This window comes from Dasypus novemcinctus, chromosome 17 (assembly GCF_030445035.2).
Source record: "Dasypus novemcinctus isolate mDasNov1 chromosome 17, mDasNov1.1.hap2, whole genome shotgun sequence".
Taxonomy (NCBI): Eukaryota; Metazoa; Chordata; class Mammalia; order Cingulata; family Dasypodidae; genus Dasypus; species Dasypus novemcinctus.
In genome coordinates, this window is record NC_080689.1 from 61,539,479 (window position 1) to 61,600,426 (window position 60,948).

Consider the following 60,948-nt stretch of genomic DNA (forward strand, 5'->3'; position numbering starts at 1 on the left):
TGCAACCAGAATCAACATACCCAGGGCACCCAAGCCTATGCCTGCAGCCCTGGCCTCTCTCAACTCCAGACAGCCTGCAGGCGACATCCACTTGGATGTCCCCCAAAGCACCACAGCCAGCATGTCCAAATCTTGCTGCTCCTCTTCCTCCTTTATTCCTCAGTTGGGGACCCCTCCATTCAGTCACCCAAGTCAGAACCTCAGGGTTCTCCTTAAAAACCTTCAGTGGCTCCTCATTTTCCGGAGGATGAAAGCCAAACTCACTCAGAGGCCTTCCAATCTAGGCCATGTCTCTCCAGCCCTGGCCACCCCTCTAGCCCAGGGTTTTTCAAATTGCAATCACCAACCCATTAGTGGGTCATAAATTTGGTTTATCAGTTTTGACAAGCTTTGCTCTTTTTTTAAAGAAAAGAATATAAAATGTCAGAGTGAGTTCATGCAGGAAAGGTTTTGCTTTTTGAAAATGCATAGACAGATTACATAGATGATTAGATAGAAACATAATAGATTTCCTTCCCCCCTTCCAAAAAAGATCCCTTCTCCCCTTTCTTTTTGCCTCCCCCTTCTCAGTTCCCAATACTTGCTTCTAACTTAACACCTCTTTCACCAATCTATATGACTTTGCTTACAGGTCTGTCTCAATCTTGCATCTTGTAACCTTCTCAAGAGCAGGCATCATGTCTTATGCATCTTTAACCCCTGACACGTGGTAGATGTTCATGAAAGTGTCAGACACATGATCGAATGCTGGCTACAAGGTTAAGTGCGTTACCTGTGTAGATTCATTTGATCCTCCCTGTGAAGCAAATCCTACTGCCCCCATTTTGCAGGTGAAGCTCAGAGAAGGTAAGCAACTTGTTCAGGTTCACACCGTTTGTGATAGCTGGAAGTCACAAACAGGTTGTCTGGCCCTACAAGTACACTCTGCCATTACCACATGCCTTCATCACAAAAATCTGGTTTGCAAAAGGAGATATTTTGTGGAGAGATTATAAGCCACCTGAGAGCAGGGACATAGTTTCTCATGTCTTCTGCGCTACCGCCTGGGCACAAAAGAGCCGTGTTTATTCGATTTGTCCTCTCTCTACCACCCTTGCTCTTTCCCAGAGGGGACACATGCTTGAGGCTAAATGGGCAGAAACATCCCAGCAACTCTGCCCTCCCCAGGGTGGACCCTCCCTACCACTTACTTTGGGTCCTTTGTAGCTGCTCCTGTGAAGTACAGGCTGCACGGAGGGTCTCCAGGCTGCTCTGCTGCTCCTGGATTTTCACGCTTAGTGAGTTGCTATTGCTCACATTAACTTGTAGCCTCTGGATCTCAGCCTGTGCCTTCTGAAGTCTGTTTTCACACATGTGGGTCTGGGAATTTAAGGCAGCACCCTTCATTCCTTGTGTTAGGGTCTCTAACTCCCCTGGCATTTTCCAATACTGCTCTTATTCCTGGGAGCTCAACTTTTGTCTGCTCCATCCCGCCCTTTGCCTTTTGGGTCTGGGCAATGGCAGTTTCCAAATCTTTTTTAACAACTGAATCACTTCACCAGCCCTGTCCAACCGACCTCTTAATAACTGGATCTCAAAAGTGCTGTTGTCACTGCCTTTTATAAAGTTCTGGGTCTGGGAATTGAAAGCACTTGCATTTCCCAGACCTCCCCAGAGCCTCTGGATCTCAGCATTGGGCCCTTCCAAACTGCTGCTTAAAACCTGGTGCTGGGTCCTTAAAACACTGACCTTCTCCAGGTTGCCTTTCAAAAGGTGGGTCTGAACACTGGCATTCTGTAAACTCATATTTGCAAAGTGTAAACCTGCCTTTAACACCTGCATTTCAGCCTTGGCATTTTCTAGGCCTTGGCTTCACATGTGGGGTACAACCCTGGTGTTTTCTGAACTGCTTTGTAAGAAATCTTGGGTCTGGGAATTCAATGGGTTTGCATTCTCCAGAGCTCTCTTTAGGCCCTGGATCTCAGCATCAGCCCCCTCCAAGGAATTCCTTAACATCTGGGTCTGGATATGGCAGGTGCCAGCATATTCTAGAACTCCTTTGACCATCCAGATGTCAGCACTGGTGTTTTCCATGTGGCTGCTGAGCGTCTGGATCTGAGAACAGACATTGTCCACCTTGTACTTCAGCATCTGCATCTCCACAGCCCAGGTGCTAGAATGCTCTTTAAACAGCTGGAGAGCTTCTTTATCTCGGCCACTGGGCCAAAATGGTGGGAATCTTCGGGGGAGGAAATGCAGAGGTCGGGCAAAGAGGCCCATTTCATGGGGAAGCATAGAGATCAACCAGCGTGTTCTAAAGATTTCCATGGGGAGATGCCTACACCATGGCCCTGAGAGCACCCCCCGTGGCCTGTCGTCTCCCTGACCCTGGACCAAGCAATAGCCAAAGACCTAATTAGCCATCACACATGAACTAACGGATCCAAAGCATTGAAATTGTTGCTTACTGTAAACTAGTTACCCCCACACACACCAAAATTCATGCTGGTGAGACTTGGATTCTTTTGCTGTTGTAACAGAACTTGAAAATAACTCATTATATAACTTAGAGCTGTTGAAGTTTAATTCCACAGAAATTTCACCATTAGAAGAGTCATAGAGAAAAAGAAGATGTGAATAAGGCCCATGTTTAGTCCTGAGCTATATTTGTACAACTACCATTGAGCCTCTTTACCTATCATTGTTACTCCTGAAAACCATGTAAACCACAAACAAATTTTCTGATTACAAATTCAGGGGGGAAATACAATAGGAACAAAATGGGTGCTCCTGGCAGAAGGCCCCTGTTCAATCCGCAGTGCTATAATGGAGGTGTGCCACACCTTCAGGTCACATGGGGCCTCTGAGCTGAAATCGCCTCTGAAAGGGTTGGGCACCCCTACAGAAAACGAGGACAAGAGTCCCTTCAGAGCAATTTGGGGATATGAGAGCCCTGAGTGAGAGATCTTGGCCAGCAGGGCCGTTCAAGGAAACTGCAGCCCTTTCCTCTGCAGGGTCTTTCCCAGCAAGCCCACCTGCCACTGCCCCTGGTCTTGCCATCACCCGTGGCTCTCCTCATGAGCAAGGACTCAATTTCACACATCCATGGTCACCGCCTGGTTGCATCCACCCTCAGGACCCCTGCCCTATTCCTCAAGCCCTGGCTAGGGGAAGTGGGAGACCACCTGGCCTTTGGAGGTGTGAGAAGAACAGAAAGGAAGTCCAGGTTGATCTTCAACAAAGAAGCAAAGGCAATTCAGTGGAGAAAGCATAATCCTTTCAACAGATGGCCCTGGAACAACTGAATAGTAATATCCAACAAATAAAAATAAACTTCAAGGAAGCGGCCTTGGCCCAACAGATAGGGTGACCACCTACCACACAGGAGGTCCGTGGTTCAAACCCTGGGCCCCCTTGACCCATGTGGAGCTGGCACATGCGCAGTGCTCATGCGCGCAAGGAGTGCCGTGCCATGCAGAGGAGCACCAAGCTCAAGTAGTGTGCCCTGTAAGGAGAGCCACTCAGCATGAAAGAAAGTGCAGCCTGCCCTGGAGTGGCACTGCAACAAGGAGAGCTGACACAAGAAGATGACACAAGAAAAAGAAAGACAGATTCTCGGTACCGCTGATAAGGATAGAAGTGGTCTCAGAAGAACATGCAGTGAACGGACACAGAGAACAGACAACTGGGGGGGAGGAATAAATAAATGGAATAAATAAATCTTTTTTAAAAAAAGTAAACTTCACACCTCACACCTTTACACAAATAATAACTCAAAATGAATCATTGACCTAAACTTTAAAATTTCTGGAAGAAAATGGGAGAATATCTTCATGAATTTGGGCAAGGCAAGCAGACTGAGAGAAGATATTTGCAAATCACACATTTGATAAAGGACTTGTATCTAGAATACATAAAGAATTCTCGAAGACTAATGCCGTCGAATAGAGAGAACTGTATCTCTCGTGAGAAAGGACGGCTCCCAGGGCATTAGATTGGCAGGCGTTGTGGGCCCTAAGGGGAGGGGAAAATGGACGTGCAATGGATGGAACAAAGGTAAATAAGGGGGCAAAAGAGGAGTTATGTGAGAGTACACGAGGATGAATATAAAACAGCTAATATTACACCAAAAACATATAGGGGACGACAGACTAATAATGAAAACCATAAGACAAAACATAGGATAACTAAAAAATTTAGAAAACTGTACAACCTAAAGTATGGACCACATAGTAAGCACAAATGTTACCTTGTTTGAAAACTATAGTTTCGGAATCTGTACATCAGTTTCAGGAAATATGATATGAATAAGTTAAAAGATTATTGCTGTGGAAGGGAAAAGGTTTTATGGTGGATCTGGGGAAATACTGTATATTGTATATATGAATTTTGGTGATCTAAGACTCTTCTGAAGCTGACATTATGTTGGGATTCACTTTACGGGAAGTTTTGGATCACAGAGTGGTTCAACAATGGCAGCGGAGGAATACTGATATGGGATGTTATTGACAGGATATATATGGTTGACAGGGCATATGCCCAGGGTATATGGTAATGTCTATATATACTCATAGTGGAAACAATTAAAAACAACAGCTGGGGTGCGACGGTTTGCTCGGTCGGTAGAGGTGGGGTCTGGCTGCGGACGAGGGGTCGGTCCAGCTCTGGACGAGGGGTCGGTCCCGCTTGCGGCGAGGGGTCGGTCCCACCTGGGACGAGGGGTCGGTCCGGCAGCAGACGAGGGATTGGTCTCACAAGGGGTTGCGCGGTTCGGCTGACGGGGTCGCCCGGCAAAGCCGGCGACGAAGGGGTCGCCCGGAGAAGCAGGCGACGAAGGGGTCGCCCGGAGAAGCAGGCGACAAACTGGGGACAAGGGAGGCCAGGCCCTTGTCGGGGGCTCTCAGGACTGGAGGGCGCACGGCAGAAGAACTACCGCGGAGACAAGGTAAACACGCAAGTCCACTTTACTGAGGGAGATGCAACAGATTTATAGGGGCTGGGGAAGGCTGATTGGTCGAAGCCACACCCTGTTCTGATTAGTTGCCGGCGAAAGGTCAGTGGGCGGTACTGGATGGGGGAGGAGTGGTGGTTAGGGATTGGCTGTCGCTGTTGCTGGGGGAAGGGGCAGGGTTTAGGGATTGGTGGCTGCTGTTGCTGGGGTGGAGGGCAGACTTGAGTTTCCCGCCCACGCCTGGCTGTTGCTGCTGTCGGGGGAAGGGAAAAGGGCGGGCTGGATTTTTCCGCCCACACCTGGCTGTTGCTGCTGTCGGGGGAGGGGAAAAGGGCAGACTGGAATTTTCTGCCCTGCGCCTGTGCAGGGAGAAGGAAGAAGAAGGGTGCCGCCCCACAAGGCATCGGGTGGCGCCATCTGGGAGGAGGGGCGGCCGCGGAAGCATAGCTGCCGAGAAGGGGAGACCCGAGGGCACTCTGCGCCCATGCCGAGCTTCCTTCAGGGGTGGCGGTGGGCCCGACCAACCACCCTATTATGGGGGCAGCGGAATTAGGCCTACCGCAGCCGCTCCCCTGCCAGGCCAGCAAACCACACTTCAGCCCGAGGGGTGACCGCACTGGGGGGGTACTGGGCTCCTGGCCGGGGGGTCACTGTTGTGGGCCCTGGGAGAGCAGCGGCAATCCTCCAGGTGCAACGGCAAGAACCAGTAATGAAGGAGGGCCCAACAGTGGGCTCTTTATACTAATGGCTACACTTTTGAGCCTATGCACCTGCAATAAGAACAAGGCCTAGAGAAGCATTGTGCCTGGGGGTTTCCTCCTGACAGCCTTCATGTTACTCAAATGTGGCCACTCTCACAGCCAAACTCAGCGTGTAGATGTGATGCATTCCCCCCAGCGTGGGACACGACACCCGGGGATGAGCCTCCCTGGCACCGAGGGATCACTACCACATACCAGCTGAAGAAGCAACTAGGAAATGACCTTGAATTAAAGATTCAATGCGGAACAGCAGAATATACCAGTCTACTTATAATAACATGACTTCGGGAAGCGGTTTGACCTAATGTAAGGGGGAAATGGAAAGGAGAAATGAGATTATAAGGCTGTGAGTCTCTAAAAAAGAGTCTGGAGGTTGTCAGAAGGAATAGCCCTATGTACAACTGAACAGAGTCTAAGAGACAGATAAGGTAGATACAACCCCAGGTATTGGTTCTTTTGAGGGATAAAGAGACCCACGGGTTCTATGGTCATGGCAGAAGGGGTTCACTGCCATGACAGATGGCCCTTCTTTGGAGCTGGTGTTTCTGAGTGATGGAAATGGACTCAGAGGGGATCTCTTTTCACAAGACTTGCATGCTACTTTATTGGAATTGTAGTTGGTGCTGGGTTTAAGATATATGTAGGGGATTTGAATCTCTGGACTGATAATATGACACCCAGGCCCAGAGCCTCAACAGACTTCAGCTCCTACACTTTGACTTATTGGACTTACTCCACTCAGCTAACATGGAGTTGAAGAAGGTCAACCACCACAACATGGAGCCTAGAGTGTCTACAACTAGAAGCGGGAAGAGTGCATCCAGTACCCATGTGGAATCTAAGCCCTCACTTGACATAGGTGTGCAATGGACACAACCAATCCAATGTCCACAGAGAAAATGTGGAATGGGTGTGGGAACGGTAGCCATGGGGGCTGCTGGGTGTGGGGAACGGGAGGAAGAGATGAGATGTGGAGGTGTTTTCGGGACGTGGAGTTGTCCTGGATAGTGCTTCACAGACAATTACGGGACACTGTAGATCCCCCCAGGGCCCACTGGATGGAACGTGAGAGAGTCTGGGCTATGATGTGGACCATTGACTATGGGGTGCAGTGATGCTCAGAGATGAACTTACCAGGTGCAATGGATGTATCACGATGATGGGAGAGAGTATTGCTGTGGGGGGAGTGGGGGGCGGGGGCGGTGGGGTAGAATGGGACCTCATATTTTTTTTAATGTAATTAAAAATAATAATAATAAATAAATATTTTAAAAAAACACAAAAAAAATTAAAGAGCTTTTAAGATAAAAAAAAAAAAGAATTCTCAGTATTCATCAAGACGACAAACCCATTTTTTAACTAGACAGAGCAGATTTGAAATAAAAAACTGGAAACAACCCAAATCCCATCAACAGCTAAGTGGGTAAGTCGTGGCATAGCCATAAAATGGAACCCAGCTCAGCAATAAAAAGGAATGAACTACTGTGCACGCCACGGCAAGGGTGGAACTCAGGATAATTATGCTGAGTGGAAGAAGCCAGAGGAGAAAAAAAGAGTATGTCCAGTCGATCCCTTATATGTCTATAAGGAGAAAATGCAAACTAATCCACAGAGACAGAAAGTAGAGCCGCAGTTGCTTGGGGAGAATGGAAAATGGAGTAGAGGGATTACAAAGGGTTAAAAACTTTGGTGGGGTAGGGCAGGTGGTGAATGTGTTCAGCATCTTGACTGTGGTGATGGTTTCATGGGTGTACACATATCAAAACAGGTTGTGCACTATATGTGCACTTTGTGATGATCATTACACTCAATATACCTACATTGAAAAAAAATGGATTATGCCCTCCTCTCAAGAGGTCAGACCCACTGAGGGGCCTGGGGATGGCAGGGGAGAGGCTTGTCCTGGGTCCTGGGCCTCCCGACACCGGCTCCCTTCCCACCCTCCCTCCCTACACTGTGGCTACTCACTGTCTGGTTCCACAGGTGGTGGCCAGGTGGTGTCTCCCAGATGGAACTGAAACTCCTGGAATGAGGAATCTGCCCGAGGTTGTTGAACTGAAAGACCCCACTCCTGGGTCAACACCACCTCTCACCTGGGGCCTGGGGACAGGGGGCACACACACCCTAGTGGTTGGATTCCAGAAGGGGGGAGTTGGCTCCAAGCCCCTCTCAGGGTCTTCCCTCATGAGCTTTGGTTCTGGAGAGGAGCCTCCCCCCTTGGATGGCGGCCTCTATCTGCTCCCAGGAAGCATCTGGCCCAGACCTGGGGCTGGAGGTGGAGTGACCCTCTGGGTGCATTCGGGGTCCCCTAGAGGGCTTTATGCAGGACGAGGAGGAAGAGCCACTGGGGTTCAGATGCGCGAGGGGCTCACCCACAACAAGGAGAGCCACGAGGGGGGAGAGCACGGCCACCACCGCCAACACCAGCGTGGCCTCAACTCGCCTCCTCATCTTGGGGCCACAGAAACCACTGCCGCGGGGCCCGTCCCTGTGGGAGAAGCCAGTGTCCAGGACGAGCGTGTGCTCCGTGCTCCTGCCCCCTCAGTCTCCTTGTCTGTCCTGTGGGTGAGAACAACGGCCATGCTTATCACACAGGGATTCTGGAGAAGAAAAAGGAGCACCTGAGACGAGAGGGGCACCTGGGGCATTGTAGCATCACACAGCCAGGTAGTCCAGCTGGGAGCACAGCACCCAGAAATGGAGGAGGATGGCAGGGGCGGGGGGACCCACAGAAGAGGAGTTCTGCAAGCCTGTCGGAAGGAAGGATGGAGCAAACGAACAAACAGGAGCAAAGCTGCTTCACGGGTCCTGCCCACAGCAAGCTCTCACCCTGTGGGGCTGCCACCACCCCACACCCTGGCACAGGGTCCCTGGATCCTGAGAAAGGGCTTCTGCCTCAGAGTGTCAGCCCTAGAGCCTCCCTGCTGGAGGTCACAATGCCCCCTGGGTTGTGAGATGGGCCGGGCCTGCAGCTCTAGCTTCAGAATAAAGCGTGTTCAGGGAAACCCGCTAAGGGTGGAGAGTGAGCGAGTCCCAGGACCCTGAGGTGTGCAGCTGCGATTTAAAACCAGGTCCATCAAGTTTACAGTTCACACCATTCCTCTAACCAGGGTCTCATCCCCAAGGGAATGGGTCTGGGGATTTGGTGTGTGCTCCAGGGTCCTCGGCCTGACCGTGTTTATTCTTCAGGCCAGAAGAGCAACAAGCCGAGCTCTGGCCTGCCAGGGAGGGGCTCAGAGAAATGGCAGCAGGCTGGAGACACCCCAAACCATGGAACAGGCTTGTGAAGCTCATGTCCACAGCCCTTTTATCTGGCTGGAGAATCTAAGCAGGCATATTCTGAAGAGCAGTAGTTCCTTCCACTGGCAGAGACTTTCAGGGCAAAAGGAGCAGCAAAATGTAACATGAGGTGCCTCATTTTTTTTGTCAGAGAGGCCAGAGGCCCTGGGCTACCAGCACCTCATTTCTCTGGAGTATGACACCTCACCACCCTCTTTCCCAGCTCTAAAGTCCTGGAACTCTGATGACCTTGTCCCTGGAGGACACAGGCCCTAGAGGAACTGGCTCTCTGTGGACACCACCTAGGATTTGCTTTGAAACCGAATTGTGGAGGAAAAGGTGGAAGGGGGCGTCCTTTGCGTCCAGAGCACTGGAGCAGCACACAAGGCCGGGAAACTGAGGCTCAACACACGTGCACTAATGAGCTCTTTAAAAGCACCTGTAGGTGGAGACATTTTTGCAGCTGTCGGGAGCCTCAGCTGTCCCCTTCTGGGACCCCGTTCCCGCCAAAGCGCAGGCGCTGAGGAGCCCACACGTGGGGCGCACAAAAAGCAGCCGGTTATGGTAAGGGCACCAAAGCCACCGTCACTCCCCTGCCAACCAGGCGAACGAGGGGGACCTCAGGAGGTCCAAAGCCGCGGGGAGCGGGGCCGCCCGGGGAGGCTGAGAGGGCAGGGCCAGCCCGCCCGCGGGAAGGGGTTGGAGGCGGCGGAGCAGCGACGGCCCTGGACGCCCGCGCTCCTTGGCCTTGGCCCCGCGCCGCCGCTCCAGCGCCAACTACACGTCCTGGGTCGCCGAGGAGTCGCCGAGGGCAGACGCCTGAGCTGGCAGGTGGCAGCCAGCTGGGCAGCGGCCCGAACTGCTCCCGCAGCACGTCCTGCAGCACCTCGGCCTCCGGGGCGTCCAGGAAGGCGGCGGCGCCGGGCTGGGCCCTGACGGCTCAGGCGCAGCGTCCATGGCTGAGCGCGAGGCCGGGCCCGCCCCCCAAAGCCCCTGCCCTGCTGGGCAGAGGAGAGGCCGGGCTCGGGGAAAATTGGGCCGCCAGGGTTAAGGGCAGGAATCGGCTTTTAACTAGCTACACCGGTGATTACCATGAGCCTTGAGGAACAGCACTGGTTCCCGAACTTGACTGCACCTGCCATCCCCGGGCGGGGGGCGGGGGGGGCGGGGGCGGGAGGGAAGCAAGTCCATAATAGACGATTCCAGCCCTATTTCTACATGTGTATTCAAAAAGACATCTGTACATATGCATAAATTCACATGCACTTACACGTATGCATAGACACAAATTGACAGCACATGCCCCTTTTAAAAAATCCATTTTCACATAAATGTTGTAGAAAAGGTGAAAGAATAATAGCAAAGAGCTCCTGCCTCCACTTCTCTCTACTATTTAATCACATTTGCTATTACCCTTTTCTATGAATTGTCCCATTTTCATTATTCTTTTTCTGGACTATTTTAGTTGCAGAAAAGATGTTCCAACAGGGAGGGAGGAAGGAAGAGGAAGAAGAAATTCTCATTGTGTCTGGGCTATGCTGATTCCAGAAATTCATGGGCCCATACTGATACGAATTGGAGAAGGGAAAGTGCTCTCTCACAAACGATGCCACCAATTTGGCCACCATCAGGGAGTCAACAGTGGACACCAAGGAGTTGCTCCTCACGAAATAGTTCTCAATGACAAAAGGAAAACTAGTCAGTTTAGGGTGAAACCACCTGGCAGGCACGCCTTTGACCAGGTGATCAAGGTTAGCATCAGCAGTGGGGGCACAGGTAACATCATGCAACTCCTGATGAGATGCCCGGAGAAAAGCCGAGCACCGTTTCTATGGGATCCCTGCCAAGAAGGCCTGACTAAGTCTCAACATGAGGAAACACTGGGCAGATTCAGCCTACAGAAGGCTAGTGTGCTTACACATATACACCTATATCTACATTGATGTGTGTGCATATCTTATACATGTGTTATTTTGAAAGCCATGAATGCACATTAATATTTCCAGTTCCAATCCAAGACCTCAGATTTCTCTCTAGTCTTTCCCCTTTCCTCAATTTTAATTCCCTTCCCCAACAGAGGGAATCCTGACCCCCATTATCCTCAATATATTGATTTATTTGCCCAGCCTCTGTGCATAGCCAATTTCCTAGGCACACCAGCCACTCACTTGGCTCCCTGCCATCTGCTTGGCCCCACCTCCTCCCCAGCTCCCAGCCATGCCACTCTCTAAGGGAAGGGCAAAGGAAAAAGAAGAGGACACACCAAATTGTAAACCATGGTTCCCGAGCAGTGAGTCTGGGAGTGAGATATGATCTGTGCATCCCATCTTTTAGATTGTTTGCATTTTTCACAGTAAACATCAGCCACTTTTCTTGAAAAAAAGGATTTTTTTAAGAAAAACTAGTTTTTAAACCTCAGTAAATTTGATGTTATCTTCTGGTAGGCAGATAGAAGGCCGCAAGAACCATTTGTGTAGGAATGAAGCTTAAAATGGAGATAGTTCACCTATTCACTTAGTTTTCCTTAAGAACAGCATAAATATCATTTTTCTATTTTATTGCCAAACTCTTGAGTGGGCAAGCTGGTGTACATCAGGAGTCCAGTGTGAGAACCCCAGACTTTACTCCTTCTTCTTTTCTGTTTTTAAGATTGATGTATTTATTTCTCCCGTCCTCCATTGTGTTTGCATTCACTGTCTGCTTTCTGTGTCCATTGGGTGTGTGTTCTTCTCTGTCTGCTTGTCTTCCCGTTAGTCGGCACCAGAAACCAATCCTGGGACTGTCCAGAATGGGAGAGGGTTGCGCAATCTCTTGTACCACCTCAGCTCCTGTCCTGCCGCATCTTTTATTATCTCTCTTCTGTGTCTCTTTTTCATGCATCATCTTGCTTGCATCAACTCTCCTTGTGGGCCTGCTCTCCTACATGGGCCAGCACTCTGCACGTGCCAGCTCACCACATGAACCAGCTTGCCGTCAGCACGAGACCCGAGGAATGGATCCCTGGACCTCCTATATGGTAGACGGGCGCCCAATTGCGTGAGCCACATCCTTCCCTTTATTCCTTCTTACCCCTGAAGCAACATCAGCACTAACTTTCTGGCCTCTTATGTGTTAGCCATCTGTTCTGAAGGAAAGCAATCATAAACCCATGTGAGCTAACATGTTAAACCTGAGAGTGATTTGGTGTTGATACCTTGACACCACATAGCATTTAGTTGACACAAATTTTCATCTGTGTCAATCTCATTGGTTCCTCATAGCCCTGTGTTAAAGGCGGAAGAAGTATAGTTACTCCTAATATATTCATTCACTCAAATATATTCCTTGATGACTCATATGACAGACATTGTGTTAGCACCTGGGACAGAAAGGACTATTAACTTACTCCTGAAGATTTGACATCTGAGAGAGCCCACTCTCTAACTGATAATAACCCTCTGATATGATGCAAGCTTCTAGTGACGTGAACAAGGAAAGAAGGGACTGATATTCTTTGTGATTAAAAAGAGGTATCATTCAAAATTGACGGTGGGTAAGAACTCAGACACAGGAGTCTGACACTAGCCATGTGACCTTGGGCAAGTCACATCCTCTCACTGAGCCTCAACTTCCACTTCTGAAAAATATAATCTACTCCACAGAAATTTGTGGGACAATGAACGAGAAAGCATGAATATATGGTGCTTGCAGTGAAACATGTGGAAACAAGAACCTGCTTATTCAGGCAAAATCTTTCACTTTTTTTTGCCATAAATACCTGCCCCCATAATATGTATTTGTTGAGTAAAAGAATGAAAGAATGATTAGGTAGATGAGTGAATTAGACATACCTATAGAATACTGGTGGATAAGTATCCTCTTCGAGACTGACGATATCACTTGGTTGAGGTCCACAGCTCCTATGCCAGTTGCACTCACCTCGCACTGATCTACTGGCCTACCAAGGCTTTTCTCCTTTCCAGACTGCCTGACGTACCTGAGCACCTCTGCACCTCAGAATACATTGCTTTCACTAGGTTTGCTCCTGCCTCCAGCCCTTCCTTTTGGATCCACATTTATGCCATCCTCAAGTGCTGCCATTTTATTCTCTGAGTCCTAACTTCCTTGCTGTCCAGTTAAATGCCAGCTTGCTAGAGTCAGTCGTTGGGATAAGGACGGGACCACACAGCTATGTCAGTGTATGGTGCTGTTGCAGAGAAGGAAGGGCTGCCTAGTTGGCTGATGGTACAGGTGCCAGGTCTCTGAGCAAAGGGGACAAGGGTGGGAAGCTGTGGCCTAAACTTTTACCTATTTCTTTTTTTTTATTTTTATTTTTTATTGACTTTGTAATAATATTACATTAAAAAAATATATATATATGAGGTCCCATTGAACCCTACCACCCCCACCCCACCTCTCCCCCCCAGCAACACTCCCTCCCATCATCATGACACATCCATTGCATTTGGCAAGTACATCTCTGGGCACCCCCGCAACCCATGGTCAACGGTCCACACGATGGCCCACACTCTCCCCCATTCCTTCCAGTGGGCCCTGTGAGGATTTACAAAGTCCAGTGATTGCCCCTGAAGCACCATCCAGGGCAGCTCCATGTCCCAAAGAGGCCTCCACCTCTCATCTCTTCCTTATTGGACACAGTTGCTCTGTTTCAAAAAGCAGGGTGTCCACTTGTTCCACATCATGCTTCTCAGGCCTGCTCCTGGGGTATGGTAGGTAGGGGTAGAACTTCTCCAGCAATGGAGTCACTCCTGCGTGAGTTTCCACTGCTGCTGCAAGCTTTGTCTTTTCCTCTCTCTTCCTAGCTACCTCAGAGGTAAATGAGAAGACCTCGAAGCACGTGCCATTTTAAACAGAGTGCCCCTAGTAGGCACTTTCCATGAGACATTTTTTGTTCCACTTAAAGCTAAAAAAGGGAGAGTTATGCAGGCAACAAGAAGTAACACCCAGCCTCTCCAGGGCTGAGATGCACTGGGACTTGGCACATGGTAGGCACTAAAAAATGTTGTCATTGCCATTATTTCTCCTGCCAGATGGGCCTGTGGACATCTAAAGGAAGGTCAGGCCTGCTCCCCTTACTCAGGAACAAATAACTGGCACTCCTCACACCTCCCCACTCTCTACCCAGAAGGAGGACTCGTGCTCTGGGTAGAGGTTTCCCTCAGGTCAGAGTAGCAGAAGCTTTGAACAATTGGGGAACTGAACACCTGGATTTGGAGAAATTGGATTTTGGTGATTTAGTTTTGTATTTCTGTTTCCCTTAGGCTTTCAATAACTGTGGCCTCTAATCAGTCAGAGTGGACATCATCCCAAATCCCTCAAGACTGAGAAATGGAGAAACATATGTGCCTCAACCAATTGGGCTCCCATCTACCATATAGGAGGTCCTGGGTTCAATGCCCAGGGCCTCCTGGTGAAGGAAAGCTGGCCCTGTGGAGTGCCGCCCACGTGGGATTGTGGCCCCACGCAGGAGTGCCAACTAACATGCAGAGCTGATGCAGCAAGATGATGCAACAAGAGACAAAGAGGACAGATAATAAGAAGATGAAGCAGAATAGTGACATGAGGTGGCACAAGAGAGTAAGCAGCTCTCTCCCACTCTGGAAGGTCCCAAAGCCACCTAATGAGAACACAAGCAGATGCAGAAAACTCACAGCAAATGGACACACAGAGTAGACAATGGGGGGGGGAACAGGTGGGGGCTGAGGGGAGAAATAAAAATAAATCTTTTTTAAAAATCAAGTAAAAAAAATGACTGAGTAATGAACAAAAAGGGCTGATGGGGGAACCACTGACTAAACCGGATGTACTGTTATTGCAGCTATCTTGTGTAAACTGAGTAATTTTTCACAGTTACATAAAAATAAATTTTTAAAGTTATAGGCTATTTTATTTGTACATAAGGGACAATGGACTCTATCCCGAATCCCAGGAATGGGGTGACCATGTCGAGCAGAGGGAGATTATCCCAGGGTTTTGTTTTCTTTCAGGCAGAGCCTCCTTAACAGGCTCCACCTCCTTCATCAAACTGGAGCCCCTACCCCGGGTGTCCCCACCTCACCAGCACTTTGGGAAGGGGTTGAGACGACCATGAGGTGATTGGGGACCATTTCCAAAACTGGTGCTGTCCCGCTAGAGGGTCTCCTGCCACCCAACAGCAAAGTCTTCAGCCACTCATCCCAGCTGAGAGTCGATGCAGGATCAGAACCTAGTCTGGCTGTTCCAAGCAGAATCCAAGAGCTTTCCAAGGGCTTTCTGTGCTCAGTCATGGGGAGGGTGGAGGCGCCGGCTCCTGCAACACCCGGCTCTCTGATCAGCCCCACAACACCAGCCAAATGACCTGCCCTGGAGCACCTGTCTGTGATGTTGTTACTGGAGCTCTGAGCTCAAGGACATACCACCAACGCTGCGCTCCGTGTTCAGGAAGCTTCTGCCACTACAGCTGCCACCTGACACCCACAAAGCTAGTGAGTGGATACGGCGAACTTCACATCTCCACCACCTTGCTGGTCCACAGAAAATAGACAAAAAGGCAGAAAGATGAGTCCTGCCTGCATTCCACCGCCTCCTCAGTCTCACACAACTGCTTCTACTTACATCATCTTGACTGGTGTCCGGAATCCTGGACACATGGGATTCTGGGAAATGAAGCTGGGCCTTCCTGCCTCTGCAGTGGAGAAAGACACGCTGGATGGGGCTAAGTGGCCCAAGCCACATCATTCTCCTCTTGGAGACTCAGCAGAATTGCCCTCTCTCCTGCGCATGCTTCAGCGGATCCACCTCAGGTGTCTTTCCTCCATCTGTTGCCCTGGGACCCAGCTGAGATGACCAACCCCCTCAGGCACCACCCCTCCCACTGATCAGGTTTGGCTCAGACACAGGTCTGATTCTCTCCTCGTATCAGGGAAGGCATGAAAGAGTTTCCACAAAGCAGACTTAGTAAGAGAAGGCAAAGAGTGATGTAAAGAAAGGATCAAGGGGAGCAGCTGTGGCTCAAGCAGTAGAGCTCCCGTTTACCATGGGGAGGACTGGGCTTTGATCCAGGACCTCCTGGTTAAAAAAAGAAAGGCTTCCCAGGCCTGCCAAGAGGCACAGGCCCCTGTGTAGCAAAGTGACACACCAAAAGATGATGAGGGAACAAGATTTATATAAATTTTAAAAAAAATTTGTCCAGAATACCTATGTCTAGAACTCAGGTCTGCCACCTCCACTGCAGTTCTTTTCCCATGAGGTATGAGGGGACTCCCCCCAAAGCTGCCCCCCAGTCACACATTCCTGGTCCACCCTTCCCTGCAGGTGGTCCTGCTTACCAGGCTCCATATTTCACTTTGCTTGGGGCCCCTCCTGCCCTGCCCCCATGGGAGGAGCCAGGGTTATTCTCTTGGTGACACTAGTAGAGTCAACAGAGGTCAAACATGCCTCTAGGCAAAGACCAGAGAAGAACAGCAGACAAGCAGGCGCTCCCATAGGCCATCATCCCAGGAAACTGAGAAAAGCTCAGTTCCCCACAGAGACCCTCAGGCCAAGACCTTCCTGTGCTGGAGCAGCCAGTAGGCCTCGAGCCCTGCCAGGATGCAGAAAGCTACCTGGCCAATTCCTGGCACCTGCATGGCCTAGCAGAAGAGCAGACGTTTAAGCAGGGTCTGGGGGCTACAGGCGAGGGTGGACGCCTTCGTGGTCAGAGGGGAAAGAGTGTTTACAGCACCGGGGTTCATATGCACTTTGAGCAAGTCATCCAAATTCTTGGCCTCAGCTTCCCATCTGTAAAATGGGGTTGAATTGTTTAGAGAAGTAGGGTGTATGTGGTTGAGAAGTTGGGTGTATGCAATATCGAAGGCCAGGACACAAGGACTCTGAGAAGGAGGTTGATCTATTTCGATTGGCCAGACTCAGCAGACTCCTGTCCTAATAAAAACTGAGCCCCAATCAAAGTTTTTGGTCCCTTTTATACAGAGGAAATAAGAGTAGGGAGAAAAATGGTGCCTGTATAAAAGACTTTTTGTTAGTTTCTTCAAGTGTTTTATCTGAGTATTAGATTATTTCTTCCAGATAAGCTTGATTTAACACATATTCCCCACATCCCAAGCCAGCTTGGATTGAGCATATCCTCCACATTTCATCTGGATCCAACCTTGAATCCACTTTCAGTCTTACATCCTTTCTGAGCATTCAAAGACTGTAGGGCCTTTATTACTTATTTGGATTTCTAGAGACTAGGTACACTTGGAAACAATTTTGAATTGATGCACAGGCTATATTATATTCCCCCCTTTGAGGCCAAGCTTAAGTTATTAAGTTTCAGCATCACTATTGTCTGAGTCCCTCCGGACTGACTGGTATGTATATAGAGCCATGAGATGGGCAGCTGTTTGCCTTGTTACTATACCATTTATTAGGGTGCACAATCTGTTTACGATGAAAGGGAGGAGGCAAGGAAGGATGGTGCATGCTCCTATGAGGAAGGCAATTATTCCCAGTAGAAGCTTGAAATTGTTTACTATTGACTGCCAGCTTCCAAAGGGATTATTTAAATTCCAACCAATCCAGGTTTGCACTGGGACATGAGCAATTTTTTCTATTTTGCTTGTAATTTCATCAGTAACCTTTTCAGTGCTATCTAATTCAAGGCAGCGATTAGAGAGATTGAACTTTTCACAAACTCCCCCTTCAGCTGCCAAGAGATAGTCTAGGGCAAGACGGTTTTGATAGAGAGCATTTCTGAATTTAGTTTGCTGTTGGGCTAGTAAGTTTAGTGCATGGGCAGTTTCATTAGTTATTATCTCTGCCACAGTTTGTAGGTGGATGATTCGGTTTAGCATATAGATAGGGTTTCGATAACCCCACATGCCATTCTCTGCCCCAATATAGGATTATATGCTCAGGGGGCCGTTCTTCACTTCCCTAGGTAATGACAGCCCTTTTATCTCTTATGTTTTGATATACTGGCTGGCTTAGCTCTTTCCCTTCTGTTTAAGGGAATAAGGGTGAAGGAGGGTTTTATTGTACTGAGCATACAAGTACCACACCAGTTTCGCAGAAGTTCTACCCAGCAACCGTCCCACAAATCCAGTACAAACCATTTGGGGCAGTAAAGGGGCCCTTTGTGGTGGAGTTCCACACTGCGATAAATTTGGGGAAAGTACGATTTATGAGAACAAGGTCAGATTCGTTCCATATTCCCCAAGGCTCGGTTGTATTTGTGGTATAATTTTGGAAGTTTCCCCATGTACATGTTAGGTTTCCAACAACTATAGAGGATCTTAGGCAGGCCCTTGAAGCACAATATTTCCCTATGACAGAAGTTTGCAAGGGCCACATACTATCTCGGGGGACAGCCGGGAGTTCAGTTGCATTATATGGTTGGCGGTAATTGTATTCCCTGGTTTCCCAGGGCCATTGGTCTCCCATATTAGTACCTCCACATACCTAGCATGAGGAGACATTTAAGGCTGCCCCCACCACTTCAGCCAGGCTTATACAGAGGTTTCTTGCTGCTTGTGGGATGGAACAGGGCCTTTCGATTTCTTCATAGAAGGAGTGGAACACAGAATGGGCTTGACTTGTGAGTGGGTATTCCCGATACCCAACCCAGATGTCGGCTCCTGGGTCTATTCCTTTACCATCAATGCCGAGGCCCATTTGGTCTCCCTGAGTCTGCCAGGATTCAGGTTTAAGGATGGTGAGGTTTAAGGGGTTACATGGACCACGTGGACAGTTAGCCGGGGCCATACCCCTTGGTGAGGATGGCTGTTTGTTTAGCTGTGTCTGTGTTGCAGGTGGCCCAGGTGACACAGGACCAGGAGGGGCAGTAGCATGCACCTATGTATTTCCACCAAAAGCCCCCCTCCTTGGGCTTCCCTTTACATTTCCACATATACTTTTTGTTATGAGTACAGGTCTGCTCCCAGCTGAGCCCTCCACAATCTGTGTTCCATGGTATCCCGGAGTCTATAACTTGACATGCGTCAAATAGGAGGGACGCTCGTTGCTTCTGGCTAGTGACGGAGGTAGAGGAAAGTAGCTGCCCATGTTGATCAAGCACTCTTATTTCCCATTTATGGGAGACTGTTGGGGGTCTAGGGTCATAGCAGGTTATTTGGCCAGACGCGTTACAGACACTACAGGAGATTCCCTGAAACTGACAGGTGGTTACCTGGCCTTTGCAGGTGTAATGGCTATGACATATTAATGTGGTATTGACATGGGTCCCTGTACGCACCTTTTGAACACAAGGCTCACACTCTGTGGTGTTGACCTGGAATCAGGGGAGGGTCAGGGCTAGAAGTAGGAAAAATAGCCAAAGGCGCATTGTAATGGATTAAACCGGATTCCTATTCTTCATGTCTGTAGACCAGTCAGCTTCCAGGGTGTGATTGGAGCAGGGCTGGGTGTTCCATCCTCAATCTTCAGCAGTGCGTGAACCAGTCAGCTTCTGGGGTGTGACTGGAGCAGGGCTTGGTGTTCTGTTTTTTTTCACAAGATGAGTTTGGTTGAGCTGTGGGTATCTGGAATACAGGTCCAGGACTCTGGGGCAGCTCGCTTGACTCGGCTATGCTGTATCCACGGGGTGATTTCAGCTACTTTAACTGCAGTGGGGGTGGATAAAATGACAAGATGGGGCCCTTGCCATCGAGGGGCTAGTGGAGCTGACTTGCAGTCCTTGACCCAAACTGCGTCTCCTGGCTCGTACGGGTGTACAGCACTGCTTAAGCTAATGGGGCCCTTTTTTGGACCCAGTGATGCAGGCTCTGTAGGGTTTTTCCTAAGCTGGTCATCTGCTGAGCTATTGATAAGTTTCCTCTTTCTCTAAGATCCCCTTCTATATTTCTGATTAAGGGAGGGGCCTCCGAAAGAGGATTTCATAAGGGGTTAGGCTTAGTTTTCAGCTTGGGCTGTCTCTAACTTATAGGAGAGCACTTGGAAGTACTTGCACCCATGTTAGCACAGGTTCTTGGCAAATCTTAGCAATATAAGTCTTTCTGGTATGGTTCACGCACTCTACTTTTCCTGAGCTCTGAGGATGGTAAGCCGTGTGCAGTTTCCATTGGATGCTCAGTGTCTTTGCAATCTTTTGTGTGATTTCTGAGATGAAGGCACGTCTCCTATCAGAGCCAATTGAGAGGGGTAGCCCATAGCAAGGAACGATTTCGCTGAGGAGAACCTTGGCTACTTCTTCAGCTTTCTCTGTTCACATGGGAAAGCCTTCCACCCAGCCAGAAAATGTGCAAACAAGGAGTAGGAAATATTTATAGCTTCCAGATCATGGCATTTCACTGAAATCAACTACTAGATCTTCAAGAGGCATACTGCCAATTCTCTGGACTCCTGGAGCTCCTATGGGCCCCTGGCAAGCGTTATTTTTTGTACATGCCACACACCACTGGTGTACAGCATGGGTGATAGCGACTAGTCTTGGGATGTAGAAGAATCTTTCTAACACTTCCTTAAGATGGGTTTTTCCCAAGTGTGTGCTCTCATGGTCGTCTTGAACTACAGGTGCTGCTAATACTTGTGGCACAACTATTCTGTGATCAGGCCATGTCCACCATCCATTTTCTCCTTGTGTGCCACCCTCAGAGAGTATCCACTCTCTCAGCTTGAGTATATTGTGGCTCTCAGTGACTCAGAGGCTGCAGGCCGAGAGCATGCAGTGTATACTGGAGGTTCTGACAATTAAGAGGTTGAGAAATGAGAGCAGTGGCCAGGATTTCAGATAGGGATCCTTCCCATGCCACTCTTTTTGCTTCAGCATCCGTCCTCCGATTTTCCTGGGCATTGGGGCTGTGGCTTGCCTGGTGTCCCTTACAGTGCATTACAGCCACTTTGACAGGTTTCCAAACTGCTTCTAGTAGTTCCAGAATCTGTGTGCCTTATTTAATGCCCTTCCCTCCCAAGGTAGTGAGTCCTTTTAGTTTGTAAAAGGCTCCATGCACATGCAGGGTAAGGAAGGCGTATTTGGAGTCTGTGTGGATGTTAACTTTGGCTCCAGCTGCAAGTTGCAGGGCTCCGGTGAGGGCAAGGAGTTCAGCTTTCTGTGCTGATGTGTTATCTGGGAGGCACTGATCCTCTACTGTGGTCTCACATGTTACTACAGCTTATCCTGCTCAGCTATTGCTGCCCTGCATAAAGCCACTCCCATCTGTGAAGAACTCCATGTCAGGATTTGCCAGTGGCTGGTCTTGGAGGTCTGGCTGGAATATGCTTCTTGCAATGTTTCCAGGCAGTTATGGGCTGGAACACCTGGCTCCACGGGTAGCAGGGTGGCGGGATTTAGGGTTTATACAAGTTCCAGCTGGATGGATGGATTTTCACATCATAGGGTTTGATATTTCACCAGGCAGCTGTTAGCAAGCCAATGTGTTCCTTTGGCTTCTAAGATTGTGATTACTGCATGCAGAACCCAGACAATTATAGGCTGCCCGAGAGTTAATTTTATAGCTTCTACTGTAAGCATGGCTGCAGCTGCTATGGCTTGCAATCACAAGGGCCATCCCTGGGCTACAGTGTCCAGTTGTTTGGATAGATACGCTACAGGTCTTTGCCAGGAACTGAGGTATTGAGTGAGTACTACTACTGCGATGCTTTGGTGGCTGTGAACATAGAAGTAGAATGGCTTAGTGAATTCTGGAAGTCTGAGGCTCAGTGCTTCCATTAGAGCTTGTTTGAGAGCAGTGAAAGCATTTTTCTGTGGGCTTCCCAGAGCGGGGGATCATGATCTCCCTCCTTTGCAGCTTCATATAAAGGGCGCATGAGGACCCCAAAATTGGGGATCTGATTGCAGCAGACTCCAGCCACCCCAAAGAACTCTCACAGCTTCTGGTGGGTATTGGGCTCAGGGAGACTACAGATCACTTTCTTTCTTTCAAGGCCCAATTCATGGCACCCCTGTGTTATTTTATAACCTAGATATTTGACCTGAGGTAGGCAGACTTGGGCTTTTCTCTTAGACACCTGATAGTCTTTTTGCTGTAGATGATTTAAAAGACCACGGTCTCCACCAGCGCAGTCTTGGTAGGTGGAACTTCCAAGAATGAGGTCATCTACATATTGGAGGAGAAAACCGTTATGGCTTTCTGCTTTAAAGGATTTGAGATCACTTACCAGGGCTTGTCCAAAAATAGTGGGTACATTTTTCAATCCCTGAGGCAATCGCATCCATGTAAGCTGCTGCTTTTCACCTGAGTTTGGATTTTCCCATGTAAATTCAAAAATTGGCTGGCTCTGGGGTGCTACCCAAATGCAGAAGAAGGCATCCCTGAGATCTAGGCATGAAAAGTAGATTGCTGATGAGGGTATTAACCTGAGAAGAGTGTATGGATTAGAAACCGCAGAATGAAGGGTTATTACTGCCAAATTAACTGCTCTTAAGTCCTGGTCTGGGTGGTAATCCCCATCAACCTTTTTAATTGGGAAGAGTGGGGTGTTCCATGGAGACTGGCACAGCCTCAATATGCCTTCATTCAGTAATCTCTGAATATGTAGCTGGACCTTTTCTTGCACTTTGAACGGAACTGGATATTGCCTTATGCTTACTGGACTGGCAGTAGCCTTTATTTCAATAATGATTGGAGGAATGTCACTTGCCATCCCTGTTGGGTTACCCTTTCTCCCTACTTCAGGCACATCTTCAAAGGGGAGCTGTGTGGCCATGGATTGGCCAGTCTCACTGAGGCAAAACAGTCTCCATTCCTCCTGCAGAGGAAGGGTTAGTGCTATTTTCGGAGGGTCCTATGGCCCCAGTGTCAGTGTGGATTTCCCTGTGGCATCAAAGGTAATTTGAGCCTGCAGTTTTGACAGCAGGTCTCAACCCAGGAGGGGGACTGGCCATTCTGGAAGGTAAAGGAATTTGTGAGTGACCTCCATACCCACAATGTGCAGGTCCTGGCTTGAAGGAAGGGCCGTTGGGGACTTTTGCCAGCTGCCCCTACGATAGTGGCTTGTCTCTTTGATAGAGGCCCAACAGGCTTGGTCATGACAGAATGTTGAGCCCAGTGGCAACCATCATATGTATGGTGTGGCCCCCAATTTGGACTCTGACCATAGGCCCTTTGGGGCTGAGAGAATAGGAACCCGGTCTGTCCTAATAATCTCTATCAGAGTCCTCCATTCCTGCCAGCCCAATGATCTGATTTGCAGGGTTTTTTCCTGAACCTTTAGGGACCCAGCGTTCGGGTTGTGATGCCCCACTAGCCTTTCAGGCTAATGTTTTCACTGCAGAGGCCGGGTCAAGTGGCCGGCTGGGACACTCTTCCTTCCAATGCCCATCCTCTTTGCAGTATGCACACTGATTTTGCCCTAGACGTGGGCCTTTCCCTCTCCTTGGGGCTGGGGCTTGCCAGGTTACTCTCCTTGACACAGGAATGGATTTTTCCACCATTGCCGCTTCTAGAAGATCTGCCTATATTTTCATCTTCTGATTTTCTTCCCTTCTTGTTTCTACATCACAGTTGACATAGACCTTAGTAGCTACTTCCAAGATCTGAGAGATATTCATTCCAGCAAACCCATCCAACTTCTGCCGCCTTCTTTGGATGTCAGTCTGTGACTGGGCAGTGAATGCTGCATTGACCATTGTTTGGCTCTCAGGAGCATCTGGGTTAAAGGCGTGTATACATGAAACGCTTCACACAATCTCTCATAGAACTGAGCTAGACTATCATCCAGAGCCTATAGAATTTGACTGGTTTTTGCCATATTCACTGCCTAGTGGCTCCCTGCCCTGAATCCTTCAACTAAGGCCCTGTGCAATGTTTCTAGTTGGCTGAGCCTGGCAGCACTCTTCGGATCCCGCAGGGGTCCTCCTCTGGGAACTGCAAGCGGGCATATTGATCACTGTCCAAAGTTCCCTCTGGTGGGTGCTCTCTAAGCCAGGTTAGAGCTCCCTGTGTGACATGCATTCTTTCTTCAAAGTTAAATAAAGTCATTATAAGTTGTTTACAATCAGCCCAGGTGGTTGTGGGTCTGTGTGATGGACTGGAAAAGGTCTGCCATGGCCTGAGGCTACTCCGAGAATGGTGGGGTATGGCTTTTCCAGTTAAAGAGGTCTGTTGTCCTAAAGGGCTGATAGATGAATGTGTGGTTCCCCCCTGAACCTGGTCATCTGCATAAAAAATTGGGGTCGGGGTTCAAGGAGAGGTAGCTGGAAGGCAGCCTTTCTCTCTGCTCCCTCAGCCCCTGGGGCTCCCCGTGGTTTGAGTTGCCGCCTCTCAGTGTCTCCCTCCTGACTGATGGGCAGCGCTGCAGTGGTGTTGCCAGGGGCAACCGGCCATAAAAGCAGCTGGTCTGCATTTTACATTGTGGAAAGTGCCAAAGACCAATGCGGAGACGGTAAAAGTTGCTGCAGGGGTGGCGTAGGCCTCTCAGGTGCCGATGGCGGTAAAGGCAACTGCAGGGATGGTATAGGTGCCCTCTCTGATGGTGATAAAAGCAGCGGCGAGGATGGTGTGGGCGTCGCACTTCCCCAATCGGATGATGACAACGTGGCACTGGCTCAGGAGCCTAGCTCATTTTCATTCCTTAGTACTGCCAGGGCAGGAGTCATCGCATAAGGCCATGGGAATTCATGTTCATATGTCCCTTCTAAGATGGGCGGATTGGCACTGGACTTGGGACGCACTTTCTCTGGGCCTTTTGCATGGTGATTGTTTGGTCTGGTGCCTGGGACGGCAGTCCTCAGTTTTTGTATTAGGCAAAGTCTAGCTTCCTTAGTCATGCACTTCCCTAACCAAGGTGGGTTTTAGCTCACAGCATTTTCCCAAGCATCGATGTTGGGGAATTGGTCTGGATGCCCTGGATTTCCAGTTACTGCATCGTGGACTTTATGGATGATCCAGGGATCTAAAGTGCCCTCCTGGGGCCAGCCCACGCTGAAAGTTGGCCATTCTACTTCACAAAGGATCCTAAGCTTTCCTGGCTGGAACCTTATGCCATACACATCTTCACAGAATGCACGGGGGAAGTTTTTCAGCATACAACGTAATGGGGTTTTACTGTGCCTGTTTCCCATTTCCACCCTGTGCCGACGGTGTACAACAGTCACTCAAGCCTTACGCTTCATATGTCTCTGGCCAAGTCCCTTGCAGGAGTTTTCGGTGCCTCTTAAACTTAGCAGATTGGTATAAGACCCAATTTGGAAGAGGGCCCCTTTGCAGGGACCCCCAAACCACCCTTGATCATATGAGGTCACCGCGGATCAGGACTCCTCACTCAACCTGCAGAAGTGATTTTCTGCATCACACTCAGTTGCCGCAAGCACACGCACACAACCACCCCCCTTTCCTTTCCTCAGACCTGGAGAGGAGATGGCTTCCTCCTGTATTCTCAGGAGTACTAGGGCCTCCCCTTTTAGAGAGTTGATCAGGCTCCCTCCTAATTTTAGAATTAGGATTTTCCTGCACTATGTCCCCCGGGGGTCTTACCAGTCTGACTTGTAGAGCTCCTTGTTTCTTTCTCAGGGTCTCTCAGACCCTCTGGTGCCTCCAGTTCATCCGGGAGGGCTCCAGTGAAGATCACAACTTCTTTCTGGACTCAAATGGGGTGTCCAGGGGCGCCCAGGGCTGAGCTTTGCTGAGGCCCTCCAGGCCTCCTCAGAGATGTCTGGGAGGGGCAAACAACTGTTCCTGCCTCTTACCTTCTCAGGACAATCCCACACAAGCCCCCAGAGATGCAGTAGAGAAGTCGGGTGTACACGGTGTCAAAGGCCAGGAAATGAGAACTCTGAGAAGGAGGTTGATTTATTTCAATTGGCCAGACTCGGCAGACTCCTGTCCTAATAAAAACCAAGCCCCAAATAGAATTCTTTGGTCCCTTTTATACAGAGGAAGTAAGTAGGGAGACAAACAGTGCTTCTATGCAAAAAGACTTTTGTTAGTTTCTTCAAGGGTTTTATCTGAGTATTAAGTTATTTCCTGCAGGTAAGCTTGATTTAACACATATTCCCCACATTCCAAGCCAAGTTGAATTTAGCATATCCTCCAAATCTCCTCTGGATGCAAGCTTGAATACACATTCAGTCTTACTTCCTTTCTGAACATTCAAAATCTATAGGGTCTATATTACTTATTTGGATTTCTAGAGATTAGGTACACTTGGAAACAATTTCGAATTTATGCACAAGCTATTACTAATAGAAATTTCCTCAGAGAGTCGTAGCAGAGTCAATTAAACCATGGAATGAAGACACCGAATGCTTATTCAAGGGATGCATGTGCCAGGCTCTGTTCCAAATTCATCATATAAATTAACTTTCTTAATCATTATAACAGCCCTATGAGGGAGGAACTATGATTATCCCCATTTCACAGAAGAGTAAAGTGAGGTAGGCCAGTCAAATGGCTGGCTTTCCCAGCCAGTAAGAGACAAACCTGGGACTGGACACAAACAGACTGACCTCAGAACCTGGGTATATGACCATCCACCTCCCTGCCTCACAGAACTCCCACCATATTGCAAGTGACAGCACAATGGTAATGATGGCCGATCAGTCACACAGAAAGCCCAGAAGCTCTTCTACTGTTTTGAGAAATCCTAGAGGACATCAGAGCTGGTTAAGGGGACACTTAGGTGGAGGGCTAAGTTCCAGTGGCCCCCACAGAAGAAGTAGAGCCACCTTGAAAAGGGCCTGGCATCCAAGCCCTGGAACCTATACAGCTGGCATTGGGAAATGCTTGTTAGATCTAAAAAGGCAAGATTGCAACAAAAACAGGGCTTTGGGGGCAGATTCGAGTTAGTGAAGTGTAGATTGCTTTGGGAAGGACAGTGGGGAGCTAAGAGAGCCTTTCTGTGGACACCCTTATGCTTGGGGCCTTGTCCTGCAGAAGGAGGCTGGCATGCCCTCCTGTGAGATGCAGCTGGCAGGGCCCTCCTCTATCCTGAATCGCATGGGCCCTCATGCCTCCCAAGACCTTCTCAGACTGCCTCAGGTTTCCATGATTCTCACCGGGGCCTGAGACTTGCCATGGAGTAGGTTTTCTGGGGTTGCTTGGCTTTGAACTACAGCAAGAAATGCTGGCCGTAGAGATAAAGCCACTTGGCTGTTGTAAGTGAGAGCAATACAAAGACCTACAAAAAGGATAAGCATGCCAGTGTCCTTGGCTGCCTGGAATTTGCTCAGGTCCAAGGGTGGGTATAAGTGTTGTAAGAATTTTAGAGCACCAGAGAGCTGGGGCATTAGTTGGTAGAAGACACTCAAGGTGGCTGACCATAAGCAAGTGCAGATATCCCTCTAAGCTAGTGATTTTGCTCATCCTCAAAATGCTGTTATACCTTTCTCCAGACTGTGTTTACTTTCTTCCCTTACAAAGTGCTTCCCACCCTAGAAAAGCAGGCCTGAGAGACCATTTCTTGGCAACCATAACGTCTATGTCTTCCTTCCCCCATGTGAGGGTCAGGCTCTCCCCTATATCACAATGTGTGGGACCCCAACCTGAAGATTGGGTCATCACACTCAGAAAGACTGAAAAATAGGTCTGGGAGAAAAGACTGTGGACACCAGGATGGTGGCCTATGTCCATCCACCAATGCAGATTCACAGAGGGTGACAGCTGTGCAGGCTTCCCACAGAGGAGGCAGGGCAGAGCAGGCATTCCACAGGACAAACTGATGACTTCCCTCCAGGTCACCTGAGAGGTCACTGTCTCCTCAGATGGCTCCAGTCAGGCCAGAGAGAACTTAATTATGCATTCTGGACATTCCTTTGGGAAATGTTCAGCATTCTTCAGAAGGAGCAAAGGGGCCATTCCAGGCCTGAGAAGTGGCCCTGGGCATTAGCAGGTAGGGGGTGTATGGTGGGCATCCCCTCAGGCCCACCTGCCTCCTACAGGCCCCCTCTCCCGGTATCTTTGGAAAGCCCCTGGCTAAGGGGGCTGGGTTAATGATGCACAGCTGCCTGCTCCTCTAGACTGTCACACCCCCAGATTTCCATCTCCACAGGACTCCTTCCTGCGGCTCTGAGGAGGAACTTGAGCTGCTCACTACCTCGCCTCCTTATGAAACACGGGCTTCATTGGAGGTGGGGCTTTTTATCTGTTTGGTTCACTGATGAATCCCTGAAACCTAGAAGAGTGTTTGCTACATAGTAGGGGTAAAATAAATATTCCTTGGATGAATGAATATTGGTTAAAAAGTAGAATTTCTGAGTGCAGGTGTAGCTCAGTGGTTGAGCCAATGCTTCCCATATACGAGGTCCTGGGTTCAATCTCTGGTACCTCCTAAAAAATATAAAGAAGTCTTTAGATTTAGTGGTTATAAATCTTTACATATTGAATAGTAACACTGAAATATATACAGCAAAAGCTATTAGAAATAGAAGGACAAAGTGGCAAAATGATCATCATACTAGGAGAGTTAAAAAAATTCTCAGAGAAATTGATTCATTGAGTAGACAAAACATAAGTTTCATTTTAGACTATTTGAATAATAAAAACTACAATCTGAATCTAATAATATTTAGCCTATGGAGCATTTTTAGAAAATGAACATGCACTAAGCCACAAAGAAAATCTCAGTAAATTCCAAAAAGGTAGGACATGTTATTTAATGCTGGCTTCTAATGATGCAAAGCAAGAAAACCCTAAAACAAAAAAAAGAAATACAGGCCAAGAAATCAATATACACATCTCACTTATGGCTATTAGGATGTGGGCTATGGGTGGGAGGCTGTTTATCTCTTTTTTTTTAAAGATTTATTTATTTATTTAATTCCCCCACCCTCCCCTGGTTGTCTGTTCTCTGTGTCTATTTGCTGCGTCTTGTTTCTTTGTCCGCTTCTGTTGTTGTCAGCAGCACGGGAAGTGTGGGTGGTGCCATTCCTGGGCAGGCTGCACTTTCTTTCGCACTGGGTGCCTTTTCCTTATGGAGCGCACTCCTTGCACGTGGGGTGCCCCTACATGGGGGACCCTCCCTACCACTTACTTTGGTTCCTTTGTAGCTGATCCTGTGAAGCACAGGCTGCACAGAGGGTCTCTGGGCTGTTCTGCTGCTCCTGGATTTTCACATGTAGCATGTTGATATTACTCACATTAACTTGTAGCCTCTATATCTCAGCCTGTGCCTCCTGCAGGCTGTTTTCTCACATGTGGGTCTGGGAATTTAAGGCAGCACCCTTCATTCCTTGTTTTAGGGTCTCTAACTCTCCCCTGGCATTTTCCAACTCTGCTCTTACTCCTGGGAGCTCAGCTTTTCTCTGCTCCATATCGTCCTTTGCCATTTGGGTCTGGGCAATGGCAGTTCCAAATCTCTTTTTAACAACTGAATCACTTCATCAGCCCTGTCCAACTGACCTCTTAATAACTGGATCTCAAAAGTGCTGTTGTCTACACTGCCTTTTATAAAGGGCTGGGTCTGGGAATTGAAAGCACTTGCATTTCCCAGACCTCCCCAGAGCCTCTGGATCTCGGCATTGGGCCCTTCCAAACTGCTGCTTAACACCTGGTGCTGGGTCCTTAAAACACTGCCACTCCCCAGACTGCCTTTCTAAAGGTAGGTCTGAACACTGGCATTTTGTAAACTCATATTTGTGTAGTGTAAACCTGCCTTTAACACCTGAATTTCAGTGTTGGCATTTTCTAAGCCTTGGCTTAACATGTGGAGTGCAAAGCTGGTGTTTTCTGAACTGCTTTGTTAGAAATCTTGGATCTGGGAATTCAATGGGTTTGCCTCTTCCAGAGCTTTCTGTAGTCCCTGGATCTCAGCATCAGCCCCCTCCAAGGAATTCCTTAACTTCTGGGTCTCAATATAACAGGTGCCAGCATCCTCTAGAACTCCTTTGACCATCTGGATGTCAGCACTGGTTTTTTCCAGGTGGGTGCTGAGCATCTGGATCTGAGAACAGACATTGTCCACCTTGTACTTCAGCATCTGCATCTCCACAGCCCAGGTGCTAGAATGCTCTTTAAACAGCTGGAGAGCTTCCTGTACATCAGCCCCCTGGCAAAACGGTAGGAATCTTCAGGGGAGGAAATGCAGAGGTCGGCCAAAGAGGCCCATTTCATAGGGAAGCATATAGATCGACCAGCATGTTCTAAAGATTTCCATGGAGAGATGCCTATTCCACAGCCTGTGGCATTCTTGACCCTGGACCAAACACTAGCCAAAGACCTAATTAGCCATCACACATTAACTAAAGGGCCCAAAGGATAGAAATTCTTGTTTACTGTAAACTAGCTACACCCCCCACGCACTAGGAGTCATGCAGATGAGATTGGATTCTTCTGCCATTGTAAATGAACTTAAAAATAACTCATTATATAGTTTAGAGCTGTTGAAGTTTAATTCCACACAAATTTCACCATTAGAAGAGTCATTGAGAAAAAGAAGATATGAATAAGGCCCATGTTTTGTCCTGAGCTATGTTTGTACACCAACCATTGAGCCTCTTGATTCATCATTGTTACTCCTTGAAACCATGTAGACCACGAACAGATATTTTCTGATTACGAATTCCAGGGGGGGGAAAAACCATAGGAACAAAATAGGTGCTCCTGGCAGAAGGCCCCTGTTCAATCCACAGTGCTATGATGCAGGTGTGCCACACCTTCAGGTCACCTGGGGCCTCTGAGCTGAAATCGCCTCTGAAAGGGCTGGGCACCCCTACAGAAAACAGAGGACAAGGGTCCCTTCAGAGCAATTTGAATATGAGAGCCCTGAGTGAGAGATCTTGGCCACCAGGGCCGTTTAAGGAAACTGCAGCCCTTTCCTCTGCAGGGTCTTTCCCAGCAAGCCCACCTGCCACTGCCCCTGGTCTTGCCATCACCCTTGGCTCTCCTCATGAGCAAGGACTTAATTTCACACATCCATGGTCACTGCCTGGTTCCATCCTACCCTCAGGACCCCTGCCCTATTCCTCAAGCCCTGGCTAGGGGAGGTGTGAGACCACCTGGCCTTTGGAGGTGTGAGAACGGAAACAGGAAGTCAGGGTTGATCTTCAACAAAGAAGCAAAAGCAATTCAGTGGAGAAGGCATAATCCTTTCAAGAGATGGCCCGGCAACAATTGAATAGTGATATCCAAACAAATAAAAATGAACTTTAGGGAAGCAGACTTGGCCCAACAGATAGGGTGACCACCTACCACATGGGAGGTCTGTGGTCAAACCCTGGGCCTCCTTGACCCGTGTCGAGCTGGCACATGTGCAGTGCTCATGGGGACAAGGAGTGCCGTGCCATGTAGAGGAGCACCAAGCTCAAGGAGTGTGCCCTGTAAGGAGAGCCACCCAGCATGAAAGAAAGTGCAGCCTGCCCTGGAGTGGCACTGCAACAAGGAGAGCTGACACAAGAAGATGACACAAGAAAAAGAAACTCAGATTCCCGGTGCAGCTGATAAGGATGGAATCGGTCACAGAAGAACACGCAGCAACTGGACACAGAGATAAGAAAACTGTGGCGGGGGGGGTGGGGGTGGAATAAATAAATTAATTAATTAAATTAATCTTTTAAAAAATTAACTTCAATCCACACCTCATGCCTTTACACAAACACTAACTCAAAATGAAACATTGACCTAAACTTTAAAATTTCTGGAAGAAAATGGGAGAATATCTTCATGACCTCGGGCAAGGCAAGCAGACTGAGAGAAGATATTTGCAAATCACACATTTGAGAAAGGACTTGTGTCTAGAATACATAAAGAACTCTCAATATTCAACAAGATGACACACTCATTTTTTATTTAGACAAGAGTTTGAATGGATAAATCTTTTTTCAGTGACGTATTTAACTACACGAAGTAAAATGCTCAAAATCATTAGTAATTAGAGAAATGCAAACTAAAACCACTATGAGATATCACTCCTACCTACTTATTAGCCAGGCTGAAATGAAAAAGACCCATCATCCCAAGTGTTGAAAAGGATGTGAAGGAGAAGGACTCTCATCTCCGTGGGTGGGACTACAAATCCTACAAACATTTTGCAACTTGACAGTTTCTTAAAAAGTTAAACATGCACATACCCTATGACCCAGCCATTCTACTCCTAGGCATTTACCCATGATAAAATAAAGTTTATTCAATAAAAGGACGTATAGATGAATGATCACAGCACCTTTATTTGAAATCAAAAAGTGGAAACAACCCAAATTCTGTCAACAGCTAAGTGGGTAAGTCATGGCATAGCCATTAAAAGGAACACTGCTCAGTAATTAAATGGAACACTGATCAGCAATAAAAATGAATGAACTACTGTACATGCCATGGCATGGGTGAAACTCAGGATAGTTATGCTGAGTGGAAGAAGCCAGAGAAGAAAAAAAAGAGTATGTCCAGTCAATCCCTTATATGTCTATAAGGAGAAAATGCGAACTAATCCACAGAGACAGAAAGTAGAGCCGTAGTTGTCTGGGGAGGAGGGAAAACTGAGCAGAGGGATTACAAAGGGTTACAAACTATGGTGCAGGTAGGGCAGGTGGTGAATGTGTTCAGCATCTTGATTGTGGTGATGGTTTCATGGGTGTACACATATCAAAACATATTAGACTGTGCACTTTATGTGCACTTTGAGATGCACATTATACTTAATATAGCTACATTACAAAGAAAAAGATTATGCCCTCCTCTAAAGAGGTCAGACCCACTGAGGGGCCTGGGGATGGCAGGGGAGAGGCTTGTCCTGGGTTCTGGGCCTCCCGACACCGGCTCCCTTCCCGCCCTCCCTCCCTTCCACTGTGGCTACTCACTGTCTGGTTCCACAGGTGGTGGCCAGGTGGTGTCTCCCAGGTGGGACTGAAACTTCTGGAATGAGGGATTTGCCTGCGTCTGTAGAACTGAAAGACCCCACTCCTGGGTCAACACCACCTGTCAGCCTGGGGCTTGGGGGATAAGGTGCACACACCCCCTAGCGGTTGGATACCAGAAGGAGGGAGTTGGCTCCAAGCCCCTCTCAGGGTCTTCCCTCACGCGCTTTGGCTCTCCTTATGGGGCGCACTCCTTCCTCATGGGGCTCCCCTATGCAGGGACACCCTGAATGGCAGGGCACTCCTTGCGTGCATCTGGACTGCACGTGGGCCAGCTCCACATGGGTCAAGGAGGCCCAAGGTTTGAACTACGGACCTCCCATGTGGTAGACAGATGCCCTATCCAGTGGGTCAAGTCCACTTCCCTTTTCTAAGTTTTGACTTCATTAATACACACACCACACAAAATATGTTGTACAGGAAAATACTAACTTCAAATATGTATTTACTCCATGAAGGTAATGTCATGTCATAATGAAAACCTCTATGAAACCATCCTGGAATGACCACACAAATGATATCAGTACATACTAATGAAAATAGTGATAGCTAAGATATATTGAACCTTACATATGTTCTACGCATCTCACACATAACTTATTAATCTGCTCATTAATCATGAAATACTGATTTACCAGAAACTAATCTCCACATTAGAAGAGAGACTGAAGAACAGAAAAGCTGAATCACTTGCCCAAAGTCTCACAGCTAGTGAGGAGAAAGCAGGATCTGAAGCCAGGCAGTCTGGCTCCCCTAAACCATTACACCAAACCACCTGCCTCAGGCTACTGGACGCAAGGTCGGTTTTGCAGCATTCCTAGACCTGCATTCAATGGAGATCTAACCCATTACTATGGAAATAGCAACAGAAACTTTTTCATTATGCTTTTACTACAAAACCTGCTGCTAGGAAATTACTGCAACTTTCATCCACGTGAAGATAGAATTGGCATCAGACAGCTCCTTTCTTTGCTGATAGGGCAGTGGACACCAGGTGCAGCCTGTGCAAGCCTGGGCACCTCCTCTTCCCCACACGCCTCTATTCATACTCCTCTCCCCTTCACCCTTGCCAGTGAGCCAAGGTCACCAGGTCTGCCCCAGGCTCAACCGGGAAAATAAGCAGCAAATAGAGGCCCCAGCGTCTGTTTTAGGCTTGCCGTCTGGATGATTAAAATGAAGCCACTAATTTGAGATAATTCACAGACCCCTCGGTAGACATATTCTCAGAACCAGGAAGGGGCTGAGAGATGCTGCCCAATCTGATGGTGCTGCAGGAGGGTAGCGGGAGCTCGTGGAGAGGGACTCCATTAAAAAATGACCCTGTGAAACTAATCCTTACATCTGACAAGGAAATGACATGTACCATGCTTGGAAAAAGCATGGTCTTGGAATCAGGAATGGTTGTGCTTCCCTTAAGAAGTGTGTCTTTTGTGTTTTCATCTTCTGGACATGGTACATTTTGTGTCTCCCTTCATAGCTATTATCACAGTGTGTAATTAGAAGATCATTAGAGAGATTTCCTGATGAATGTTTGAAGTGCTATCTGAAGAGACAGTCTGTTTTCTGCCCTATTAAGTGCCATTAGGATGTCTGTCTGCTTCACTGTACCTCTCACAGAACTTGGCACAGTAGGCCCTCACCAAATGTCTGTGGAATAAGTGAGTGCATGAGACAATGAATAAATAAAACATGAATGGACTGGTCAATTTCCTTTTTTGTGTGGGCTGCTAGAAAATTTACAGTTGAATGATTCTTGCATAACATAACAAGTGAAGAGGATCTTATCCTTGTGTTTTTGTATTAGCCTCCTTCTTAATACCATTTTATGTCTCTACACTTAATTTCCTTCTTTCTTTCCCATCTTCTTAGTCTGCCTTGCTATATTTTATGAATCCCTATAGACTGCCTTAAAGCCCTTTAGAACAAAGTGATAAATAGATGTTTGCCAAGGTCTTACATATATATTTAAAGTCTTCACACTAAACCCTCTGCCAAACATTTGATCATCTGTGAGCTCTTAAGAACAGTTGAGGGGAAGCAGACTTGGTCCAGGGCTTAGGGCTTCTGCCTAACACATGGGAGGTCCCGGTTGAAACCCTGGGTCTCTTTGATCCGTGTGGAGCTGGTCATGTGCAGTACTGATCCGTGCAAGGAGTGCCCTGCCACGCAGGGGTGTCCTCCATGTAGGGGAGCCCCACGTGCAAAGAGTGGGCCTTGTAAGGAGAGCCTCCAAGTGCAAAAGAAAGTGCAGCCTGCGCAAGAACGGTGCCGCACACAAGGAGAGCTGACACAACAAGATGATGCAAGAAAAAGAAACACAGTTTCCCAGTGCTGCTGCTAAGGATAGAAGCGGTCACAGAAGAACACACAGGGAATGGACAGAGAGAGCAGAAAACTGGGGGCAGGGGAGGGGAGAAGGGGGAAAAAAGAAATGAAAAATAAAATCTTAAAAAAAAAGAATAGTTGAGGTTTGCTAGGTCCAGCACTATGCTAATTCTTAGAGCAAATTTGCTCCAAGCCTAGAAACTACATGTGGTGTGTCGTTTCAGTCACTTGTGTGTATTGTGTATGTGACAAGCCCTTTTCTAGGATCTAGGCAACCTAGTATCTAAGAACCAACATAGAGTTATGGATTTTAGGGCAAAAAGAATTTCGCTTTAGAGGATTCCCAAATATATGGACATCCTAAGAGACAGTTTGCTTTCACTTGTGCCCTATTTGGAGGGAGAATGGAGACTGGGGGCAGTGAGGAGGGCTGGGCAAGATCCTGGTCTGGCATTGAGAAGAGTCTGCTCACATTACAAAAAAGAAGGCAGGGCATCATGAAGTAAAACTATTAACAAATAATTAAACCCCTTTTTAAAATCTCTACTATAAATTATTTACGTGCTAGTGGGAGGAGTACTTTCAAGTCTGAAATTCTATAATTACTTTCTTTAGCCATATCACTTCAAATTTTGACCAAGTACTTTCCCTTAAAACAATTTCAAAATCCCATAATGAGAACACCTCACGCTGCACAAGTTAAACATTTCATATCCTCCAACCTGAGAAGAGCTGAGTCCACCCCCAGTGCATTTGCTTCTGTTCGGAGGCCAGACCAGCGCTCCTTAGGGGTTAGTCAGGAGACACAGAACGTTGATTTATGAAACTGAAATTTGGTTTCTATTATTTATTAGGCTCATTTGAGTCAGTTAAATCTTAGACGACAAACTGGAAGAGGAGGGAGGAGTGGGTGTAAAGAAACACATGACCAATACTCATATGTTGTACATAAATGAGAGTTTTTGGAAGAATTGGATAGGGTGTGGGCTGGAGTTTTTTCATTTTTAGGGGATGGAGATTAGGGGCAAGAAGAAAAAAGGCAAGACGGTAGGCCAGAGCAGAGCGCCTGCTGAGCACCCTAAAGCTGCCTGCCCTTCCCATCCCCCTCCTGCCCCCACCCCAACACCAGGTACTGAGGTCTGGATATTAAAACCAGCAGATGTGGACCCGGACTCCCCGCTGCCTCCCTGGGTGGAGGAGGGGAGGGAGGCAGGGAAACTGAGGAAAGGAGACAGAAGGTAAGATCAATAGACTGTCAAGACCTCCTCAGGGACCGTGGGGTTTTTTGTTTCCCTCCAAAGTGGTTGAGTTGCACAAAAATCCAAATCGACCGGGGACTGGTCACCTGCTAGTTGCTTTATCAAAATGCTGGTGGCTGCAGACCGGGCACCTGCTCACCTGCAGCTGCAACCGCTCTGCGGTGCCCCCTGGGCCCCAAGGGAGCGCGCCAAGGGCGGAGGCCAAGCAGGAAGGCAGGGACCCAGAGGAAAGCACCACCAGGCAGACGTCGTTCTCCAGACAAACCGGCCCACGGCCCCCCAAGAGGAGACCAGCGCCTGGCAGCCCTGATTTCTGAAAAACCTCCAATGTTACATGAGCAGAAATCAGTAGGTGTGAAACACATACCCTTTCGCTGGGAAGGGCTGCAGCGCGGATGCAAACAAAATCAGAGAGGGCACTCCTCTGTCTGGACCCAGCAGCTCTGGGAAGGGGAGGGATGCCGGAAGGCTCGAGAATTCCATGAAAATTAACAAAACCAAGGCAAGCCTAAGGGTCTTACCTCCTGCGCGGCATCGCATCCATCTCTGGTCTTCCCTGTAGGATTCTCCTCTAAGTCAGCTGAATAAATGCACCCAGCTAACCTGCAGGACGATATTTCCTACCCCTCCTGCAGTCCCGCGCTTGTCAGAGCGGCTGAAAGGGTTTCTCTACCCACATCTGCCTGAAATCCCCCAGCCATTCCCTGCTTCTTCGGGTCAGTGGGGATCACAGACAACCGAGGCTGCTGCTCCTTAACAAAGTTTTCCTTTCCGCGCCTCCCTTACAGCGCTGCCATCAGAACTAAATCCATCTCCCACCCCGGGCTGCGAGGAAACGCGCTCCTCCCTGTGCCCGCTGACGACAGACCGCGCCCCGGCGCCCGCACAGCCCCCTCTAGCGGCCGCGGGGCGGGCGCCGGGAGGGCGGGGGCTGCAGTGCCCGCCCCGCGCTGCCGCAGTCCCGGGCCCCCGCGGGCAGCTCCCCTGCTCTCACGCCCACCTTCACCCACTAGGGAGCCCCTCACAGCAGCCGAGAGCTAATAGCAGCAACTTACCAGGGGGAAATCTGAATCATCCCTGGGTGAAAACTGAAGCCTCACTTAGAAGGTTTTTGTCCAGGAAGTAGGTACATCCTGGGCTTAGAAGTAACGCTGTTAGTGATTTTTATAGGAACTATTGGACAATTTAAGTTCAAAGCCAAGATTACCCCTATACTAATTCTGATTCCATTTCCAACTAGGACAAAACTCTTTGTCTTGCTGAGCCCTCTGGGGTTATGGGACTTGTCCAGCTCCCTAAATTCTAGTTACTAACTCGCCTCACCCCTTCATCCTCGCTGACCTCCCACTCCTCAGAAAAAGGTGTGTAGTGAGGAGGAAACTGGATGCGGAGCCAGGACACCTGGTTGCAGTCTGAGTCCTGCCATTAATTCTCTGTGTGACCTTGATAAAGTCAGGACCTCTCTGGGTCTCATCTTCAACCGGAAAATGATAGTGTACCTAAAAAGGCAGCTTCGGGGTCTAATACTTGCTGGCAGTGTTTCTCAAGAGTGCCCTCGAGGAGCAGGACATCAGTGGGTACCTTGGGTGTTAGGCCCCCAGGCCCTCTACCAGCTCCTCATATTCCCCTCAGTCAGCATTTCTCTAAGTGGCTGGAAGGCTGTGTCTGCAGGGCAAGCCCCCGTCACGGCCCCCAAATCGTCGCCCCCCAAGGATCTGAACCACCACAGCCCTCAGACCCCACCATGGGGCCTGCCCGAGCTCAGTCTCTGGAGGTGAGCCCAGGAACTGAAGTTTGGAAACAAGCAGCCCACGTGACCCCTTTGCACACTGACCAAGAGAACCCACCACAAGGGCCCCAGAACCACCAGCAGGCAGTCCCTGGCCAGTGCCAGGGGAAAGCTCCTTCCTGCTCTAGCGTCCTCACGTCCACTCCTGCACCTTCTCCCACCACCCAGGGCTTCCCACTCATTCCCATTCCTTCTCCAGAAGCACTGAGTTCACAAGCACTTGTCCATTCTGCTGTCAAAACCTGCTAGAAGAGTCAGGACAAACTCGGCTCCCCCCTGAGGAGCCCGTCGGTGCAAAGCTAGGAGGTGACGTGTCAGACACTTTGGGGGGCTGTGGCTCTGTTAGTTCCAGCGAGCAACAACAAGGGGAAGGCAGGGCTCTGGCATCACAGGTAAGTGAAGACCAATCACAAAATGAGACCCTAGAATGAGGAGTTTTCATTTAGTCCAGAAATACCGGGTCTGAGGCTGCATGGCCACATGCCTTCAGATGCCCTCCCTGGTGCATGCAGGTCTCAAGTCACAAGCCGCTGGTGGCTCCTGGCATTATTCTGAGGCTTTCCCGGCATTTCTACTCATTTAACCCACACAAGAGCTCTGAGGGTGGTACTATTATTCCCATTTTTCAGGGGAAGAATCTGTGGACAGAGGTTTGGTAACTCATCCAAGGTCACACTAGTGGGTGGCCCAGCCAGGATTCCACTCAGGGGCCCTGGTTCCAGAGCATTCCATGGCATGGCCTCCCAGAGACAAGAGCAAAGCTGCTCTAGGTTATCCCATTTCTACATGCTGCTGTGTTTCAGATTTAAGGTTGCTACCCTAAAATTTTATTAAATGTGATTTTTAAAAAAAAGCAACTAATAACACACTGGCCACACTGTACTTTTCTGAAAAGGAAAATAAGAAAAAAAAAAAAGGGAGGTGGGGGAGGGACTGACTGTCCTCTAAGCGAACCAGGTCTAAAAAAATGGGCATCCAGTGAGGCCAATGTGGCTCCAGTGATAAGACCCCTGCCTACCATAGGGGAGGACCCAGGTCACCCCCTGGGACCTCCTGGTGAAAAGAGAAAGCGTGCCTGCGGTCAGCCATGTGCACATGCCACTGGGTCTCGCAGCAAGATGATGCAACAAGAGAAAGATCAAAGGGAGTGTCAAAGTAAAGCACAGCAGAGACCAGGTACTGAGGTGGCACAATTGACAGGGAACCTCTCTCCACAGCACAGGTCCCCAGGATCGAATCCTTCTGAATCCTAGAGAAAGACGAGAAGAGAACAAAGAGAAATAGATACAGAAAATCACACAGCGAGTGGAAACAGACAGCAGAAACACCAGGGAGGGGTGGGGAAAAGTCTTAAAAAAAAAAAAAAAAAGGTACATCCAAATGAAGCTCTGATACATACCATAAAATGTGTGAACACCAAAGACATGCTGAGTAAAACAAGCCAGACACTAGAGGACATACTGTACAGTCACTACCAAAATAACTAGACTACACATTCACATGGAACAATGACAGGCTACCAGAGGCGGGAGTGGGGAATGGGTTGCTAATCCCTAGCACACAGCTGCTGGTTAGGGGGAGGAAAGTTCTGGCAATGGATGGTGGTGGCAGCAGCACACTGTGCAGTTACTAACTGCAAGTTATATACGCAGAAGTGGTTCAGATGGGAAGTGTTATATGAAATGGTGCAAAGTTTTAAAGTGTCCAGCTCCTCCCAGACACCACCTGATTACAGGTGCTGAGTAAGTGGCACAAGTCCGTGTCCTTAGGAGTTTTTCAAGTGTCAGACAAGAAACAAGACTTCTTTCTTCTTTATGTTAGTTTCCACATGAATAACCTGTCAGAAATTCTACCTGAAGATCTCATACCCTTCCACCCACCCACCCAAATCCAACTCACCTTGAAATTCAATGAGAACCATTAAGTATTTGGCCCCATAGTCTATCCCCGTGAGACCATGAAGATTCACAGCTCCTACAGCAGAAAGTGTGAGAGGCCTGGCCTTCAACGAGGGACAGCAAAGCACAGGAGACTCAATGTCAGACCCCAAAACTCACATTTGGCTAGCCACCAAGGACCAGGTCAGGATTTTAGTGTTACAGTAGACTGATTTGCAAGATTTTAAACCTCCAAGTCTTTGTGACAAGTGCTTCTAGCCAGCAGTCATCTCTGGAGAGCAGGTGGAAGTATGGGAAACTCAAGCAGCATGAATGCTAGGTGGTTTCTAAGGTGGCTCAGTGACCCCCACCTCCTGGCCTTCACATCCTTACAGAATCCCTCCCGAGATGCCAGCAGGACCTGTGACTTGCTTCTAACCCATAGAATGTAGCAGAGGGAATGGGATGTCAATTCTGTGTAGGTTACATAAAATTCATCATCCTGTCACACTCTAGAGCCCGTTGGCTTGTATGCCTTGGTTAGTCCAGTGGTCATATTGGAAAGGCCGATGTGGCAAGGAACAGAGGGTGATTTCCAGCCATCAGACAGCTGGAATCAGAGGCCCTCAGCCACAGAGTCCCAGAGGAAGTGAGTTTTCCCATTTACAACTCCAGTCACCCCTTTAGATGAGACCCCAGCTAAGACTGACACCTTGAATTTTGCCTTGTGACAGATCTCAGAACAGAGGATGTAGCTAGACTGATCAAACGGACTCCTAACCCACAGCAGCTGAGATAAATCACATTGTTTTAAGCTGCTAAGATTGTGATTGATTTCAAAGTAGTAGCTAATCTTGCCTAGATCTGAGGGTGACAAGGCCCTACTCTGGCTGGCCTTCCCCCAGAGCAGGCTGGAAGTGCTGGAGGAAGCCACATGCCCTGGATCTGGCCAAGTTCAATGATGGTCAGGCTTAGTACACACCTGGCTTCCTCATCCCTGAGTGCTGAGGGGACAACACTGGGGCACGTTCCACAGTGCCTCCCAGAGTTGCCCACAGCAGTAGCCTGCTCAGGTATACATCTTTGACGGGTTTTTCCTCCCTCTGCCCTGTTGGTGCTTCACGTAATAACTACTACTTAAAGCTCTGTCTCAGAGTCTGCATTTGAGGGAACTCAATTGAAGGTTAAGAAGGCTAGAAGTGTTAATGGGGGGTAGTATATGGGAACTCTTCAGCAGGATGTAAGCCTACAACTTCTCTAATAAGAGGCAAGACAGTGCTTTCAAACCAGACAGTGGCTAATTCTAAGTCTAGATGTCCTAGAGACACCACCCTCCCGATAAATGAACATTCAACCAACTCTGTGGTGAGGCCTGTGGAAAGAACAGAAAGTCCAGAGCCTGGAGCCCCAGACTCAGTCCCAGTGACTTTATGGCATAAGGAGAAAGGGGTAACAGTGCCTGCTCTCCTCCTATCCTACTCCCCAGCATTGTCATGCCCATAAACTGGTACACCAAGTTCTTATGGTTTAATTACTAATTAAAGTGAGACAATGAGCAACTGTAACTCCAGCCATATCAGAGAAAAACCAACAGGCTCAGGGACAGGGGAGCAGGAGTAAGGACCCCCAGATCCCAATTGTCACCCTCATGGAAGCTCTAAATGTCAAGGGCTACAGCTAGAACTGTATTCAGCCTTCAAGACACAAAAGTCTCTCATGGCATTGGGAGTGGGATCTAGGCTAAGTCATTATTAGTTCCTCCTTCCCAGTCCTTTGGAAGCTACAGGAAGGTTTCAGAAAGGAGACTTTTCCAGTGATGACTTGCCCAGCAGGACTTACTATTCCAGAGTTGTTACTCTTGGAGTCAGTGTTGAGCCTTAGGGCTAATGCCTCCGAACAAAAGACCAGAGCATTTTGTTCCCAGGACTCTGGTTCTCTTAGTTCCCCAGTGCCCTCAGTAGCCTAGAACCAGCAGACTGGTCTCATTCCACAGATCCCACTTAGGGCATATGACATCAGTAGGGGCCTCCTTGTCCTTGCCCTGAGACCCAGTGACACACAGTCCCATGATCAAAAGAACTCCCACTTTCAACACCTTGAGAAGTTTTGCAAGTCTTCATCCAACTTAGTCTTATACCATCAGGAACCCCTAGCCTTCCTACTCCCTTCCTTTCTTCCGTGGACAGCACCATTTCTTCTCTAATGAAGAAAATTGGCCTCTCACCAATCCTTCTTCCATTCTTTTCTGTTTCTATTCACTGCCCCCATGAAGACAAAGGCCCCAAATCCAATAGATAGAAAACCAAAAATCCCGCATTACAGGTAAGGCTGGAGGGAATGTTAAATTTAAGGCAACTGTAGGTATTGCCACAGATGATGCATTTGGAAATTTAAACAGGGGGTAGGTGTTATGAAAGAAATTGCCACTTTATATATGACCTTGTGCAAGTCTTTCAGCATTTCTGTTACCATTCTGTACCCATTAAAGTCCCATCACTTTAATATATCCCGCTGCTGGCTAGGATGTGAGGAGGTCAGTAGCCTTTTGGTATTAGAAGGTGGTATCGTACATCAAGTCATAGGGCGTACCTACACTCCACGACTCAGGAGTTCCACTTCTCAGGATCTATCCTGAAAAACAAAAGTACACATGGAGTAAGAGCTAAACATGTCAAGTTATTTGCCATGTTTGAGAAGAAAACAAGCCAGTTTGAATGGCAGAGAACTGTCTATTTGGTGGACTTCTAAAATTTGTTAGCGAGGTTACATAAGTAGCCTCTGAACATGCCAATGATAAAAGAAAACAGGACACAATGTTATGTACCCTAAGAAAACTTAATTCTGTTGTATAGGGAAAAAACCAACATTTAGCATATTTCCATCAGTGGTTCTACCAGGGTGGTAAGATCACTGAGTCTTCTCAATTTTCTGAAATTTCGACTTGAAAAGTGAATCCATGACTAAAAGGACAGTCACTCAAATCATAATCAGGCAGTTCAGATATTGAAACCATGAAGAAACTCACTGATAACAGTCAAATGCTTTAACTCAAATTTTCTAGTCCACTAGTTTACACTGAGGGTAGTTTGGCAGAATAAAGTGGTTCAAAGGTGTAACATGATGACCACATCCTCTACCCAACACATCACTGACTCTCATTCCAGCCTCCGTGTACAAATACTCATCACTGGAGTGAGGAAAGAGAGAGGATGCTTAAGAGGCAAAGAACCCCCACAAGGATTCAGACATCGAGTTTAAATCCTGAACATGGTTCTTTATTTACTCAAAGATGATGGGCCTTAAAGGGGCAAGATAGAGGTTCCTATCATCTGAATTATGAGGGTTTATTAGGGAACTCATTGACAAGCTGAGGATGGTACAGAAAATAAAGTTACATTTCTTCCCATCTAAGTCATGTTCATAGCTGACAATCCTGCTTTGGGTGCATGAAAGTCCAGCAGGAACCAGAGACCAAAACCAGGCATTGTGGCCACAGCCAGGCCTTCGCACATCCAGAGGGAAAGTCTCACAAATGATCCTTCCCCAAACCCCTCATAACAAGTAGGCATTTGGCCACCAAGCCTGATAGAGCCTTAGTCTCTTCCTGAGGTCCCGGTCCAGATCTCACAATGCTGGGGGACTCTGCCACTTTGTTCCTCTTCCCCCAATTCTCCCCAACAAAGCAGATGCCCCAGGCCTGTCTTCCACACCTGATTTGCCTGAAGGACACATTCCAAAAGGGAAAAGTGGGAAGAATATTTGGCTCAAAGGATAGAGCGTCCACCTACCACATAGGCGGTCCAGGGTTCAAACCCCGGGCCTCCTAACCTTGTGGTGAACTGGCCCATGTGCAGTGCTGATGCCCACAAGGAGTGCAAACCATAAAGAGAGCTGCCCTATGCAAAGAAAGCGCAGCCCGCCCAGGTGTGGCCCTGCACACATGGAGATCTGATGCAGCAAGATGACAGAACAAAGAGAGACAGAGGTTCCCGGTGCCGCTGACAAGAATACAAGCGGACACAGAAGAACATATAGCAAATGGACACAGAGAGCAGACAACAGGATAGGGGGAGAGAAATAAAATAAAATAAATAAACCTTTTATTTAAAAAAAAAAAAAGGGAAAATCTTTCCAAAGAGAAAGGAAGTGATACAAAGAAGACCAGAAGAGTCCCTAAAAGAACCCACTTTTTATAAACCCCTTCTCCTCTCATTAAAAGATCTGCCATTAACATGGTCCATGGAGCCATTTTGTCCCTGATCTGTCCTGGACACCACAGCTATACCAAATGAGACATGCCTTTTATAAAGCCTCTTCTAGTGTCTCCTAGAAACATTTCCTCTAGAAGCCACTAGGATGGATGAGGACTAACTTCAGTCAACTTAACCACCAGGCCCAGGATGTCAGAAATAGAATTTTTGGCTCTTTTGAATTATGCTCAGCTCACTGACAAGCTTGGGCAGCACACACCAGTGAGAGTTCTTGTCCAACATGCCAGACTTCATACCATAAACAGACTCCACAATGATTTCAATTTTTCCCCATAGAAAAATGAGTTCCAACAAAGGGAATCTCCCTCTCAGGTTCAAGAGATAGAAGCCTGTGTTCCCTCTGACATTTTCTTATCTCAGTCAGATTCAGCCTTAAGAGTCTCCCTTGGGTGTCTGGTTTCATCGCTTGCTCAGTGGCCCCAGCCTGGAGAATCCACCATTGGAAGGGGCATCACTCCAAGGTTACTTCCATCCCATCTACCTGCTCTGGATCCCTCACCTTTTCAAACTGCCAGACAACTTCCAGAGCACATACCACCCCAGCACCAGCCCTTAAACCACCCCCAAGGATTGAAAAACAGTCAAGTCTCAGAGCTCAATGAACCACTGGAATAGCCTTCCCTCTGAGCCCTAACGTCCTTCATCCAGGGCTATAGAGATAGACATCTGAACAAGTCGAATGGGCTAGTGAGATACAATAAGGGGTGGGTGGGGACTCTGACAAGCCAGAGAACATCTCCATCAAAACAAAATTCAGTTTGGAGTACTCTTCTACCCAAACTCCTCAGAATATGCCCTGTGAGCCTCCCATGGTCAGAGGTTCTTAACTTTTCCTGTTCCATGGACCCCTTTGCTAGTCAGGTGAAAACCACAGACCCCTTACGAAGTCCACACTATACTGTGTACTATTTAATAAATATATCACACCCACACTGACATATCCCCACAGGAAGGTTTGAGGTTCAAGTTCTCAGGCCCCTTGTTAAGAAGCACTGCCCTGAGGGAACGCTGGAGCAGATGAGACACTCCCCAAGCAGAAGCCTAGGGCAGCTTCAGTGGGGAAATTCTCCTGTCACAAGTAGCTCCTACCTGGGGAAAATGAGAGACAAGAAGGCTTTGGGGTATTTCCAGGGTGCTAATAAGTTTATCCCAACTATCTAGGCCATCTCATTTCAGAGCTTAAAATGTTAAAGGAAGTTTCCCAAGTGATCGGTTTTATGCACCGATGATCACAACCTGAGGAGGGGTTTAGTGGGACTCCAGCACCCTTCTCTCAGAGCAGCCTTCTCTCAGCAGCTTTCCAAGGAAGCTCCTGTGACATGCCAACCCTTCAATCTTTGACTCTGCCTTATCCAGGCCCCACACATGGTCTTCACCCATATGTGCCCCCCAGCTCTCATGGCATCTCACTCCAAAACTAATAGGTTTTATTTATTTATTTTTGTTGAGATTTATTTCTCCCCACTCCCACACTGTTTGCACTTGTTGTGTGCTGTGTCTTTAGAAGGCACACAGGAAATGAACCCGGGACTTCCGGTATGGGAAGGCAGTGCCTACTCTCTTGAGCCACCTCCATTCCCTGCTTTGTCTCTCTTAATGTTTTTTCTTCTTGTGTATCTTGTTGCATCATCTCATTGCATCAGCTTGCTGTGCCCACCAGTCACGTCATCTTGTTATCTTGCTCATTTTCTTAGAGGCAAAGGGAACCTCTGCTCCAAGATTTTGTTGTGTCTTTTGTTATGTTTTTTTCTTCTTATATCTCTTGTTGCATCATCTTGTTATGTCAGCCAGCCCCGCCTATCCATCACACCAATTCCTGGTATTCTGCAGTGAACTACAGACCTCCCATGTGGTAGGCAGGAGCTCAGTTGCCTGGGCCACATCCGCTTCCTAAGTGTCCCTTTTCCAGAGACACAGCCTCAGCAATATCACAGACAATTCTGAACAAAAGATTCACACTCTTGAATGATGAGAAATACCCATGTCATAGCCCTGCACAACAAAGAATAACAAAGTGAGGCAGCAAATACCTTTACCACCCAGCAATACCCAACCCCTACATGGCAAAAGGCTCCATCCTGAAACTCCACCAGTTCTACATGAGCCTCTCCTGGACTTTTTTAAATTCCCATCTCTAGCAAAACCACATGCTGTGGTTACACACAGCTCTAGTCCCTCTATCAGGACACATCCTTGCCAATTCAATCGCCAAGTGAACCTGCTCTGGCCACACAAGTCAACCTCTATCCCTGCCATCAGTAAATTCTAATATACTTTAAGGACTTTGCATTCCAGGGATGTTGATTTTGTACTACCTGTTTTTACCCCCAGCCTCCCAAAATAAATTCCCATCCTTGCCAGCACCAGGATTCTACTTCCCAGATCCTCTCCAATGACAGGAAGAGGAAACTACTCTGCAAACTGCCTCCCAAATCTTAGGCCCTTCTGCACACCAGCATTCAGTCCAATGTGTCATATCAGCTGGCACTGGGTCTCCAGTTAGGGTATCTGACCAGGATCCTGAAAACCTTACATAGCCACCCCCTTTGGATAAGCTGGACAGGACTCTAACCAGAGCCAGGAACCTTTAGTCAAATAAAGGTCAGCCAGAGAATTGTGGGAAGATGGCAAAGCAGGAAGCTTCTGGGAACTATTAGAAAGTAACTGTCTCAATCAACTATTTCAAAACTCTGGAGTCCAGTAGAATACCATACAGCATCTAGGGAACAATAGGGAGAAAATTCTGGTACATGGAAATAAATGCCAGAGAATCACATTTACAGCACAGCTGTTACAACTACCCAACCCCCAATCTCGTGGCAGGCAACAGCGGGGTCCAGCCCTTGGCATAATTTGTTGGTGCCAGAAGGGGACAAAAGCTAGTTCAAAGATCCAGGGGTTGGGAGGAAGAGAATGGACCAAATGCTCCTTTGGAGGGCGGTGGACTTGGCCCAGTGTTTAGGGCATCCATCTACCACATGGGAGGTCCGCAGTTCAAACCTAGGCCTCCTTGACCCGTGTGGAGCTGTCCCATGCACAGTGCTGATGCGCGAAAGGGGTGCCCTGCAACACCGATTGTTCCCCGCATAGGGGAGCCTCATGTGCAAGGAGTGCGCCCTGTAAGGAGAGCTGCCCAGTGCAAAAGAAAGTGCAGCCTGCCCAGGAATGCTGCCGCACACACGGAGAACACACAAGATGACGCAAGAAAAAGAAACACAGATTTCCTTGCCTCTGACAACAACAGAAGCGGACAAAGAAGACGCAGCAAACAGACACAGAGAACAGACAACCGGGGTCGGGGAGGGGGAAGGGGAGAGAAATAAATAAATAAATCTTTAAAAACAAAAAAGAAATGCTCCTTTGGATTAGCTACTTCAAACTGCTGGGCATCCAGTGCTGAGAGCTGCCAATGTTCTAACCCACGTTGGACAGAAGCAGTAAAAGAGACTAGAAAGACGACATACTTCTTCAGAGCTGCGGGAAGACAGTGGAGGGGATGCATTTGGTAGGCAAATGCGAAGTCAAGAAAGCACAGCTTTGGGGAGCCATAGAAGCAGCTGAAGGCACCCAACCTGGCTGCCCCCTCAGGGCAGTTTGGAGCCAGCCAGTGCTCCCTTCCAGGGGCCCTGACCTTGCTCCAGCTGGGAAAGACTAAATTAGGAAATTCCTCTCTGGTGTTTCCCTACCTCTTCCCAGAATGTGCCCCCCAGGGAAAAGCAACTGGAGACTACTAAGGCAGTGAGAGAAACAATGGAAGCCAGTGGCTGGGGCAAAGGCTGCCAAGTCTGGCCTGCTTTACCCCCTGCAGGGGAACACCAGGGAGAGGGAGGATGTCTGTGGCCTGAGAAGTAGAGGACAGGGAGCTTTCAAACTCCATAAACAGGGAACCCCTAACACCACTAGCAAGCACAAGCCCAGCACAAGACACAGGCCAGAAGAGACAGGGAGGCCCCTGCACTTTGCATTCACCACGGGCTGACCTCCCTGATAAGAAGACTCACCCCTGCAGAGAGTCCAGCCAATGCATATCCAGTTTGCAAACTGCTGAAAGGGTTTCTGCTAAGGTTTATTTGGTTTTCTTAGCTCCTGACACACAAGAAAACCTGTCCTATCATGAGCTGGATAGAAACTCAAGAAACAGGTCAAGGAATAAGACTGAGCTAACATTAATATATGAGTATGTATAGTATGCCATGAGAAATCAAAGAAACTGGAAACAATGATCCATTCAAAGAAAAGAGATACAAATCCAGAAGACAATGAAGGTGACCTGACTGTGGATGTACTAGACAGACTTGAAGTGATCTTCAGTTTGCTCAAGGAGATGAAGTTGGCTGGGGGGGGGGGGGGGGAAGGAAGGAATGAAAGGTTTTCAGGGATTTAAAAAAAAAATGAGCATGGGAATCTCAAAGAGCCAGAAATTTTAAAAAGGAACCAAACAGAACTGCTGAAGACCACAATAATGAATATGAAAAATTCCCAGGAGGCTTTCAGCAGCAGATCAGAGCTGGCTGAAGAATGAATCACTGAACCTAAACACAAGACAAGTGAGTCAGGTGGAGAAAAATTCAAAATAAAAAATAGTCCAAGAGACCTCTGGGATACCATCAGGCATACCAATATTTGCATTCTGGGGGTCCCAGCAGAAGAGGGGAGAAGGAATGTTCAAAGAAACAACAACTTCCTAAGCTCAGCAAGAGATGTTAATATGAACATCCAAGAAGCTCAGAGAACACCAAGCAGGATCAAGTGGAAGAAATACACCCTGTCAAATCCTGATCAAACTGTTGAAATACTTAGCGTGCTGCAAGATGACAAATGCCAACCAAGAATTTTATATTCAAAAATGAGGGAGAAAATAAGACATTTCCAGATAAACAAAAGCTGAGGGAATTCACCCCCACTAGACCTGTCCTACAGGCAATGCTAAAGGGAGCTATTTAGAGTAAAAGGGAAGGACATTAGACAGTGGTTCAAAGCGGCATAGAGAAATAGAGACTCCTGGTAGAGGTAAGCATAGGGGCAGTTACTCCAGTAGTGTTGTATTTTATGGTAGGCAACTCTAAATCTTACCGCGGCAGCTAAAATGCAAATTAATAAGGACAGAGTGGGAAGCGGACTTGGCCCAGTGGTCATGGCATCCTCCTACCACATGGGAGGTTCACGGTTCAAACCCCAGGCCTCCTTGACCCATGTGGAGGTGGCCCATGTGCAGTGCTGATGCGCGCAAGGAGTGCTGTGCCATGCAGGGGTGTCCCGTGTAGGGGAGCCCGATGCGCAAGGAGTGTGCCCTGTAAGGAGAGACACCCATCACAAAAGTAAGTGGAGCCTAAGAATGGCACCGCCCACATGGAGAGCTGACACAAGATGACTCTACAAAAAGAAACAGATTCCCATGCCACTGACAATAACAGAAGCGGACAAAGAAGAAGACACTGCAAATAGACACAGAGAACAGACAACTGGGGTGGGGGATGGGGGAAGGGGACAGAAATACATAAATTAATAAATCTTTAAAAAACAGTAAGGACAGCGATCTAGAAGATAGATACAGGAATGGTACATGCGGATGTTATTGAAGTAGGTACCAAATTAAATGATTGATAGGGTTAAGATGCTAAATTTCAGCTCCACAGGTAATCACCAAGTAAGCACATGGAAAATATCTTCAAAGAAATGTTTTTCAAAATGGCGTAGTACCAAAAGCCAAATATGAGAGTAGGAATTAAAAGAATTGAGGGTCAAAAAAGTATATATATATATAAAACTTGCAAATTCAAAATAGGAAAATGGTAAAAGAAAGTTCTGCATTATCAGCAGTTACTTTAAATGTAAGTAGATTCAACTCCCCAGTCAAAAGGCAGATTGGCAAAAGTGGATAAAGTATTACCTAACTATATGATAGCTACAAAAGACTCATCTTAAATTCAAAACTCATGAGTAGGTTAAAAGTAAAGTGACAGAGGAAAAAATATGCCATGAAAGTAGTAATATAAAAAAAGGGGGAGGGAGGAAAATATCCGTGATTCAAGTGGTTGACCACCTGCTTTCCACATGGGAGGCCCCAGGTTCAGTACCCAGTACCTCTTAAAACAAACTAAAACTCTAGCAAAACAAAAAGTCAACTCAGGACAGCCAATGAAGCTCACTGGCTGAACATCGGCTTCCCACATACAAGATCCTGGGTTCAATCTCTGATACCTCAAAAAAAAACCAAAAACCAAAAAACAAAAAAAACAGAGCTGGTATAACTATACTAATAACATAAAATAGACCTTAAGTCAAAAGCAGTTATGAGGGACAAAGATGGCCATTAGATACTGGTAAAGGGGTCAACGCAACTAGACAGGTATAAATACATACATACACTTAGCAGCAGACTCCTAAAATATATTCAGCAAATTTTGACAGATTTGAAGGGAGAAATAAACAAAATAAGCAATTCTACATTAGGAAATTTCAATATACCACTTTCAATAATGTCTAGAACATCTAGATGGAAGACCAATAAGGAAATAGAAGAATTGAACTATACTCTCAACCAACTAGACCTAACACAGATACAGAGAACACTTCATCCAACATCAGAATATACATTCTTCTCAAATACAAATGGATTATTCTCCAGGGCAGGCCATGTCTTAGGTCATAAAAGAAGTCTCATTCAAAAATATTCAAGTCATACAAGGTATCTTCTGTGAACATAATGGAATGATACTAGAAATATCCGAGGAAGAAATGGCAAATTCACAAATGTAGAAATTAAAAACCAATGGGTTAAAAAAGAAGTCACAAGGAAAGTTAGGAAGTATTTTGATGTGAATGAAAGAGAACGCACGACATACAAAAACTTAAGGGATGCAAAGGCAGGGCTGAGGGAAATCTTTAGCTCTAACTGCTTAAATATGAAGAATGGTCTTAAATCAGAGAACTTACCTCAAACTCGAGATCTAGAAAAACAACTAATCTCAAAACAAGGAGAAGGAAGGAAATAGACATTAGAGTGGAGTATATGAGAATTAAATAGAAATCAACCAGAAGTTGGTTATCTGAAAAAAAAACCCAAAAAAAACATTTATCTATAAGGGGGAGGGCAAGGGGGCAGAAAGGGGTGGAAAGAGGGAAAGAGGGGAAGAAAATCTGAAATGAAAAAATACCACTAGCCCACAGAAATGAATAGTAATACCTAGATGAAATGAACAAAGTCCTAGAACACAAACTATCAACACTGACTCAAGAAGAAATAGATAGCAGTGAACCAATAACTAGTAAAGAAATCGGATCAGTAAGTGTCTCACAAAGAAGAGCCTAGGAGCAGGTGGCTTCAGGGGAATTTTACCAGTGTTCCAGAACAATGAACACCAAACCTGCTCAAACTCTTCCCCACCCCTCCAAAAAAAGTGAAGAGGAAGGAACACTCCCTAACACATTGGAAGCCAGTATCATCCTCATATCAAAGCCAGATAAAGAAACTGTAAGAGAAAACTATAGACCAATATCCCTTATTAATATTGATGCGGAAATCCTCAAAATACTAGCAAGCTGAATCCAACAGCATATTAAAACAATTATACACCATGACCAAGTGGGATTCCTACCAAGTATGCAAGGGTGGGTCAACATAAGAAAATTAATTGAATATACCACATTAACAGAATAAAGGGGGGGAAGCTAAGTGATCATCTTAATTGATGCAGAAAAGACATTTGGAAAATCCAGCACTCCTACTTCATAAGCACACTCAAAATTAGGAATAGAAGGAAACTGCGACACAAAAGGAGGCATCTATGAAAAACTCACAGCTAATATAATTAATGGTGAAAGACTGGAAGCTTTTTCCCCTCTAAGATCAGGAACAAGACAAGGATGTCCACTTTCCCACCTGTTAATTCAACATTGTACTGGAAATTTTACCTAGAGCAATTGGGCCTTAGAAAGAAAAGCCATCTAATTTGAGAAGGAAAAATTAACTTTCCTGATTTGTAGATTGCATTATCCTATATATAAAAAAAAAAAAAAACTGGGGGGGGGCAGGGGAGAGAAGAACCATAGAGCTGCTAGAACCAATAAATGAATTCAGCAAAGTAGTAGGGTGCAAGATAAATATGCAAAAGGCAGTAGTGATTATATACACTAGTAATGAACAATCATTCCATAGCAGCCACAAAAATCAAAAATCTATGGGAAAGGAAAAAAAAATATCTAACCGAGGATGTAAAGGATTTATGCAGAAAACTTTAAGACACTGCTAAAAAATCCAAGACGGCCAATGGAAGGGCATTCTGTGTTCATGCATTCAAAGACTAAATGTCATTAATATGTCAATTTTACACAAAGAAATTTACATATTCAAGGCAACCCCAGGCAATTTCAACAGACTTCTTTGTAGACATGGAAAAGCCAATTGCCAAATTTATATACAAGCGTAAAGTCCCCTGAATAGACAAAACCATCTTGAAGAACCACCAAGTTGGAGGACTCACAGTTTCGAATTTTAAAACTTATTACAAAGCTACAGTCATCAAAGCAGCATGTTATTTACAAGAATAAAGACTATGGAATCTAACCCAGTTCAGAAATTAACCCTCACATCTATGATCAACTAATTTGACAAGGATGCCAAGTCCTGTCAATGAGGAAAGAAGAGCCTCTTCAACAAATGATTCTGGGAAAAGAGGATGTCCATGTGCAAGAGAATGAAAGTTCACCCCGATACCTCATACCATATACAAAAAAAACTCAAAATGGATCATAGACCTAATATAAGAGCCAGAACTACAGAACCCCTAGAAGGAAACATAAGGAAGCATCTTCAGGACTTTGTGTTAGACGAAAGTTTCTTAGAATTTACACCCAAAGTACTAAAAGATAAATGGAACTTCATCAAAATTAGTTTTTGTACAAAGGACTTTATTATGAAACTAAAAATATAAATTAGTCAGGGTATAAAATATTTAGAAGCCACATATCCAACAAGCATTTAATATATAAAATATATAAAGAAATCCTACAACTCAAAAAAGACAACCAATTTTTAAAATGGGCAAACTACTTGAATAGACATTTCTCCAAGAAAATATATGAGCGATCACAAAGCACATGAGATATTTAACATCAGCCATTAGGAAAATGCAAATCAAAACCATAATGACATACCATTTCATACCCATTAAAATAGCTACTATTAGAAAAAAGGAAAACTAAAAGTATTGATGAATGAAAACAGGAAAAAATTAATTCACTGTTGGTGGGAATGTAAAACGGTGCAGCCACTGGGGAAGACAACTGGCAGTTCCTCAAATTACAGAGCTACCATATGACCCAGCAATCTCACTTCTGGTTCCATAACCAAAAGAAATGAAAGCAGGGACTCAGATATTTTCATACCCGTGTTCATAGTGGCATTATTTACACTTGCCCAGAGATGATAGCAACCCAAGTATCCATCCACAGATGAAGAAAAGGGGGGTACATATACAATGGATTATTCAGCCATAAAAAGGAAATTCAGATACATGCCACACACGGATGGCCCCTGAAGACATCATTTTGAGTGAATAAGCCAGACACGAATGAATATTGAATGATCTCATGGATATGAAAAAATTAGAATAAAACTCAGTCAATCTAGAATATCCTTTACCAGGGGATGGGGTGGGGGTAGGTAATACTAGGAGTTAATGCTCAAGATGTACTCATTTTCTCTTTGGGATCATGAGAAGTTTTGGTAATGGATGGTGGTGATTGTAGTGATTAGAGCACAACATTGTGGACATAAATACATACTTGAATGCAATTAATAGGAAACTTAAAAATTAAAGAATAAAAATTTTTAAAAGGAGACGTTTTAGGTTATATGCATGTTACTAGAATAAGAATTTTTTAAAATCCAAGGAACACAGTGAACCCCAAGTGAAATCATGAACTACAGCAAGTAGAACAATAACATAGGTGTGCTTTCATCTATTTTAAATGGATCACACCAATGCAAGGTGTGAACAGCATGGTAAATTTTCACAAAATTGTTGTAATGTTTTAGCATGGAAATAGCCACACTTCAAGTTATACACGTTGACACCTAGATGACTTTAAGAAGGAACACTTTACCAGTCTCCTGATGGGAGAGATAACTCCAGTTGTAGGCAGTATGCTCTGGTAACAAGTGTATGCTGAGTCACCACTGCCACCCTCTGCCCAGAGCCTTGTCCTCGTTTTTCAAGCACACCATACAGCTGGTAGACAGGGTGGTGCTTCTGATGATTCTCTAAGCACAGATATATGGGGTGCAGAAGTATTGTTGCTATAGCTCAGATCATCTGGGTCTTGTTTCTAGAAACCATAGTTGGTATCAAACAGTATAATATGAGAGACTTTGGCGATTTAAATCAATATATCTCAGATGTTTAACTGACCAAGTTTCACTTAAGTAGTTAGGGCAATGTTGAAGGTATGGAGAGAAAAGTATTACCCAGTCGACTATAAACTTAAGATCTTCTATAGTGGACAACTAAATATTATGGCAGAGGAAAATCTTAATTGCTCTGTCTTTAAGCAGAAAAAAATATAAATCATTTCTGTTGCACAAAACACAAGGAAAACCTCAGGCAGCCACCTGCACAAGTCTAAATACTGTGACCACACCACAACCCAACCATTCACTTTGGCAGATAGGACAATCCATCCCCATCGCGGGATGAGTCCTCCCATCACCACCTGACCAGTACTGCGGGACAAGCAGAAGGAAAGAACCAATTCAGCAATACATTGTACACCTGGCTGTTTCTGCCCTAACTTGACATAATATTTCTCTTCTCTTTTTTCTCTCTCCCCATCTGTCTTTAAATACAAACCTATGACCTTCACTTGATCTGACGGCTTTTCTCTTGCTTCCATTCTTTTCATCCCTCTTCTAACAGACTTGCAGGTTGACTGGAACTTGAATTCCACCACTTCTCTCTGTTTGATTCCAAATCTTTACCAATTATATTTCCTCGACCTTCTCCCTACAAGTTGACTCCCAGCCCACTCCTCCACTAACAAATGCTGAATCTGGTTGCTTCCTCAGCACCCCTGTAGCTTCTCACAGCTTCCCATGGTGGCCAAAACTCTCTCTCCTTGATATTTTACCCCACCTTGGCTTCTTCCTCATGGCTCCTCCTTCCTCTAGCCAACAGGTGTTCCCTGGGGCTCACTTCTAAGGGCTCTCTTCTTCCTTTTATTGATCCATTTTCACACCTTCTGTGGAATAAGCCCATAAAACCAGCCCCAGCCTTCCAATGCCTTCTGGACACTTCTGAGCTATGCCACCCTGATAACAGCGGTGATACCTGGGGTTTCATTTTGCAAAGCAGGCTCTCTACATACCAAGGTTCAGTTAAATATTTAGCAGTTATCATCCAGGTGCCCTGGACAGTGGCAAGAGCTAAGTGTATAGATGGTTAGGAATGTGACCAAAGCTCATGTAAACCTGGATCCAAATCCCAGCCTTGACATTTCTTAGCTCTGTGGTCTTATTTTTAGTTGCTCCTTGTGTAAAACAGGGATTGGAACTACCCGACAGAATTGTCAGACACGAACTGGAAGTATACATCAAGTACCAGGCACACAGAAAAGGCTCATTAGATGATAGCTAGTGACATTCTGAATTCTTAAGCCTTTACTTCAGCATCTTTGGCTCCTTCCAACACATTACTGAGAATTTGTGTGTATTCAGTTGCCCCTTTAAGGACATCAACTTTGCTAGGCTTCCTGCTTTGCGGGAGGAATGGCACAAGTGCCTTCAGTTTGACAAAAACACGACTGAGATTTTTATCTAGAAAACAAAAAGGTACAGTGACACAGAGAAGGTAATGTGTACATATACGTCCCCAAACAATGGAAAGGGGCTGTGCAGCTCATTTCTACAGCCCTTTTATCTGGCTGGCGAATCTAAGCAGGCATATTCTGAAGAGCAGTAGTTCCACTGGCAGAGACTTTCAGGGCAAAAGGAGCAGCAAAACTCAGCACTGTGGGTGAACCAGGGGGTACGTCTACATCGTCCCTTGACTGTCCCCCACCCACTGGAGAGGGCACCCACTGCACTGTAGTAGAGAAGCACTAAGAAGTCTTTGTTAAAAACTCCAAGTCAGCTACACCCAGATGGAAAACCCCCTCCCCCATTCACTAGCTTTATAAAGCCTGTAGGGTATTTAATCACTCAGCCTCAGGTTGTTTATCTGCGAAGTGGAGAACACCAACCTTGTGGCTTTTTGTGGTGAATAATGTAATGGACAAGTAAAAATACGTCACCAAGCATCGCACACTTAGAAAGTCATCAGTAAATGGTACTGATGACTAAAATGGACACACCCTTATCTACTCAAGCACTGTGCCACCAACCCTTCAAACTTTTCTAGCAGAGCTAATGTTTTAGTAGCCAAGGAATCTGTAGTTGATGACACTTGAAACGTAGCTTGAGGTGCCTCATTTTTTTGTCAGACAGGCCAGAGGCCCTGGGCTACCAGCACCTCATTTCTCTGGAGTGTGACACCTCACCACCCTCTTTCCCAGCTCTAAAGTCCTCGAACTCTGATGAACTTGCCCCTGGAGGACACAGGCCCTAGAAGAACTGGCTCCCCCTGGACACCACCAGGGATTTGCTTAGAGACCGAAATGTAGAGGAAAAGGTGGAAGGGGGCATCCTTTGCGACCTGAGCACTGGACCACCACACACGGTCGGGAAACTGAGGCTCAAAGTACATGCACTAATGAGCTCTTTAAAAGCACCTGTACGCGGGACACATTTTCACAGCTGTCTGGGGCCTCCCCTGTCCGCTTCCCAGACCCCGTTCCCGCACAAGCCCAGGCGGTGAGGAGGCCACCCGTGCGGCGCCCAAAAAGCAGCCTGGGGACTGTAAGGTCACCAAAGCCACCGTCTCTCCCCCGCCAACCAGAAGCACAAGGCGGACCTCAGGAGGTCCAAAACCACGGGGAGCGAGGCCGCGCGGGGAGGCTGAGAGCGCAGGGCCAGCCCGCCCGCGGGAAGGGGTCGGGGGCGGCGGAGCAGTGACTGCCCTGGACGCCCGCGCTCCTTGGCCTTGGCCCCGCGCCGCTGCTCCAGCGCCAACTGCACGTCCTGGGTCGCCGAGTAGTCGCCGAGGGCAGACGCCTGAGCCGGCAGATGGCAGCCAGCTGGGCAGCGGCCCGAACTGCTCCCGCAGCACGTCCTGCAGCACCTCGGCCTCCGGGGCGTCCAGGAAGGCGGCGGCGCCGGGCTGGGCCCTGACGGCTCAGGCGCAGCGTCCATGGCTGAGCGCGAGGCCGGGCCCGCCCGCCGCAGCCCCTGCCCTGCTGGGCAGAGGAGAGGCCGCGCTCAGGGAGAATTGGGCCGCCAGGGTTAAGGCAGGAGCCCCTCTTTAACTAGCTCCACCGGTGAATGCCATGAGCCTTGACTAAGGGCACTGGTTCCCGAACTTGACTGCACCTGGAGGGGGGCGGGGGACGAGGGGAACCAAGTCAATAGTAGACGATTCCAGCCCTATTTCTACATGGGTATTCAAAACGACATCTGTACACATGCATAAATTCACATACGTGTGCACATATGCATAGACACAAATTGACTGCACATGCAACTTTCTAAAAATCCATTTTCAAATAAATGTTGTAGAAAAAGGTGAAAGAATAATAACAAAGAGTTCCTGCCTCCACTTCTCTCTACTATTTAATCACATTTGCTCCATCACCCTTTTCTATGAATAGTCCCACTTTCATTATTCTTTTTCTGGACTATTTAAGTTGCAGAAATGATGTTCCAACAGGGAGGGAGGAAGGAAGAGGAAGAAGAAATCCTCATTGTGTCTGGCCTATGCTGATTCCAGAAATTCATGGGCCCATACTGATACGAATTGGAGAAGGGAAAGTGCTCTCTCACAATAGATGCCACCAATTTGGCCACCATCAGGGAGTCAACAGTGCACACCAAGGAGTTGCTCCTCATGAAATAGTTCTCAATGACAAAAGGAAAACTAGTCAGTTTAGGGTGAAACCACCTGGCAGGCACCCCTTTGACCAGGTGATCAAGGTTAGCATCAGCAGTGGGGGCACAGGTAACATCATGCAACTCCTGATGAGATGCACGGAGAAAAGCCCAGCACCGTTTCTATGGGATCCCTGCCAAGAAGGCCTGACTAAGTCTCAACATGAGGAAACACTGGGCAGATTCAGCCAACGGAAAGCTTGTGTGCTTACACGTATACACTTATATCTACATCTATCTGTGCGAATATCTCTTGCATGTGTTTATTTTTAAAGCCATGAGTGCACATTAATATTTCCAGTTCCAACCCAACACCTCAGATTTCTCTCTAGTCTTCCCCCTTTCCTTATTTTTAATTCCCTTCTCCAACAGTGAAAATCCTGACCCCCATTATCCTCAATATATTGATTTATTTGCCCAGTGCCTGTACATAGCCAATTTCCTAAGCACACCAGCCAGTCCCTTGGCTCCCTGACATCTGCTTGGCCCCACATCCTCCCCAGCTCCCAGCCATGCCACTCTCTAAGGGAAGGGCAAAGGAAAAAGAAGAGGACACACCAAATTGTAAACCATAGTTCCTGAGCAGTGAGTCTGGGAGTGAGGTATGATCTGTGCATCACATCTTTTACATTGTTTGCATTTTTCACAGTAAATATCAGCCACTTTTGTAAAAAAAAAAAAAAAAAAAGAAAAAATGACTTTTTTAAAGAAAAACAAGTTTGTTTGGCCTAGGTACATTTGATGTTATCTTCTGGTAGGCAGACAGAAGGCAAAAGAAACCATCTGTGTAGGAATGAAGCTTAGAATGGAGATAGTTCACCTATTCACTTAGTTTTCCTTGAGAACAGCAAAAATATCAGTATTCTAATTTATTGCCAAACCCTTGAGTGGGCAAGCTGGTGTGCATCAGGAGTCCTGTGAGAGAACCCCAGAATTTACCCCTTCTTCCTTTCTTTTTTTAAGATTTATGTATTTATTTCTCCCCTCTCCCATTGTGTTTGCATTCCCTATCTGCTTTCGTGTCCATTGGTGTGTGTTCTGTGTCTGCTTGTCTTCTCTTTAGTCGGCACCAAGAACCAATCCTGGGACCGTCCAGAAAGGGAGAGGGTTGCTCAATCTCTTGTACCACCTCAGCTCCCTGTTCTGCTGCATCTTTTACTGTCTCTCCTCTGTGTCTCTTTTTCTTGCATCATCTTGCTTGCATCAGGTCTCCACGTGGGACTGCTCTCCTACTTGGGCCGGGACTCCGCTCATGCCAGCTCACCACACGAACCAGCTTGCCTTCAGCAAGAGACCCAAGGAATGGGTCCCTGGACCTCCTATATGGTAGATGGGAGCCCAGTCGCTTGAGCCACATCCTTCCTGTTATTCCTTCTTCCTGCACCAACCTCAGCTCTAACTTTTGGCCTCTTGTGTGTTAGCCATCTGTTCTGAAGGAAAGCAATCATAAACTCATTTGAGCTAACATGTTAAACATGAGAGTGACTGGTGTTGATACCTTGACACCACATAGCATTTAGTTGACACAAATATTCATCTGTGTAAATCTCATTGGTTCCTCATAATCCTGTGTTAAAGGCAGAACAAGTATAGTTACTCCTAATATATTCATTCACACAAATATATTCATTGATGACTCATATGACAGACATTGTCTTAGGACCTGCGACATAAAGGACTACTAACTTACTTTTGGCCTGGGACTTGCCATGGAGTAGGTTCTCTGGGGTTGCTTGGCTTTGAACTGAAGCAAGAATTGCTAGCAGTAGAGATAGAGCCACTTGGATGTTGTAAGTGAGTGCAATACAAAGACCTACAAAAGGATATGTGTGCCACTTTCCTTGACTGCCTGGAATTTGCAGTCCAAGGGAATAGGTCCAAGGGTGGGTATCAGTGCTGTAAGAATTTTAGAGCACCGGAGAGCTGGGGCATTAATCGGCAGAAGATACTCAAAATGGCTGACTATAAGCATGTGTAGCATTTCCTCTAAGCAAGTGATTTCCCTCATCCTCAAAACACTGTTATATCTTTCTCTAGAGTGTGTTTACTTTCTTTCCTTAAAAAGTGCTTCCCAGTCCTAGAAAGCCATGCCTGAGAGGCCATTTCTGGGCAACTATAAAGTCTATGCCTTCCTTCCACCATGTGAGGGTCGGTCTCTCCCCTAAATCACAATATGTGGGACCCCAACCTGCAGTCTGGGTTATTACTCCCAGAAAGACTGAAAAACAGGTCTGAGAGAAAAGTCTTGTGGACACCAGGGTGGTGGCCATTGTCCATCCAGCAATCCAGAGTCATGGAGGGGGACAGCTGTGCAGGCTTCCCACAGAGGAGGCAGGGCAGAGCAGGCATTCCACAGCACAAACGGATGACTTCCCTCCAGGTCAGCTGAGCAGTCACTGTCTCCTCAGAAGGCTCCAGTCAGGCTACAGAGAACTTAATTATGCCTTTCTGACATTCTTTTGGGGAATTTTCAGCGTTCTTCAGAAGGAGGGTAAGGGCCAGTCCAGGCCTGAGAAGTGGCCCTGAGTGTTAGCAGGTTGGGGTTGGGTCTGTTGTCCCCTCACACTGGCCTGCCCCTGTTCGGCCACCTCTCCTGGTGTCTTTGGAGAGCCCCAGGCTAACGGGGCTGGATTAATGATGCACAGCTGCCTGCTCCTCCAGACTTCCAGATTTCCAGCTCCACAGGACTCCTTCCTGCGGCTCTGAGGAGGGACTTGA

At 47.2% G+C, this 60,948-nt stretch overlaps 2 pseudogenes; both read right to left on the reverse strand.

Annotated features, from left to right (window-relative positions):
- Positions 1 to 8,142, reverse strand: part of LOC131273752 (C-type lectin domain family 4 member F-like) — a 13,845-nt pseudogene extending 5,703 nt beyond the window's left edge.
- Positions 8,143 to 16,484: 8,342 nt separating this feature from the next.
- On the reverse strand, positions 16,485 to 60,525 carry LOC131273753 (factor in the germline alpha-like; annotated as a pseudogene).
- Positions 60,526 to 60,948: the final 423 nt, after the last annotated feature.